Raw genomic sequence first — 69140 nt, forward strand, 5'->3', positions numbered from 1 at the left:
TTAGTAATCAGAAGTCTTTCAGCTAATGGGACTGCCAGACTCCGCCTAAAACCCACATTGTACCTAAAGAAAAGTGGGATCTGAGTGCCTTTACCTGCCTGCACAATTCTACCATGTTATTTCTTACGCTGACTTGCAGCATATACTGCTTGAAAGCTCATTGATAGATTCTCTCCCCGAGGACGCTTTTCCTGATGGTTTGCACAGGGCCTGTCACATCCAGCCTCTGGGCTTGGCTGACGTCTCCGGGCACCACAGCAGCACCAGTGACAGCGGCAGCGAAGCGCAGCCTGCAGGCACGGACCAGCACCTTTTCCTGTGAAAGGAAGGTTGAGTTTGATGGCAGTAACCCCAGACAGATGGAGAAATTGCCAGGGGGACCCAGCAGGTGCATCTGTAGCTGTTGATCTCACCGAGACACATTCTAATAAATGAGAGAGAGAGAAAAAAAAAAGGTCCATCCACCGAGATGGACAGCATAAATGCATTACTAGGTAACTATTTACAGGGAAAGTATCCCATGCCAGCTAAGAAAAACACAGCAACTAGGGAGCTGAGCAGAGAACTGTGATCACTGAGCATGACAGGGAAGCCCGAGCCAACAGGGACATACCAGAAAAGTGCAGACAAACCTAGAGCATGCAGCACTCCTGCAGAATCATCACTTTACCTAACAGAAGCCATTTGGCAGAAGTTAAGTGCTCTGACACTTATTATTTGGCTGCAAGTAAAGTGACTCTGAGATGAACAATCTGCCTCTCTCTTCCTATTCGGCACAGAGGAAAGATTCAAGCTATCTGGCAACTTTCATAACTGGACGAGGAGAAACCCCTTCCAGCTGAAGTGCACACATAGCACTCATGGAGCTTACCGTCTGACAGCACGATGTTTTGTTTTCATATAAAAATTGCTTGAAAATAGGGCCTTTAATACCTCTATTGTTGTACATTTCTCCCTCAAAGTATGTTCAGAGGACTTAATCAGACTCATTTCCTTAATTTCAAGCATATCTCTGAAAATGTATTATCCCAGGCTGATGGCATCAAAGAGTGAATTAGGAATAAAGCCAAGTGAATAAAGACAAAGATATTTCCTCTCAGTTACCGTGCAGCCTTCACAGGCTGCAGAGCATTAGCCCTACTGAAAAACCACTGACACATTCTTCAAGATCTGCGAATTAGTGCCTTGCTTTCATACCCTTACCATGAAGCAAGAATGCAATCCTTGTTACCGTTAGCAGGACAAGGGGTATTTTGTGATGAGCAGTTTTAGATACGCAGCAATGGAAAAAATGTCTTTGAACTACTGCTGCTTGGATTCGCAGTTACAGAGGCATATTTGTCATAGAAAAGTTTGCCTATTGAACCAAAAAAAAAAAAAAGAATTTAATGATTTTTTGAGGAAAACATCACACAGCATACACGAGACTTTGTGACCTTCTACATCAGTTGTATGGATGCAGCAGTTCTTGCAACCATCGTGGCTCAGACCAAAGGTCCGTCCAGTGCACGATCCTGTCTCTAACAGCAGCCAGCAGCGATGCCTGCAAGACTTGGGCAGGCATATAGTGAGGCTCTGAGTGAAGCGAAACCCATGGTGAGGAGACGATTAGCATACCTTCCCATCAGGGAGCCAAACACAGACCTCCCTTTTACTACTACAATAGTAGGGCCTGCAGTGGGGTGAGAACAGGGGAAGTTCACTGAGGTGCTCAAGGCACAAGGACCTTTGAGTGCATAACTTGTGGATTCCAAGAATTTAACACAGATCTGAAACAAAAATATCCCTGTTCTCACAGGTTAGAAGACAACTCTTAACCATTACGGTGGCTAGACATAGGACATGATTTCAACAGCATGGTCCAGGCCACAGCAAGAAAGGCTGTTCCTGCAATACCCACAACAACTGTGCCTAGTCTTATAATCCTGGCAAAATTATCATATAAACATAAACTGAAACAGCACCCGAATAAGTACATGCAAATTGCTATTCTTATGATAGCATCCCTACACCAGATTTTCATCTCCTATTCCTCCCTCCTGAAAGCTGCCTGCTCCACCACACGGGCACTCTGGGGTTCGTGGCGCCTTGCCAGGCTCTTCCAAGGGCTGGGGTGCAGATGGGTCATCTCACACGCAGAGAAAACTGAAGGGCTTTGGAGGGCTGGAAATGCACCAGGGATGGCGGCAGGTCCGAGAGGGTCCTGGGTACCTGGGAGCAGAGCCGGGGGTGCATTTGGATGCAAAGGGGGCTGAGGTCAGAGTGGAGGGGAGAGCAAGGGCACTTGGTGAGCGGACAGCTTGAAACTCTCGCTTTTGGAGAGCAGCAGCATGCACAGAGACAGGGAACAGGGCTGTAGGCTTAAACTGCTGAATTTAACCTTGGGCTTGAGGGTAATCTTCTAATGGACTCTACGTATCCGTATGAGCGCAGCCCAAGTGATTTGCCTGGGCTAACCTAGCAAATCTTTTCTGATGAGCACCTGGTAGGACACCCAGACACCCGAAATGCATTCCTTGGCCACACATCCTTCACCCTTGCCTTCACACACTCGCCAACAGACTTCCAGCACCACTGTATTTGCAAACCAGCACATGGCTGTGCTCAGGGACTGACCGCAAAGGGACATTAACCTGCGATGCTCCTTTTGCTTCTGTCATCTCCCTGCAGAGTGTGAAGCACCAGTTTACGTCGTGCTTCACCATCTGCAACTCACTGAGCCACGTTACTGGGCTTGCCAAGCTCCCTGGCTGTAGAAAATACCTGGAGTCCTCAGGCTCTGACCTGCACGGAGTGAAACTGGTGTTGTGCAAATGTTACCCCCAGCCTAGGCAGGGGCCGCTCAGTGACCTCCACCTCCCCGGAGTGGCAATTGTTTTCTCCAATTCAATACTCACTCAGTGTTGCCTTGCAACAATAAATGAGAAGACACTGATCTTGCACTCGTGGAAACAGACTCCTCATTTTCATAGTATTGCTCCTATGTTTGTCACGCAGCACCAAAGCTAGAAGAAGAGGATGGGAAGTGGGCTTACCTGCCTGACAGAAAGCCAATTCTTTTCTGTGATCTTGTCAGAGTACTCACATCCTAATAGCAGTTGTGGAGGTTAAGGAGAGATTTCTCTCCTTCTTGAACATCCCACTTTGCAGATTCATGGATTTCCTAATTTCCATTCTAGGTGGAATATTATCCAGACCACATCAGCTCTACAAGTGACCTAGCTTTGACACCAGCCATAGGAGATCTTTCTTTCAGTAGATCTGACAGAGCACAGTAGCCTAACAGGTATGTCTACGCTAGTGTGTTAGTTTGGACCAGCAGCGGGCTTTTGAAGCGAGTCTCTTGACTGTCCCTATTATCACCATGCTTTGCTTTACCTCAAAGTATTAAAAGAACAAGATTCCCTTTGGATGAAATTAAACCAGAAGTTGCTCTCCAAGATCCTACCTGATATGGTCCAACTGCTAATGGCTATTCAGTCTCCAGAACCAGACTAGAGCTAGACCAAAATAAAAATGCTCTGAAATACAGCAACTGCAGCACCTCCTCTGCTGCATGTATCTGGTCTTGTGGGTTCATGATATTTGCTACAGTGGACACAGACAAGGATTTTGGCATCCTGAGATTGTTCCAAATCATCTCCATAATCACAGCTACTAATAAATGTACGGTTTCCACTGCTAATGTTGCTCACTCCCCTTTGAATACAAGCTCCCATGTTTACCTCAGAAAGTGTGTGTACACATCTGTGTGAGGGTATAAACACACAAATGCACACACAAAATGGGAGATAAATGCTTCATTTTTTCAGGCATTGCCTACAAGTGTATAATACACACCTACTCAGTGCCGACTCCTGGAGATGTCCTTGCAGCACATGTCAGCAGGGCAGCATGCTGCAACAGCTCCTCTGTCCTCTTTGCAGCAGGCCAGCATCAGAGCAGAGCTCACTTCTCCCAGTCCGTTATTCACTTTCTAGGCTTCATTACAGTTTTAACTTGACAAGGTGCAATCCTGCACCCTTTTGTTGGAAAGAATGCATTAGAGTTCAATAAGCACAAGACAATGCCACATCTCTAATGTGAAGTGTTTCTGCAAAGCCTGAGAACCAAGCCAGACAGACTGGTTTATTTTTCTCTATCCTGACATTATCCAAAAATTTCTGAAACAATTCTGAAAGCATAAACTGGGAGAAAGATTTGAACCATGTAAATACACACCAAGCCAGCAGCCTTTCAATTGCTGTGCAAGATATTCTCTGCCATGGGACACTTGTGGTGTTTCTATAGTTTTGCCAGACAATAAATACATGGTGTCTAAGTAAGGATGAAAGCAAACCTTTGGCAAGAAGGCAATGTTCTTTCACTGGCAGTAATTAAACTGAAATTACAAAAGGACACAAACAGATCCCAGCAGCTAACATTTTTGTGGCTTTATCCAGACTAAATTCTCTATCCAACCTTAAATTAAGCTGCATTAAAGAAAAGGTGGAGAAAGGGTTGCGAAGCTAATGCAGTGAGAAGATTGCGGAATCACCATGGCTAGCCTGCCTTTCCCAGCTCTTGCCCATGCCTATTTGCCTTCCCAGAGCTTTCTCTACTCCGTTGGCCATTCTGATTTGAAATGACTTATGCAGCCTTGTTCTCACAGCATCTCATGGGAAACTGCTTCACAGACTGACAGTCCTTGCTGTTAAAACAAAGCACAAAGCTGGGAAACCTTGCTTCTGTTTTATGTTTTCAGGAGGAAGGCTGGGCAATAGCCACTTTCAAGGCTACTGCAACTGCTAACTGCACGAGGAGGTCTCTGCATGAAAGGCACCAACATCTACTGTCCTTGGCAAGCTTCCTTGGAAAAGAAGGCTGATCTAGTCATGCTGTCTGTTCACTTGGCTCACTGTCAGTCATCCTCATTAATAACTTTTTAATCTCTTTGTCATTTCAACTAAAGGGGTGAAGTCCACAGATTTATTACAATCAGAGGATTTACAGGATAATTAACATCTCCAGGGAAGTAGAGATAGCCAAGCCAGTACTCCCTGCCTCCAGATGAGAGAAAGACAGAGAAGATCATATATTTGGGTTGACTGTGGCCAGCTGGCCAAATAGCAAACTTGCACTAGCAAGCCAATCCACTTAAGAACAAACCTGGACAACTCCCAGCATTTATCATCTTTTGCCCAGGCAGCAGAGCATGAAAGGCCAGTAGAAGATTTGGGAGGTGGCAATTACACAGTGCCATTGGCTACGTCCAGGGGCTGGTGATGTCCCAGAGTCAGGTCCCTAGTGATGTGGCAGGATAAAAAGCAGGGGGGCAGTTTGGCGACATGGAAGTCACTAGGGTATAGCCGCAGGGTAAGGTGGGGAGTGGGAGAGGAAGACGAGGGAACAAACCACACAGACATGCCAAGATCCATTACTCTACTGCTCTCAGATTCAATTGGTTTGGCTTTTTTTATCTCAAGTTTTTTGTATAGACTAACCAGGGCACAGATACCTCCACTTTGGTCTGTCAGCTTCGAAAACAAACAAACTCCCTTCAGAGACTTGCTGACTACCAGCAAGCGGACACAGCTGCTGCAATGCCCTCTACCATCTCCCACAGCTTTCCTTTCCCCCTGCACACATGCAGCGTAGCTACTGTCAGGAACAGCGTGTCCAGCCCAGTCGTGGCCTGACACCAGCTGGAATGGCGAGCAGGAGCTGGATGTTCTTCAGCTAAATGTGCTGATGGGCAAAGAACATCTTGTGCAAGGGCCAAAGAAGATCAGTTCACCCACAAGACACTGAAAACCAGTTTCTAGGACAGGTGAAGAGCCTTGGAAATACAAGCAGCATACTCCAGTAACTTCAGAGCAACAAGATGCAAACAGGTCTATAAGAAGTGTCCCTGCTGTTGATCTTGGCTAAGTATATTTGTGTACCCTGAGCACAGGCACCTGGTAAGCTGCTGAAGGCTAATCTCCACATTGTTGGTACAGTAGCATCCAGAGACTCTTGCTGGTGAAAGGCTTTGAGAAATCCATCACCACTTGTACAGTAGGGGCCACAAAAGCCCAGGCTCTGGGGTTCTTCCTCCAACTCTCCTCTTGTGTCTCAATTTTCCTGTCTATAAAATGGGGAGAGAAAAGTCATGCCTTGACCAGGGAAGCTTGGAACCCCTCTTAGCCAGCCTGGGAAGGAACTCCTGTCCTTCCCGAGCTCCTCAAGCCAGGCCGGAGAGTATCCCCACCTCCAAGGTGAGGCTGCCCCGTGTTTCTGAGGCTGGGCTTGCTCGCGCAGCAGCTGCTCCCCAGCAGAGCAAAGTGCAAGGTGGAAACAGCCTAGGAAGAAGAGCATGCACAGCATGGGAGTCCCCAAGCTAAGGTCAGACCCACATGCCAACACACGTGAACCAGTGACAAAAAACAAAGAGAAATCACGTTTGAAGCTTGTTTTGCTTTCTGAATCTATACAAAAACTTTTAAAAAATTACCTGCTTTTTCTTTGCCTCCTGATTTCCGAGCCATGCTGGCCAGGTTCAGTTGGTCTCTTCAGGATTTTCTCAACAACAGCAAGGTCTAGACACACCACTATGAGGAAACCAGTGATGACAACCACTTGCTGATGGGACCCAGGGTTCTTCCCTAGAAGCCCAGACATAGTAGCACTGTGACAGAGCTCAGCAATGCTACAGCCTGCTGTACAGCTCTGGACTTTCTCTTTCCTCAAGCCTATGCCAGAAGACAGCTTCCCTGGTGTCATCTCCCTCCCATGGCTCAGTGGGGTAGCAGATTCAAAGCTGCCACTTCTAAGGAACAGCTAAGGCTGAACAAGAAGTTGTTGGATCCTTTCCACTATCCCTTGCCCTCTGGGGTCCTTTCTTTTGCGTCTGTAAAGTATTAGTATGAGAAATGACTAATTACTTCTACAGCTACACCCTAATGAATCAAGCTCATCTGCCTCCTCGGGCCAGGTCGTGCCCTGAGAGCCAGCTGGCTGCTTGATTGCTCCAGACACCTCTTATGGCTCTGCAGACTATACAGACCCCAGGGCATGAGGAGACAAATGGTTGTTAAATAGCTATGGGGTGAAACAGCTGCTCCCTATTGCTTTCAACCCCATATATTGGGCTGAGCGAGTGGAAGCATGTTCTTGGTGGCTGGGAAACTCAAAGGAGGAATGTGCAAAGAACAGCTGTGCTTGCGTAACAGTGTTTCACGTCTGCACACACACACACACACACACACACACACATGCAAAGGCATGCACATGTGCACACACCTACGCAGGGTGTTCTCGCAGCATTCCCAAGAGGCAGAGTGATGTGCTGACGGAGACCTCAACCCAAAGGCTGTGTCCACAGAGACGATGTTCTCTAGGCCCTTGAGGGCTCTGTCTAAAACATCTGGCCACTAGTGTGGCTGGGCTACACTGCTCTAGCAGCTGCTCCATGGGACCCAGGGACCTACTGAACCTTGCCTGGCACGCTGGCCCACGGCCCTTCCCACCCCATTGGCCCGCGGCACCTCGGTCAGCAGTGAGCCCAGGCGACGCTAAGCACTGCTGAGTCAGGGCTCTATTTTTATACTCTAATATTTATGTGGAAGTCTCATAAAACTGGCCAGCAAGACTCACAGATCAAGAGTTTCCTTCCCAAAGGGGCTGTACGAGTGAAATCAAAGCTGTTCAGTTGCATGGGCTGGGGGAGGAAAAGAGAAGTGTGTTACATGGGCCCAGCTTGATTTTCGGTGGTTTGTGACCAGCAGCCTTGCCCAAGGGGAGGGCTCCTGCCCCAGGAAGAGGGGAAGATGTGTCCTTACCAGGAGTATCTGTGCTCCTGGAGCGCGATGTGGCACAGCCCCAGGCCCTGCTCCCAGGCTATGTGCCTTTTTTGGTCCTTGTCACGGCCAAGGTTGGTGTCTGAGCAGGGCGAGTTGTTGCAGGTGCTGCCTGTGTGTATTCTAGAGAGGCTTAAACTGGGTCAGTTAAATCAGACACCATGAAGCACACTATCTTCTCTACTGTCCAGCAGGACCTAGAGCCTTTCTCCTGCCCTCCCACCGTTAGCTGTGAAACCAGCTGCTGGTGCTGTACGTTGCCGGTGGGACAGGAGCTCAGCCGGCACCTGAGCAGCCCAGGCACCAGCGCGATCACCTCGCTGGTGGAAGCGGAGCAATCCTCTGCCAGCAGCCAAACCGCCAGGTCTGCAGGGGAAGGAGAACCAGGGCCAGGCCGGGAGATGGCGGTGGCCAAGCAGGCACCGCACACACACCTTCCCGGTGCCTCGCTGCGCTGCGCTGGACCGCCGCGCCGCCACGACGGCTGGGTGCCACAAGCTGCGCTGGCAGCTCCTCCCAAGCCCCAGTCCTACACCGGGGCCGGGCACCCTGCACCACACTGCTGCTCCCTCCCGCGGGAAGGTCTGCCCAGACGGAGGCCCCCGCCAGGAGGAAACCTGCCCGCAACAGCAGTACGCGGCACCAGCCCCTACAACTCACCCACAGCTCTCGTTAGGAGGTGAGACAAAAGGCAATTTAGCAGAAGGCAATTAGACTGAAGGCAATTAGCAGATGCAAATTCTAACTGTGTAGCCTGAGGTTTCCCTCTTCAAGCCCAAAGCAGGTGAGCTGAATTCAAGCCACCTTGTGGAGCAGAAGACGCCCTGCAATGCACAGATGTCACTTGATCTGCCCACACCCGTCTCGGTCTGGGAGCCCTGGTGCCAGCCCTGCTCGCTGGCCAGGCCGGTGACTTAATCTGCTCCTCGCTCACCCAGAGCATCCCTTGCACATGTCTCAGAGAGAGGGAGCAGAAAGATGCAGCTGCAGTCCCTCAGAAAAAAGCCTTATTTAAAGCTTTGCCTGCTCAGAGCATTCCCACCCTAGCCATTGTTTTGGGAATAGCTGGAAAATGTCAGCAGGGCGCTGGGTGCGGGTGGGGGGAGGGTCAGGAAAAAGGAAAAACAGATGATTAGATTTTTTCTAAATCAGCCAATAAATTATATTAACTTTTCCATCGACCTTTTCTCGGGTCACATTATCAGTCTAGTGAATATGGTTCATGAAGATAGTATTATGCTCACATTTCAAACTGTGCAGAAAGTGCATCCCAAGCAACATGCCAGAATGGAAATGTGTCCCAGCAGCAAGCCTGCACATTACCCTCCTGAGAGAGGCAAGGTCCAATACATACAACAATCCCTCCGTATTATCATTAAAAAGGTCCAGTTCTCAGGGGAGTCTGGCGATATCGGGGGAGTCTGATTTTGTTAATGGTGCCATTTACTCCTCTGTGATTGTCCCTGCACCAGCGAAGGGGAGCTGCCTGCGGAGGGGGCTGCGGCCAGCACTTGGCGGAGAGGCAGCTGGGACACCTTCCTGCAGGCCTACCCCGCTCATGGCCTATGCTTGACAGGACAGTAAAGCTGCAGACAGCTGGAGCTGGGAAGCTGTCCTTAGCCAGGGCAAGAACCTCTGGCCACATGTCACCATGCATCCTTAAGGTGGGATAACATTCACCTTCTTCCACAGCATTGGGAAGGAAGTTGGCATGAGGGTCAAGCTATAGATGTTGGGTATGGAAAATGGATTATTGCAGGTAATAAGGGTGAGCTGGTAAGTCTGGCTGCTCTGGATCCATCCTGCAGACAGTTTACCAGCAGTCTCCCAGACTGTAGTCTCCATGTGATAACCTATCTGCTCCACCATATGAAGCTGTGCCAGTCACCCCAGCTCCTTGTGCAGTCATTGCACCCTTCAGGAGCAGGCCTGTCACCGGTGGGGAGGCTGGAGGCATCAGCATCCCTTCACGGGAAGAGCAGAGGAGCCCAATGTGCTCAGGAGAGTCAACATGACCAAACTTTTGCAGATGGGGAAAACAAGATGCAGAGACCGGGAGAAGCTTTTCCAAAGCCACAGGGGCACAATTTGCCAAAAGCCAGCCCCATCCAACCGCAGCTGGGAGGCAGGGACCGCGTGAGCTGCCAGCTCACCCACAGGGATCCAGGCTGCGCTGGACCTCCTGGTCCCTGGGGAGCTCTGCTGCACTGGGATCGCGGCCCCTGGCACAAATGGGAGGCCTCCTCTCACTCCCTGTCAGCCCAGCGAGGCCAAAATTAGACTCTCCTGTGTGTGTGCCGGGTAGAAGAGCCACAATTGTATCTCAGGAAAGCATTATTGTACTCCACGAGCCCTATCTTATCAGGGAAATGAGAATGGGACTTTGACAAATTGTCCCTGCCGTGGCTCGGGTAAGCACATGATTTTCAGGAATCGCCCCCCTGGATGCAGCATGGCCGAGCTGCTATTGTTCCCGGCCCGGCCACGCCACCGCACGGGGTCCGGGGAGCCGCGACCCTCCCCAGGGTGAAGGAGCACGCGGAGCCCTGGCCACCGCTCGCTGCTGGCTGCGTCCTGCCACATTGTGTTTGCAGCCACGGCGCGCTGCGTCGGGGATTCAGTTTGAGTCAGATTGATCCCCTTATCACTAGCCTTCAAGTGCTGATAAGGTGACATCATCGGCCGGGGAGCGGGGACTTGAACTCTTTTGCAATGGGAGATTGTTATCAGGGGCTCTGGCACGGGCTGCGCTGGCTCTTCGGCCGCGGCGGCTGGAAGCAGAGCCACCCCCTGAGCCTTTGACACGGCCGGGAGGGTTTGTTTAGCCGAGCACAATGGCTGCACAGATCCTGTCCAACAACGGTGCGGAGACCCTGGAGGGACAGCGCAGTGGAGACCCTGGAGGGGTGGTGCGGTGTGGCAGCTGCCTCTGCAGCCCTGGGGCACAGCAAAGGCATCTGCCTTCTCCTCCACCACAGCACGTGGGATCGAACGTGGGCTAGAAGCTGCCCTGCCCATGCCGAGCCCACGTGCTGCTGTCACGGGATGCTCGGCCTGACCCCAGGGGCAGCTCTCTGGGAGCAGGCAGGGTCCTCTTCGCCCCCTCCCAGTCTAGCACAACCAGCTGTGTCCCAGGTGCAACAAGATGCATGCTATTCCCCGTCCCAGGGCAGAGAGGAGCCTCTCCTGTAGAGCTTACATCCTCTTGCGGGGAGAGGTGGCCAGGAGGGTTAAGAGCAGGAGGGCTGTACCAGGTGCATGCCAACAACCTCATTGTGTGACCACTTGTGCAACACATGGCTGTGGGCAGATCTGGCCTGGCAGCAGTGTTGGGAACTGGCTGGAGCTGGCACAGTCTCAGCAGGAAGAGCTTTCCTGCCTTCCAGGGAATGATTTTAGTTACTGATGGGCTGATATCCATCAGAGGCACTGGCTCCACTGTGAGCTCACCAAATACACCAGCAGGAGCAGGTCCAGGGAAGGAAGAAGCCACTGAGGGTCTTAGGGAATGGGCAGGAAGGATCACAGGTAACAGCAAACCAACCACAGTGCACTGACATGCAGTACCTGCCTTCTGTTTTGGTGCTTTGTGCCCTTTTTTGCTCTGTTGCTGGGTCCTGAAAGGGACAGAGCCTGCCAGGCACTGCAAACATCACCACCATCCAAGTCAAAGTTGTTGCTGTCCTGCTTCCTGCCCATCTTCCTATGAGCCTCCCTGTACCTACAGCTCAGTGCTTTCCAGAGCTGGACCTTCGGTACAAAACCAAAAGGAAAAAATCCAGGTGGACCAAATGCAAGTCAGGGGTCGCCAACTTGAAATAGCTGAGGACCACTGATTTCCCCCACTGCACCCCTGGGCAGAGAACTGCAAACGACCCCAGGAACTTGTGATGCACTCAAGCCCTAATGCCCACCCGCACAGCTCCTCCTTTCATCCAGGTTCTTACAGGCTGCAACATCCTTTCCATCAGCTTTAACAAATCTCATCTTGCCCCTTCACAACCCCCAAAGACACTGTCCCGGCCTGCCACACCTCTCCCTTTCTTCCTTCTCCATCATACCAAGGGTACCCCCTCTATTTCAATGAGGCACCCTCATGTCTCCCTCAACCTCAGGGCTGGGAGCAATCTCTCTACCAGCCTCCATGGTCACCTTCCTCACCCACAGGTAACATTTTCCAATATGGACCCTGATGGCCTCTGCCCCGTGGGAAGGGAGCCCAGCAAACACATGCAAACATCTCACTGGGCTCTTTGAAATCCCTCTCATGGCTCTTTGTCACATTGCCTACAGAAAATGTGGCGATGGCCACATTGCTGTGCTACACTCACTGCCGAACACACTGACCCACTGCGCTCCCCTTCTGACACCTCCATTGCAAGCTCTTGGGACAGGACCTTTCCTGCCCTGTCTGCCCAGCACCCAGGTCAGTGAAAAGCTGCTTAGAGATGCAGGGAGAGCGAGTGGAAAGCAAAGAGCATTGCTTTTGCCTGAGCTCTGCATGCTGCTGTCCTTTATGCCGTGGGGCACAGCACAATCGAGCACGGCAGTGCTGCAGCCCCTCCTGCGAACCTCCGGCACTGACCAGGCAGCAACGTCCCATGGCTCCCAGCCCAGAACCATCCGTGAGAAGGGAACAGGCCCTGCCCTGCTGGGCACAGCAGCTTTCTTGCTGTTGTCTGAAGTTTAATTTATTATGACAGGACACAAAAGCAGCCGTTGGGTCAGATCAAAGGTTTGCCTTGTTCAGTATCCTGGGCCAGGCGGTGGCTAGAATGGGGCCTTTAGGGACAAAGCTTAAGAATAGGGCACACGCACAGTGACCCTTCTGCATTATGCCCTCCCGCTTCCAGCAGTCACAGCCTAGTGCCTTCCTGAGCCAAAGGTTGCAGCTCTGGCCTTTCTCCTTGAACTCGTCTCATCATTCATTCGAGTTTCACTGCCCAAAATATCCCACAATGATTTCCGCAGTTAACTTGAGCCTTTTCTGAGCGTGTGGTCTGGGATTTGAACTTATTTCTAGCCAGTTTCATTTGAGACCTCCCTGTCCTTGTGCTATGAGATGCAGCAAAGTCACTCGTCCTTTCCTTTCTCCCACTCTCCTGATGATACTGACTCCATCACATCCCCTTCTTATGAAAAGGACAACTATTTGGAGGCTCACCTCATTTAGTCTCTCCTTACACAGACACTGTTCACACCCCTTGTTGTCCTAGCTCCACTCTTCATGGCCCATGTACTTCTAGGTGCTTTTGGGGGATGCCCAGAACTGTACACCCATGGCACAGCCTAGGTTAGCAAAGCAACAAAGCCCCGGTCCCGGTTTTGTTTGCAGTCCCTTCCCTAGCAGCTCCTGACGTGGCACTGCCTCTTCGATCGCAGAGCGGCACCAAGCTCATCCTTCACCGCAGCAGCCACCCCGCTCCCACGTTCTGCCTGCAAAGACACACAGGCTGTCCCCATCCACATTATTTTGCAAGTACTGGCATGTAATATAATGTGCCATTTTATCCCCCAGACACTCAGCAATGCAAAATCCTTTCAATATATTGTGCTGCCAGCTTTGGGATTTAATACACCAAATAATCATGTATCGCTAGCAAATTTTGTGACCTCACTTTTCTCAGCTCTTCCATTGAGATACGATGATCAAGCAGGTTTACTTCCCACTCTATTGTAAAATTGACCATTTATTCCTACCTCTTAACAAGTTATTATTTGGCAAGACAACCTTCCTTCCTACTTACACCACAACAGCTTAATTTCTTCAGTGACTGATGATTTGGTTTATCTTGTCAGTGCATAAGTCAAGGATATGGATGGCTTTAGCGGGAGCTGGCAAGGAGTCAGTGACATAGCTACACAAAAAGCTACAGGCAGCCCAAAGCAAGTACATAACTCCAAATCCTTTATTATTTGCCCTCAATAATTTGTCTCCTTTTAAAACTGGCAGAGGGAAAAAAGGACACAGCCCAGCCAGTGCTGCCTGGAATCCCTATGGCTGCTAGAGGGCTTTGCAGGACAGCACATAACCCTACAGACAAGGGATGGGAAAGCGGTCAGAGTTGATTCCCATCTCCCACTTGCCTGTGTGATGGAGCAGGAGGACTCCAAGTTACCTGTTGCTTTGAGACTCAAAGAGGTGGTGAGTTGCAAAGCACTGCAAATTCAGTAGACCATTGCACATCTGTCTGAATGCCACACACACTGTGCGCACCCCAGACAGCTCTGGAGATCTCAGCTTGTGCAGACATGCTCCTGCTGCTTTAGAAAATAGCTGAGGTGCCCACCCCACAGTCTGCAGCAGAGACTTTTGTTTCACTTTGTGTTATCTTATCGCCATAGGAAAGGCAATACAGCAGAAGAATTTCCTTTCCTTTATGTTTCCAGCCTTTTCATTGTCTAGCATCTGGATTTCTGAGCCTCAGTACTCAGCAATTCAGCTCAGGCCATTAGAAACACGAATGCAGAGGCTTCTTATCGACCTGAGCTCTGCAAAGCCTCCTTTTGCTGCTGCAGGCAAACCAAGCAGGGTCTGGCCACCCCAGCTCCCCATCCCTCACCCTGTTAACAAGTGGTGCATTTCCCACTGCCCAAGGCAGACATTGGCTCAGCCATTCACCTGGAGGAAAGGCAGCACCAGGCAGGACACACTGCTGAGATTAAATCATGGCAATGAAATGTACAGTCTCTGGCTGTACGGTACCCCCTTCTTTCCTTCTTCCAGTTTCTTTAGCATGAGCAGAGCCTGAAGGCTAGGGCAGGCTGCGTGCCTTTGGGAAAGAAGGACAGCTCAGTGTCCGGCACCTCAGAAAAGCCCATGGGAGACACCATCAGTCCAGGGCTACAGGAAAGGCTCTTTCCCTGTTGTACTCCTCACAGGAGCTGCCACTACCCGTCTCGGGGCAGCTCTTAGAGAGCTCCCAGCAAAGAGTTAAGCTCTGGCTAAACTGGCAGCAGGCTGAGCCAGGAGCTGGGCAGTCACAGAGGCCGGCAGCAGGCTGCGTGCATACTGGCCAGGAGATATGGCTCACATGGTGCATGAGGCGCCTGCACAGCAGCGTCATGGCTCTTGGGCTGGCCCTGGCTGTGTTCTCCATCTCTCCTGTGTGCATGAGGCTCTTCTCTTCCTCAGTGCTCTGTAACATAGAGGAACAGAACAGCAGCCAGGCAGGCCCCAGAATCCCCATCCTGGATCCATCTGCACACCTCTGCTGACACAGACAGCTCAGGGTTAATGTCCAGCAAGCCCTGTGCTCCTCCTGCCTGCATCCCAGGGGCTGGGGCAGGATGGCATGCTGCAGCTTTGAAAGATGCAGGTGAGGTTCTAGACAAAGCAGCGCTTCGTGTGTAACAAATGCATTAGTGTGGGCTGTGGGGTCCTGGGGATCCCACACGCTGCAGCTGCTCACTAGCTCACACATGGCCCAAGGCATCTGAATGTGTCCAATGCCAGGAATGCAAACTGGCTGCTTCCTCCTGACCTTTGCATGGGCTCCCATGTTTCTGCAGCTTCCTCTGGTCTGCACCACACTACTCTTGAGGCACAAAAACCATCACAGGGCACCAAGTTCAGCTTTGACCAGGAATCTGTCTGCCCATTCAAGAAATTTGCAGCACTGTTGCTATGGTTGTCAGTGGGAGCCAACAGTAACTGCCAGGTGGAGCATGCTCTGTGAGATGGGTCAATGTCCCCATATATAGCACCTAAGGCACATACTACCTTCCACGTAGGTTTGTTTCTCACTGATCCCTGGCTTGCAGCACTTACATTTAGCAGCCCAGGGATGAATGGGAAGTGTTGTAGCCACCTGTGGGAGGCCGTGGTGGGGACTGTTCCCATCTCCTGCCTTGCTGGGAAGATCAGCAGACTTCAGTTCTAGAGTCTACAGAGCATTACTGGGATGCTCTCCTTAGCCTGGGGCTTGTAATACCAAATGCTGGGCAAAACACCAGCCCAGCCTAAGGAGACTGCTGGGGTTAAACATGGCTGTGAGGCTGCATCTCCCCCATCCCCAATCCCAGGGATGTAGCAAACAGCACCAGGGAAGGGAGAGCCATGCACCTTGCTGCGGCAGGACAAGGGCAAAATGAGACGCCGAGAGCCATCACCGCTCCACCCAGGCAGTGCTCTGGGCAAGGCATGGCAGCCTGGCATTGCGCCCCGAAGTTTATCACCTTTCCCAGGGGACCCCCGAGGAAGCACCTTCTGCTCTTTCCTCAGACTGCCTGCTACTGTTTGCTCCGCCAGGGGGATGGGTGCTTGAGCAGTCTTGGAGAGGCTGCAGGTTGTCCGAAGGTGCCGGGGCACAGCACTGAGCTGTTCTTGAGCAGGAGATGTTGAACAGCAGGGCTAGGCCGGCTCCACTGCACGGTCACATCTTCAAAATCCCACTGCAAAGAGAAAGGATCTCCTAGTTATGTACCCAGGTGTGAGGGAGACCTAAGGAGATCACTGCTCCCCTTGGGTGCACATGGGCATTACAGGACCTGCTCTACCTCCTTCCAGAAAGGGGAAATTGGCCACATTTGAAACTAGAAATCACTCATTTCTCCCCTTCTCCTTCGCAATGCATACAAAGCTCAAAGTAAATCAACTTTCAGTTTCCATTTTTCTCATGCCCTTCCATATTCCCCACCAGTCAACATGAAGAAAGGGCTCAGGAGCACAGAAAGTAGGGGGCTGAATGAAACATGGGATGTTTCAAAAGAGAGAGAATCTCCTTTTCTTGGGACCCATACAGCCAAGTTTCCTGAGTACCTGCCTGCACCACCATGAGCGCAGCCAGTTCTGAGAGCCACCAAGCAGAGATGGCCTTTCCCTCTGCCCCCTTCCCTCCCAGGGACACTGATCACATTCAGCAGTGGCTCATTGTAAGGCCCTTCCCACCTGGCCAGATCTTGGCAGCGTTTACACCCCCACGCTGCAGACAGAGCCACTCTCCCTGTGAGCCCAAAAGAGCAAATGCAGCGAGAGGGCCAGAAGCAGCCGCTCCTTGCTTGCGGCTTGGCTACTGCATGGAGGAAGAGTGCTGCAACCAACCCCGTAGGACACCCCTGCACAGCAGATTCCTGTCCCCCGAGGGGGTTCCCAGGACAAGTGGCTGGTAAGCAGCTAAAAGCCTTGCTGCTTTCAGGGCAGGAATATCTCCACACTGTTGTAGCAGGGGTTGGTTCCAGCCCTTTGCAGGCGTGCAGTGAACAGGCCCAAGGATGCCAGGCAGCTCCACATCCCCAACCTGCCACAGGACAGGGACTGAACAGAGCAGGCAGAGCTCCGCTCTCCAGCCCTGCTGCATAAAAGTGCATCCAATTCATGGGAGAAGCCTCTGCTGCTATAAAAATAAAAAAAGAGAGAGAGAGAGAGAGAGACCTGTGAAGCCCCAGATCAAGCTCAGCCTTGTTCACCAACCTGGGCCAACAGAAAACAGCTCTGCAGAGACTTTCAGCTTCCTTTTTTTCTCTGCAGGCAGCAAAAGCGTCACTAGACTATGGTAACTTCCCGTTAGGGATGTGAAAATGTTTCTGTCTCTTTGTCTTGACTGTTATATCTCCAAAGTGACAAAGGGCTGGGGAGCACAAGGGAGCATTTCCAGCTCCCTTTCCAGCAATATAAACCCAAGTTTGCTCCACTCAGCAAGTGGAGTCCTTCCACGCTGATACCACCCAAGAGCAGGCCCCTTTCCCATCACTGCAACAAGAACGACACTGTGGCAAAGAGTTCTTCTGACTCAGGAATGGTTTCTTTTCCTCTTGTCCTCACTGTAACCTCTCTTAATGTCTCTCTTGGGCACCTCAGGCATGTAAGCACTGAGAGATTAAACTCTACTGTACCCTGGAGATCTGGTCCCTGCCTCACTTCCAGCAGCCCAGCACAGAGCAAATCAGCAGTTCTCCATACCTGTTCTGAGTTTAAGGCTTCCCAATATTTTTGCTGCAGAAGAAAAAAAAAATCTCAGGAAAAGAGCTGGACTAGAGCTGCCATGCCAGAGAGTGGGGTGACAGAGCACAATGCTGCTCCTCACTGACATGTGGGGAAGAGGAAACGTGCTGGGAACAGAAAGGAGCTGTGAGCAGAGGGGGAAAAAAGGGCACTTCTTACCTTAAAAAAAATGCAAATCAGCATACAGAAAGAACAAGAGTTTCCGTGGGCAAATAACCATGCTTTCAGAAGGGCTGGGTGTGCAGACAGAGAAACATGCTCTGTTCTGCCATGGTGTTTCAGCACAATCAGGAACGAACCACTTAAACTTTGGAAGAAGCATCCTGCAAGACCCAGGACACAGCTCCTAACTCGGCCAGTGCAAAAGCTGCTTTGCCCACCACAGCTGTTTTCAATGCCCAGTTGTGGGCTATTCCTCTGAGATTGTCTGAGGAGGTTTCTAAGAAACTGGCTAGAAACAGCTATCTCATATACTGCACTCCAGCGATACATGTATTGAAAGCCCCTGGAGACCCAGACCTCTGCCAGAAGCTTTGCAGGGATCCATAACTTGAAAAGGATTGAAAACTATTGCTGTGGGGACTATTTGCCTGTGTGACCAGAGCAGTTCTCGGGCTTGGAAAGGCCGTCCCCTAATGGCAGAAAAGTAGAATTTCAGCCTCCTTCAGAGAAATAAGTAAGTATTTTTGGAACAGGCAGTGACAGTGACTACACAGTGATCTCAGCCTGATGTCAGCTCACACATGTGGGTAGCCTTTGAATGGCATCCCCTGAGGAGAGTCTTTTCCAGCCAGACAGATCCACAAAGCCATTAGTACTGATAAGCAGAGGATTTGAGAGTTTGCAGCCCACTGATGCATCCTTCCTTTCTATAAATCCATGGCTGCAACATGGATTAGCAGGACTGTAGCAGGACTGCAAACCAGTCGAGGCCACCCTGCTGCAGGATTCCCTGGCACAAAATTTGTCATCTCACAGAGCCTTGTGTTGGAACATTAGGAAAAGATCACAGAAGCCCTGGCCTTAAGCCTACCAACCACACTGTGGGCTGTGCAGTGCGATAACATTGCAGGGTGATTGGAAAATAACTTTTTCCTGTAATGCTGGCTCTGCAAAGCTGAGGGAAGTACATCGCCTGTCATGAATCACAGCTTTAGAAGAGCCTCATCATCCCAAACCAGAGTGGCTCAGGGATTTGCAGTTGGTGAGTGCATACTGGCAACCCTACTCACTCGCTCACCCACAGTGCTTCCATTTCCAGAGATAAATTGAACAATATTCCTCTCCCCCCAAAACAGACTCTGCAAAGCACACATTCTAGTAGATGGATGGCCTAGACTGCAGCAATCCAAAATGCAGTGGCAAGTCCTATATACGGAGGGACAGGCCCAGCCTTCCAGATCTCAGGGGCAGAACTGAGGCCAGAAATTGCACCAGAGTGGAAAAAGCCCTCAAACAATTATGCAACAGTAGCAGAAGGCAACGGCTCAAAAGAGATGGAAATCTTGCCCCTCTCCTGAAAATAAAACTCCATTATCTGTTAGGCAGACAGAAAAGAGAAGGACCAACATAACAATAACAACAGAAGCCCTGTGAAATTCCCACATTTGACGGTCACTTTTCCCCAGGACTGTGCCAGTTACAGCTCAGCCAGAGTAAAAAGACCTTTGAGAGAGTGTCTGGGACAGTCTGAAGGTCTGCCCTGTCTCCAGCCTGGCTTGGAGCCAGCACAGCCTCTTCAGGAATGGTCATGGACAGAGACTCACTCCCAGATGGCTCTGAGCAGGGCTATGATGATAGAGCACTATTTGTGCAAAGGTTTGTGAGCTCTGGATACACCTGCATGCACACACTGTGGCTACGGGAAGCGTGCAGTCATTACACAGAAAGCTACATGAAAGGACTCTGTTAGGTCTGCAGAGCCAAATGCTCCAGAGCCACTGCATGAACTCAATGTCTGACGTGAACAGAGATGCCCATGCAATATGATCCTAGTGTTTCACCTCCACCTGGATAGAATAAACTAGTCTCCATGCTCCTTTTCTTAGCTTTGGTCTTCCAAGCAGCCTGTGTGACTCAGCAACGTGCTGGGCACTGCTCTGGGATGGACCAGTCCGTAAAGGTCTGACAGCTCAGTGGGCCCATGCCAAAACGCACATGAGTGCTGGCTTTCCCCAGGGTGCAAGGGTCTTTGGCAAGGGGAAGGGGTCTGAAGGAAGCTTAGGCTCAGGGCCTGTTCTGGCTCACTGCAAAGATGCCCAGGCTGTGCCCACACATTCCCTGTGGGACCATGCGGCAGGAGGAGGAAAAAGAGCCATTTCTCCAGGGCAATACTCATCTGTCTTAATCACAAGATTCTTCTTTGTTAACTTTAGACCTCCTGCCTCTTCTCTTTGGACCCCCCAACACAAAGGACCCAGCAAGGGGCTGGACAGATACTACCTCCTTCCCTGCACAGCCCAGTACTCCCAGGGACACCCATCCCATGCCAAGGCTTCTGGGAAAAACTTTGTAAGACTGCAGATTCAAAACCAATTTCAATGCCCACACTAAGAGGCAGAGGCAAAACCCGGCATTTTCCAACTAGGACTCACCAAGTGCCTATTAGCTGTGATGCTCTGGGGCTGTGTGGGGACAGCTGTAGCTATGAGCTGTCCCTGGGCTGCCACTCTGCAGGGCAGATACCGTAACATTCACTCTGCAGGAGGGCAGAGCCCCAAGGGGTGGCGGGGGGAGTGGGATTAGCAGAGAAACAGCATCTAAAGAGCCAGGAACAGGCACTGACCTCAAGCTCTGAGTTAATGGACACTGCATCTGAGGAGCTGGAGGAGGAGAGCCCAGCGTGTAGGGCCGGGACAGGGGAGCAGGCAGGGGGGTCCGGTGGAGCAGGGTCTGTTGCACTCGTCTGTCCATCTCCGGGCAGCCTTGCTGCATTACAGCCAGTCTGGATATGTGACATAAAGCAAGAGGAGGATGTCAAAGGTAGGCATCACTGGGGACAGCACCAAGATGCAGCAGCCCCAGCACATGCACAGAACCTTGGGGTTCCCACTGTAACAGCATCTCCAAGCTGCTGGCCTGTCTGCGCAGCAAACGGGGGATCCCTGCTCTGCCCACACTGTAGGCAATAGAGAGGCAGATACGTGCACTACCCCTCACATATATACACATCCATTTGCACACGCCCATGCACACACTGCACAACCACACAACCTCAAGGAGCCCATTCTCTGCTAGAGGGGCTAGAGCATCCCTGACCCACTGCAGATCCTGCCAGTGGTGCTGTCAGCCTGCCCCAGGCTGACCTGCACACCAGCCCCTGGACAGCAGCTCCACGGGTTGCACCAAACCCTGCCTGCCCTCAACACCTGCTCTGCCCGTGCTGCGCTGCTTCTCACCTGCTGTACCAGCCTGATCATCAGGTCTAGGCAATGGCTGGCTGCCACCATCCTGGGCCTGGATCTGGGTTTTGGAAACATGTTAAGCGGTGCCCAATTTGCAGTCTGTAAAGGAGAGAGAGCAACATCAGCTATGAACAAGACAGCCGGGTCAGCACCAACCCCTGCAGCAAGGGGTCCCAGCACTCTTCTCCTGGCACAGCACCTGTCTGCATCCAAATGGCAGTACTGCTCCAGCCGGCACCAAGAACTGAGGACCTGGGGTGAGTGCGGGAGGTGCTGAACAGATTCTTGGGTACAAGCAGGGCCAGACACTCAATATCTGAGACACATCAGAGCCTGCAGCCAGGCCCTCCCCTCCTCACAGATACAGCAAAGGAAGGGACCCCTGCTAGACTCTGCCTCCCGCACTGAGCCCAGGTGCTGGGGCAAAGGGACGATGTACATTTAGCAAGAAGGAATATCAGAGAGCTGCAAACTGGTCTTGAGGTGTTCTCAGGCTGGCTTAGCAGGCAAATACATGTAGCCAATGCCTTGGGGTGAAGCTGACGTTCCCAGTGACAGCAGTGCCCTGCCGCATGCTGGCTCTACATACCACTCTTCCATGGGGCCACGGCCCGCAACACTCCACCCTCCCTTGGAGAGGCAAGGCAGTAACACTGCCAAGCAGGGCAGCACTCCACTCTGCCCTTCAACCACAGAGCGAGAGAAAAACCTCTTCTTCCTCTGCTCCTTCGTCATCTTCCTCTTCCTCTCCAGCCAGGAGTGGCCAGGCATCAGGAACCTCTGACACGAGCTGCCAGCCCCTCTGGCTTCTCACCATGCAGGCAACGAATGGGATCTGAGGCCCTGGTTAAGGAGCTGACGGCATTTCTGGAGTCACAGCACAGCCCCTCTCCCCTCACCAATCCCACAGCTCACAGAGCGGCACACTACGACAGGGAAAGCCAGGCAGGCACACATCGACCTGGGGGCACTGTGGCCAGGAGGAGCTGGCGTCTGTGCCCCCTTGGTGTCTGAGCTGAGAAGTCAGGGGAGAGGAGCTGGGAAAGGATACGGCCGCGTCCAATGTAGCTGAGCCGAGGGCGATCAGGAGCCAGGGCATGGCCCTCAGGACGTGTGCAGGCTGCTGGTCACGGGACACAATCGCTGCTGCATACAGGACGCCGGCTGCGGCCGAGCAGAGGGTGGCCCACAGCTGTCTCTGCAGACATGGCTTTGCCCTGCACTGGGTCACCCAGAGCCTGGTTTGGTGCCAGACCTGCCACACAGCCCAGGCCCAGCACAGCAACTGGCACAGGGACCTCGTGCACTGCTGGGAAGGGGGGTCGCTGTGCTGTCCCCTGCAGCTGCCCCAGGGACAAGCAGCGATCCCCATGGACTGCAGCCACAAGCGCCTGTGACAGAGGCCACTGGCACCCACCGTTGTCCCGCGCACAACCAGAGCACTGTGCATGCTCCTGTCCCCAGGGAAATCCTCCCAAGGCTTTTGCAACGGGATACAGGCATTACCATCACAGCCTCCAAAGGAGCAGCCCCCAGAAATACCCCTGCCACCGGGACCCTGGGGATCTTTGGCAAACATGGGGGCCCAGATAAACCTGCCACAGCCTGAGTGAATCCAGCCTGGTCTGACCTCCCTCCACCTGAGCACACCTGCGGGTTTGCTCCCAACAGCAAACACCGTACCAAGCGCTGGGGCTGGGGGCTGGCGAGCCCTGCCCTGACCCAAGGGGAGCAGCGCCAGGCAAGGCTGGGGAGCCCTGTGCACCCGTCCTGTCGGGGCACGCAGTGCTGGGAGGCAGGGGGAGCGCGGGGGGATTGCCGAGGGCTGCGCACGGCGTAAAGGCGGCCGTGCCCAGGCAAACACTTACTGCTCTGGACAGCGAGGGGATCCTGGCCATGAAGGCGATGAGGGCAGAGAGCAGCCCCAGGACAAAGCCCAGCACTTCCTTGTTGTCCTGAGGGGAGGAAGAAGAAAAACTGGAGCATCCCAAAGCTGGGAATGCCTCCCATCTCAGCTTCCCCGGAGAAGGGGCTGGAGAGAGCCCACTGCACACTGCCAGCACGGCTCCCAGGTGCTGGTGCCCTGGGCTGGATGGCAATCCCATCCCCAATGCCCCCGTGAGTCCCGGGGTAAGTCCTGGGCTCCCAGAGAGCCTCCAGCTCCAGGCACCTGTGACAAACCCCGGGACGTCACCTCCTCGGGCTGAACTTCCCTGCTGCAATTTGAGTGATCAAGAACAGAAGCGACACAGTGTACAGGACCCTGCTTTCCCCAGCCCTTGCCTCCCAGGGGTGCAGGGAGCTGGGCCGAGGATATGATCAGGGTGAGACCTGGAGAACCAGAACCAGCCTCCAGGACCTGCCCCAGAGACACAAAATACCAGAAAGCTGAGAGAACAACCCAGGCAGAGCAAAGGGAGATGTGGTGCCGAGATACTACAGGAAAAAAAAAATCCAACCAAACCAAATCCACCAGTGCTGAGACCCTGACTGAGCCCCCGGCCTGCCCTCTCTCAGGCTCGGCTCTCCGTCCCTCTCGGGAGGGCGCAAGGGATGCGCAGCAGGATGCAGGTTACCTGTAAGACCATCCCGAGCAGCCTCCGCTGAGCTCCGTGGAAAGCCTCCTGGGAGGACCCGGGGCTGATCGCCATCACAAACCCGCCAGCGCCCACCGACAGGGGCAGGGCCAGGACAAGCAGGCTGTCCCGCACCCGCCTCCACCTCCTCCGCCTGCGGGGCAGACCTGTGTGGGACACGGGGCTCACTTTCCTCCGACAGCAAGAGCCTGCTGGAAACCGTCGCCCTGAGGAGGCAGCTGGGGACGTGCCCTGGGCACCCCAGCGCTGCACCCCAGCGCTGCACAACTTCCTCAGGAACAAACTCTGCCCAGAGCTCTCCTGCCGCCATGGGCTGTGCTGGGTTTCCCGGCTCCTCCTCTCACCCGTCTCCCAGGTGGCACCAACCACCCTTCCTGCAGCTCCTCTTCCTCACAGGCCCAGGGCTCCCCCCCCACCAGCCAGTTACACCCCAGACACTGCTGTCCCCGAGCACGCGTGCCAGGCTGTGGAGCCAGGGCTCGCTGGGCTCCTGCTCAGCTCTCGGCACAGACACAAGCCGTCCCCGCCTGCAGCAGCCCTGCACCATGGCAGGACATGCACCTCTGCCGCAACGTCTGTGCAGGGTAAGGAGAGGGGAAGCACGCCCTGGTACCGTCTCACTGCTTTCACACCAGGAACATCACTGCCCCGCTCACTAGTCCTCACGTTAGTCCGTGCCCCATGTGAGTGTGTTTTTTTCAGCCCTTCCAATGGGCAGTGGCTCCAGCTCCCCTCATTCCTGGGCTCCTGCCCTGGATTGCCCATCAGCTGTGCACAGAAATGATGGCACATCCAGCCTCTCTGGGAAAACAAGTTATTCCCCAGGGCCCTGCTCTAGCCCACGGCCATCGGGGTCAGGCTGAGCAACCCGCAGAACACAAACCTGCTGTCTTCAGTGCTTCAGACGGACAAACAGGAAAGAGGGTCAGCAGGAAGCGGACGATGTCGGCAGCAGCCATGTATGCGCCTGTGAGGATCTGGGGAGACACGTGAAGATTCAGGGCACAGACAACCAAACGTCCCTGAGACGCAAAACATCACACAGCAGCTCAGGGCACCTCAGCAGCCCTGCATGAGCGCATCTGCCATGCCCTGGAGCACAGATACTGGCCAGTCTTGCCCAGTCGCTTGGTTACCCCTAGAACTGGCACTTCCCAGGGTCCCACCCTGGGAACCCAGTTCTCTCCGGACTCCCATGCACACCCCAGCCCTGCAGCCTCCCCGCACAGACTGGAACCTGCTGGGGGAACGGAAGCTGAGGACAGCAGTGAGACCCTACCCATGCCCCTCTGTTTTAGGGTGCCTCTGCGTCCTTCTGGAGCTCTAGGCCATGGGAGCTCAGGACCCTCCAAACGGGCCAACAAGTACCTGAAACCACCAGCCAAAGATCGAGTCCCCGAGACCAGGCACTGAGCCGGGCAGCAGGCAGAGCACAGCTCAGAGCCGTCTACTCTGCCAACATGTCTTGGCCCAGGCCTGCCAAAATCCTCTCCAAGTCCCCCCCCCCCAGGGCCCCATGGGACAAGGCACAAGGCAGTTTCCCATCCCTGTTGCAGGGGGACCCTCGCCCACCTGGATGCCGAGCTGGTTGGTGAGCAGCGCCCCGACCGCGTGGCACATGTGGCCCACGAAGCTGTGCAGGATGTGCAGGACGGACCCCTCTGGCCAGCCCTCCCCTGGACACTCGCAGAACAGCCTAGGACACAGGGACGAGCTGCTCCAGCCGTGCTCAGCACTGCAGGGCTGGGGACTGCCCCTGGCCCCCAGCCACCCCGCTGCCACCCCGGCCCCAGCCCCAGCGAGTTACAGCGAGCGGGCGGTGATCCAGCACAGCGCAGCCAGCATCCAGAGCGCCCAGGACACACAGCCCGGGTCCCCAGCCAGGCAAGCTGCCGGCCAGCCCGCGTGAGGTGCACTGGCAGTGCTGCTCTGCCCTGCAGCCGGTGACCCCTGCATGGTCGGCTCCGGGCGTCCCTGAGTCCCGGCAGTGCCTGTGCAGGGAGTGCCGTGCGAGCTGGCCGGCACCGCCCTGCAGGTATAGCGCTGAGCACCGCCCTCCGCCTGGGGTAAAGCACCAAGTGCCACCCGTGCCCGGAGGTACAGCGCCAAGCACTCCCCCCAGGGGTACAGCACCGGGCACCACCAGGAGGAGACCCCCATTCCAGGGCAGAGCTCCCTACAGGACCGTGGTACAATCCCCCATGCAGGGGGATCACCTGGCACCTCACCAAACCCAGCAGGAGTTTGGCAGCCTGGAAAATCCAGGCGTCCAGGCGCCTTCCGGGCCCCAGCTAGAGGAAGCTCTCCCAGCTTCAGGAGCGAGTGCTGCCCCGGGAGGCATGGAGCAAGGCAAAGACCCACCGAGGGCAGGCAGGACCACAGCACGCCCTGGCTCTTGCCCGTGCTCTTGATGGCACCTGCTGGTGCCACAGCCAGGGCTGAGGCTCGGACAGCTCCCAGCAGCTGGCTCTCCCTCGGCTGCCACCTCTCTCCTTTGGTGAACCAGGGGCTCAGGAGCACCACAGAAATGCTGCTTAGCACCCAGGGATGCAGCACAGACAGGTGCACTCATGTTAGATAACTTGGTTCTTTCTGTCCATGACTTGGTACAACTCAGCACCAGGCAGCTCACAGATAAAGTCCTTGGGCTTCACCCTAGCAGGTCTTGGACTGCAAGGCAGCAGGATCAGCAAAGTGCTTTGAGGTTCTTCAATGGCAAAAGTGGGATAAGGGAGCTGTGACACTTATTTCTGGGGCAACAGCAAAGCACTGAGCTGTGTGGCACATGGCAGAATAAAGCAAGGACAGCTGCCACAGCAGACATGTCCACTTGCTAGCGCAGCACTGTGCTTCGAGCAAAGAAATGCTGCTGGTTATCACGGATTCCTGCCAGGTTCCTTATTCATGCGGGTCCCACCTAGCAACAAATACACCTGCCGCCACTGCATGTAGGCGCTGGCACTGCCCCAGGCAGATGCCAGCACACTCCTCCTGGGAGAGGATCGCAACTGTTTCTCACTCAGTCCCACTTTTCCTGTCTTGTCTGAGCCATCTCTGTGCCCAGCCAGCTGCAATTGATAAAAACTTAAAAATGCAATCACAGCACAAGAGGGAGACTGGATTCAAATTCTGCTTTGAAGGAGGCCAGGTGTTTTTGTGGAAATTTTCCAGCAGGAAGAAGTTTTTTTTTTAAAAAAAAAGCTTTCTACTGAAAACATATTGATGAAACATTTCATTTTGGATCAATCTGACCCTACTCAGTTCCTCTTGCTTTCTGACCTGATCCAGAACATTTTGTTTCCACTAAGAACATGAAGCTGTATTCTCCTATTTACCTTATGAGAAGCATAGCTCAGACCTTGCATTTTCCTGAGGCTCCCTGGAAGACTCCTCTCCCTCACTGCAGACCCCTGCCTAAGCCAGGTAGAAGAGGGAGCCTCAGCAAGGATGGGCCCTGAGCAAAATGGCATCTCAGGCTCCTGCCCTGCAGGGAGGAGAGAGCAGTTAATGATGTATTTCAGGCCAGTGCAACATATCATAACAGCAGAGTTCAGTTTAAGGATGCTGAAGCAAACCTTCAAAGATCATAGGGTGCTTCTGTGTGGATGGGGAAGGAGGGCTAGAGCCCCCTTCCCAGTACCGAAAGTACCAGGTATTCTACTTTTGGGATCAAACAGCCATTGAAATGTTAGCATTTTTCCTGTGTTCTCCATCTCTGCCCCAAGCTTCAAACCAAATTCCCAAACTGGCTCCCAGCTTCTGCTGCAGATATCAATGCAACATGTAACAATGTCAGCCAGGAAAATAAATTGCTGGCATCAAAGGCAAAGCCACTAGAAAGGAGAGATAGATGCCTAGAGAGTGTTGAAAGTGCTGCAAATCCCAGAGAACAGACTGGAGCTGGTTATAGCCAGCACATTCTCTCTACATGCACAAGGCACTTTAAGAAAACAGTACTCAAAAATGGAAACTTAACTTCTGCAGAAGGCAGCAACAGAAGCAGAAAGAGGCTCATTCAGCAGGTGGCTGCAGCGGAGCACAACGCCTCCTTTGTGCAGCCTTGTGACAATAGAGTAGTCTCTGCATTGCCTCACGCTTGGCAGCTGCTCCTAGAAGCTATATTGAGCTGTCAACTTGGCTGGCCCGGCCTTCCCCAGCAAAGGCAGGGCAGGGCAGATGTGGTTCAGTAACAGACCAAACTACCACAGGAAAGCATTAATCTAACCATCTCCCTTGCCTCCTTACCTAGTATGCCCACTGCTCAACAGCAGCATAAAATATTAACGAGCCTTTGGCTCCAGAACTCTTCTTTATGATCCTCCTTCTTTATGATCCTCCTTCTATCAAGGCAAGAGGCTTCTAGCACAAGCAGTAATTTGCATGTAACAGAGCTGAGCAAACATTATTTGCTCAGCGATATTTACACTATCCTCCACTCACACAGGCAAACACCACAAGTGGTTTGGCAGGTCTTGTGGCCAAAGGTTTCTGTGAGCAGCAAGCAGAATCATTCAAAGCAGCAGGCCCTGGGGATTTCAGTTATTCACAAGATTCGAGAAGGGACTACACCAGGACACAGACTGTCCAGCAAGAAGCTCACGGAGATTTAACTCTATCCAGCTGGAACAGGTTGAGAATGCAAAAGAAGAAAACTCAGGTAGGTGCAACATGAATTAAGAATTCAAAATGCTTTGAAAGGAGGGAAATAGAAAAGAAATATTAAAATAACTTCACTAAAGGATACCCCAATAAAAAATTTGACAGGTAAGATCCCAACAAGAGTAAGACTAAAAGAAAGGGGCATTTCCAACTAAACAGGTCCCTAAAATAGTATTAGGGATAAAAGCACAAACCATCGCTACGAGGAGGAGGGTGGGGAAGTCTGATAAGAGACTGATTTGGTCAAATCACAATCTTTTCAGGAAACAAAGGCAAAAATCCTCTTCTCCAAGAGACCTAGTCTCTTCTGAGAATCCAGTTTCCTTTACGGGACATTAACACGAAATGCCATTGACTGTATTAGTTCAAAAAAATTATGGTCCACTTTTACAGCTGGCAGGGAAATATCTTCCCTCCAGTGTTGTAATTAAGAACTTCAGAGGAGGGATTCAACAGGAAACTGGGGCCAAGGCAAGAGCTCTGCTGCGGGGGGACCCTTCACATGCACACTGCAGTGAAACTGGTTGTACAGGGCAAGCAGACAAAGGGTCACAAAGCCAAAAAACAGCCTGTCAGCATGCCCCAAGTCTGCTGTGGCTCCATTTAGTAGCTGCCTTGGGATCTCCATCCATGCTTAAGGCCTAGAAAGTACAAAAGTACTTAAAAAACAAAAAATAAACAAAAAAAAAAACAAGAGAGAATGCTGCCTTGTATCAGAGATGAGTGTCTACATGTGTTACTTTGCTTCAACACCTAAAAGCAAAGTACAAATCAGCTTTGCAAGCCTTTCCAATACCATCATTACTCCTTATGTCGGGCTACGGATGAACAGCACTGACCAAGTACACAAACATTTTTTCAGCATGGCAATCAAGGAGTAAATCTCACTTAAATCCCTGAAGATTGTGCGTCCCCCAAGTCAGTACAGTCTTTTTAGTGTCAAACAGTGATGCACATGTAAAAATGTTACATTATGACACTTCTGTGTTTAGAACAACGTGCAAGAGTTCAGTGAGACAGAACACAACTGCATATAGGAACTCAAATATGTTTTAGGACAAATTAGCACCAGGTTTTCTGCCAGTCACATAGGGCTAGTGTTTTAAAATACCAACAGGAAGTCGCACAGAAAAACAACTGATACCAGCTCAGCGTGAAGGACATAAAAGCAGCATTTCCCTTGCACTGGCATAGTCACATCATGGTTCACAGTGCTGTGCTCTGCCTTAGGCCGAGAGACAGGGTGTGGTTTCAGTACAGGATTTCAGAGTAGGATTGGTAGAGCAGAGAGGGAAAAGGGCAATAAAGAGCCTTTTACTTCATTTTTCAACATACTAAAGTGTTCTGTCAAATCAACAAGGTTAAAAAAAAAAAGAGAGACTAGTGATAGTGTCTCAAAATGTAACAAACGTCACTCACTAAGATTCAAGCATTTAAGCATTTTAGTCAGTTTTACAGGGCTTTGTTTGATCCTAGTGGCTATAAAATACATCCTTTACAGAAGGAAAAACATTCCGACATGCCATCTTCTATCTTCTCCCATTGAAAGGGCTTTTCAGCAACAGTCAACTGTCCGGGCTGGCTGGCCTCCAGAAGACACGAATGGCCAGGTCTCTTTTCTTCTCAAATGGGATGAGCTCCAAGTACCAGAGCCTGTTCTCATCCCCTGCCTGGGCCAATCCATGGCACAGAATTCAGGTGAACTAGTGATGCCCACTTATTCTTCTTCCTCATTTCATGCACGCAAGACAGCGCAGTCCCTGACCTGGGAAGACCAGATAACAGCACCACAACTAGGCCTCAAGGTGCTTAGTGATCCTGCGAATTTTCTCCTTCTTGTTCCTGTTTCCATGTTTTTTCCAGGGTTTGCCTACAACATTCTCAGCATTGGGTGCAGTCACAGACACAAGGCCACTGCCAGGCCGGTATCCCATTGTAGCCCGGACACCTTTCATCAGAGCACGAATGTTCTCCTGGAAGAGGAGACAGTCATCAACAACTAATGAAAAGACATTTAACCACAGGGAATAGATACACTAATAAAACCAGACACAGGTAAGCTCAAACCCTACAAGACCTGTTCAGGCCCCAGCTCCAGAGCTGTAGGAAGGGTCATGCTGCACAGTCGAGTCAAAGTCTGCCAGCACTTTCTAGCTCTGCCTGCAGCCATGCCCCACTGCACCAGGTCCTCAGCGTCCACTACTGCAAGCAGAGGCGGAGCGTTTACAAGACACTGACTTTCAACGGACATTAGCTACAGCTCTGGGATTAAGTCTCAGAGTCTCTGCTTTGCACACAACAAATTGTCTTTGCAAATAAATCTGGCATCTGTGAAAGCCAGGGACTAAAATAACCTGCTCAAGTCTGGAGCGTGGGTGGCACTGTAGGGGCTCACAGCCAACCATGCTGGTGCTCTGTGCAGCCAGAGGAAGAGTCTGGTAAACCCAAAAATTCTTTTCAGGTCATAATTTTCTGAAACAGCCCACTGCTTGTGAAAAGGGCCTGAATTCTTGGTTCCTAAATGCATGACTATCTTTAGCTGTGCTGAAACAAATACTGTTCATGACCAGCTAATCTGGCAAAGCAGATCACACTAGCAGTGACCCATCCTCTTCACTGTTAAATACTCCATTCTGATCTTTGTCATTTATACAAACTTAATCAGTTACGAATCTGACATTTTGTTCCAAGCCATTAATAATTTGTTTCAGTAACATAGGAACAAAAATGGAGCCCTGTGGGACCTTACAAGAAGCCTACAGGAGAAACTCCTGGTTTGCACTGTATTTTGAAAATTTTCAACTGGGTTTTAAATCAGTTTATGTTCTATTCTTTCCATCTGATTTCAGTTTCCGAACCAAAACAATTATGTCGACTAAATCAATTGTCTTAGAGAAGCTTATTATGCCAGCTTCTCAAAAAAGGAAAGTTAGTATGAAGGACCTGCTGTTCCAAAACCACATTCCTTGTTGGTTGCTGTATCACATCACCCTCCTTGCTTTTCTGTCTTCCCAGTCATTCTCCTGTTTTGTCCAAGATTGATGTTAGGCCCATAATGACAAGGGTCACCCTGCTGACCTTCTAAAATCAACTACGTGCACCTCCTTAGCCATTTTTCAGTCACCTATGACTTTTCCAGTGATTTAGGAGATAATAAAAAGAACAGAGCTCTTGGGTAGAAATTACGTGCAGATCCCACAGTATCTAACAACACTGGGGAGGGGGTGCTAGGTTGAGTTAAAGTTATTTTTCCCAATGACAAGCCAGTGCTGCTGTAACAACTCCTGAAGAAATTCCCCCATAATTTACCTGGTGGAAAAATGTTTTATCCACCACATTTTCAATTTGTTTCACTTTGGTATTCTTCTCAGGCTTCACCTTTTCGCTGGCCTGCACAGCTATGCTCTCTGGGCATCTTTCATGCTGGTGCTGAAAATCATTTGGATGAACACCAGGAGGTGGATGGCAATATAACAGCTTCCCCTATGAAAGCAATGGGATACAGTTATTATCACGACAAAAAACTCAGAGAAAGACCCAGAGAGGAAAGATCAGTTCCAAAGCTAAGAAGGGCCCCAAAGTCCAGAGGCTCACACTGGCAGATCAACTGTCAGTACACCTGGGTTCTCTTCCCAGCCAGATCACTGGCTCCACTTTTAAATTAAAGCACCATTCTGTTCTGCTTGAAAGCACTGTTTCACTTCATCCAGCTGCAAAACAAGTACATTACAAAACTCTCAGGAGCGCTGGAGAATAACAAGTTGCTGAAAGATGCTGCAGAAGCATGCAGGGTTAGAGCACTCAGGATGGAACTGCAGTCCTTAATTAAATACTGATCCAGCTAGTCAAAATGGGTTAATGAGACATCTGCTACCTATTTTAGAGATAAAATAATTTATTTAGCTGGTACTTTTTTTTAGCACAATTCATACAAATTTTTAAGAGTAATTGGCAGCAGACATTCCATTTGTTTTTTTAAACTTTAAAAATAGCCCAATCTAAAGAATATTTTAATATACTGCAATCTTATCAAAGAAATGTAATTCACTTTATTTTACTCCTTCACACTTCAGTGAAACCTTCAATTCACCTCCTATCAGGAAAGGAAACCCAAATGTAGGAAGAACTTACACTGACATAATCTTTTAACACGTATCGAGCTGATCTTGGCTGGTCTGGCTGTCCATGAGCTGTCATAAAGCCTCTCATACCTGGAAGACAAATCCAAAAGTACATTTTGTGTCAGCACAGCAAGAGAATCAATACATACTTCTCTACTGCCTAAATACACATTTGTATACCTTCTCACAAAACCTTCTTCAGAAAGAGGCTTGTAGTAGGGGGAGCATGGACAAAAAGGAAACACTGCTAACTCTAGGCAGACTGTAGAAGCATCCTAGATCTCATCAATCCTTCTGGGCTAACATCTCCCTACCTCCACAAAACCTGTTGGCTTTTTTTATTTTAGTTTTTAAGGCAGAGAAGATTAATTGCATCACAGAATAAAAATTCAGAAGACAAAAGGAGCATGAGACAAGGGACATAAGACCTGAAAGAATGCAGGGAAGGTTAATTCAAGGCACAGTTAACAGGAGGTATCTAAAAGGATGTGGGTGCCACCGAATCACTGGTAGCTTCAAGAATATGGCATCACACCACACAGACAGGCAGGGCTTTTCACTAACGTTCTGATCATAATCACTACATCTGTCAGATGAAACTGGAAAAGCACCACCATAAAACACACATGAGATCAGCTGTTAATACCCTTCCCTTGGTAATTGGCCTTTAAATCCTAACGGGGAAGTTCAATACATAACAAACCTGAGTCAGGCTTGACATAAAAAAAAATTCTCCTAAGTCTGTGTTCAGGAGCCATTCATATTGTAAAAAATAGGTTTTAAAGGGATCAGCACTCACATCCATATGCTGTTAGCAGTTCTTCAGCTGTTGGCTTTCGATCTGGATCCTCATCTTCCCTGGGTCTTATGATATTTATTCCATAGGTTGCTTCCAAAATGTTTCGTGGGATATGCTGGCAAACGTAAGCTAGTGAAGGAAACCACTGGTGATTTTCTGCTACACAAGTAATCTTGCCCTATTAACTCGAAGAGCATGTGTCAAGAGTGACTTTTGAATTTTGTCACCAAACAGAAGAAAGATGCAAGCCTGACGATGGGATAAACACGAAAAGAGGTGTAGCAAGACCAACACAGCAAGCCTGTTTTAACCAGTGTGCATCCCCACTGCCTTTACCACAATAGCACACATGCCTGTAGCAGAGCTGGAACATGCTACATTCCATATTCCATACCCAACACTTTCAGACACCCTCACAAATCCCATGCAAAGGATATTAGAGAAATGGGCGGGACATGGTCCCTCATCTGATCTATAGGCAGAATTCCAGAACAAATCATCTCTGCCTTGGTAGAGATGAAAGATGGCATCACCAGACCAGGGCAATCACAGAGGCACAGGCCAGGCTCCACATACAGGGTCTACACAATAAATAACAGGCGAGTTCACCACAGCAAGTCAGTGTCCATGGAGGAAAGAGGAACAAAAGATCAAATGTGTAGATGAAACAAAGATGCAGATGAGGATAAGCAGAAACTTTACCAACACAGACATCCACCCTGCTTGCCCCAGCCAGTGAATTAAGGAAATCTTATGTGGAAGACAGCAAAACTTCTGAGGTTCATAAATAAGGTATCCGGATGGGGGCAGCAAGATCTTCAGCTGTTTAGTCTGATGGGCCACTGCCTGTCTATCAGAAGAATAAACACTCCAGAAACCTTTAATTGCACTGGACCTTTTGAAAAGGATGAGAGACTGCACAAGTAAAAATGCCCCAACGCTCATAACAGCACTGGACTCACCACCTCAAAATTAACAGTTTGATCAGTATGACAACAGCAGCAACAGCAACCCTGAACTTGTTCAGAGCACCAGCTGTGGACAAGGAAAAGGACAGTTTGAAATCTTGACCTTTAGCTTTTCAGAGGAGCACTCATTTTTCTGAGGTTCTCTCCTCAAGAGTGGTGTTGAAAAGGAGGCCCAAGCTACTTAACTAAAAACAAGACACAGAAAATATTTCCCATTGCAAAGCACCCCTCATGAGTCACTTTCAAACCACAGCAACAGTTCGAAAGCAAAAATTCAAGTTCCAAATGATATACACCAAGTTCACCCCTCTCCTACCCAACTCTGCCAGGCAGAGTTTAGGTTGGCAGAGTTCTCAGCAAATCCACATGGTAGCAACTATCCCATAATCAAGTTCTCTTCTACTGGGAAATGGGGGGGGGGGGGGGAAATAAACCCTTTGTTAGCAATACCTGAAAGTGCTTCGTACGGCCTGGTGTAGCAGACACTGACACCTTCTTATTTCCAAGGATTGTGTTGATAGTCGAACTTTTGCCAACATTGGGGTAACCCACCTGTATGACAAAGTAGAACAGTAACAATGATATTAGACAAGGGTATGCCAGAAGACTGGCAGAGCTCTGACGCAGATGTATTTTATTAAAGTACTAACAATCAAGAGAAGCAGTGCTGGAATACTGAGTTCCAACAACCTGCAGAATTAATCTGTGCACGAAAACCTCAGAGATTTGTACTTGATAGTTTTGTCATCCTTACAAAAAAACAGGCTACAGGATGAATGTTTCCAATGGAAGGCATATGAAATTAAAACTCCTATAAAACAAGTTCCATTTTAAGCACAAGCTCCAACTCACCAGCCCAACATTTACTTCCCCAGCCTTCACCCTCGGTCCACTGTGCATGGTTTTGAATATCTCCAGCAGTTCATTTCTTTGTACTAGATGACTGAAGTTCCTGATGTTCCTGTTCTGCTCCTGCACTACACACTGCACTGCCGCACCATCAGTTCTGTTTTCCATACTTTTGGGGGCAGTAGTATTTACTTGGCCCCAACTTTCATCTTCAGAACAGGTTTGCCAGGCATCCTCTTCATCATCTTCACAGTCTTCATATTCATCACTACTGTCATCATCACTGACCAGAACTCCGTTATCAGTTTGGAAAGCATTGTCTGTGCATTTGTCTGTACCTTCTGCACTATCTTGTGTTGTGTCATCCTCTTCTTGACTGGAGCTTTCATCCTCAGAATCACCTGGGTCCTCTGCTACATCTTCAGTGTCTAGTCCCTGCGTGAACAGTATTTCACAGGTGAAATTTAAAGACAACACTAGCTTCAATTATTAGCTTCATGGTGAAGCTGTTAAAAATCTTTTTCTCCAGAAGCACAACTGTGAACGTGTGCATACACAGAGCAACATTATAAACAGCAGCAATAGAGCTCATCAAATTTTTTTTTTGAAAATTATCAAGTGTTCTTAGGAATAAAAGAAAAACTTAAAAAATGTTCGAAACACAAAAATATTTTGTTTCAGGTCAAAATGTGTCATTAAAATTTTTCCAAGCTGTCTTGTTTTCAGACCAAACCTTTATATTTTTTCCCTGCAAATAGTTCACACTTAAAAAGACCTCTTCATAACAATATTTTGACTTTTCTTTTCCCCCTAAAAAAAACCCACAGAACCAACACTTTCAGTCTTGCTTTTAAAAAAAATCAATCTGTAAAAACATTTTATCCAAGAATTGTAAGCCAGCTGTACAGACTAGGTATGTCTGGAAAGAGATACGGGATATTCCATAACTGAATAGCCATGGCTCTAACAAATGAAACCAGTAAAACCTGAAAGTGGCATTTATTAATAACACGCAACTTGAGACAGCAGCACAGTTTGTTCCACTAGGCAAAGAGAGTTTCTCATAGTTACTGTAGGTTCTCTAAGAAACACCACGCCTCCCTGGGAAAGAAAAATCTTGTGTAAGATACACATGTTCCCTAGGGCATCCCTCTTGGAAAGGATTCCAATTCATTAAACAAGAGGTAGAATTTGCCAACAGATCTGCAAGGGCTGTTTCTGTAGCTATTCAGCAATAACTGCAAGTTTACAATCTAGTTCAATATTTATCATTTCCTTAGTCTTGAAAGGGAAGTTGCAAGCACTATGAATAGTGACTGAAGGGTGTATCACTTTGTTCACCATTTTACTCTCCTTGCTTTTGTCTTTGAATCTATTAAAATGCTGTTTTACAGCAGCACAGGTCCCTAGAGTAATATGTCCCTAAGAAAAGGGCTGCGCCTTTCCTAGAAAGGAACTCAGTTATGTCATGAGCATAACTGCAAAGCAAGTTATCAGAGGCAGTCAGTACAGCTTGAACTGGTCATCTATAGTACCTTAGCTTCTCCCGCTAGCCGTTTGCACTCTGCCAAGGCTGACCAGAACACAACCTTAACGCCTTCTTTCTCAAAGAAATGTGCCCAAGCAGCCCGCTGCTCTTCACTCAGCAAATCTGCTTTGTTTATCAGGATCATGTTCTCCTTGTCACTGCTCACTTCCTTAACATAATTTTCCTGAAGAAAAAAAAGAGAAGGATTAGTTAGAACTCTGGTGTGGGCTCTTCCCCACAACATGATATTAAAGCAGCAAGGCAAGGTAACCTCATCCAGCTCCATATGAGCACAGCTAAGCTTACTGCTTGCTGGGCTACATGGATTGGGTGTTCAGCAAACAGCTACAAGTACAAATTGGAGCATGCAGCTACCGTAACACAGGTCGTGTCTGACCATGCGCACAAACACCTTCTCCGCTTAGATCTATGTCAAGACATTAACCAGGACCTCACAGCAGAAAGTCCTAAGATGAACTATTTGAGCAAACTTCTATTTCATTGATGCAGTGTTTTATAGTCTATCATTACAAGGTTGCCATTTCAATAATTCTTGATGTTTTTCCTTCAGAACAGTAATAATCATCTATTTTTATTCCATTACGCTGTTAAACAGAACAGTGCCTCTCAGTGTGGATACTTCAAGTGGGTAATGAGGAACAACATAAGATGAAATAAAAGATTGGTATCCTGCTATGATTAAAGTTTCCTCAACAACAGGAAGGAGGACAAAAAAGTCAGTTTATCTGCAAAACTGCCTCCAAATCCACTATATTCTGCATGAGGTATCAAAAAGCTTTGAAGAAAAATAATTTGATGATGCTGGCACACTTGCATAAATAAGGCACCCAGTCAGGCAAAACAGCAGGACAGCTTCAAGCTATTATGTGGCTAAATGCGTTATAAAAAAATCACACACATGAACTATCAGAAATAAAATGAAGGCAACATTCAAGAAGGTGGTTTACTTACCAGATCTTGGCATCTAAACAGGAGGGGGTTTCTAGCATCTACTATCTGAACTACAATATCACTGCAAAAATAAAAGAAAGCCTCATTAAGTCCTCTTCCTTACACAGTTACAAAGGTGGCAAAAAGGCACAGCATATCATTTGCTTTTAGGTTTGTCATGAATTTTAATTGTTTAACTGTTTTAACTGTCAACTGTATTATCCTGCAAAGTACCTTTATTGAATCAACAAAGCATCTCAGTGCCCCACGTGCCCCAACAGAGCCACACTTATCCCACAAGCCAGTACCGTTGTACAGTATTTCAGCTTGTCTCACTTGGCTCATTCTCCTGTAAGGCAGGCACAGGGAAAGCAAGTGCGTGAGTTTCGCCAGTCCATCTACCCTTTAGAAATATTCAACAGGTAAGAACCAGAGCATTGGTTTTCTAACACTTAGCATGTTACTGGAAGCTGTAATAACGCAACTTTATTTCAATCTATTCTCATACCCAAACTGCAACCCAGTGGCTAAAGAGAGGAAGAAGAGATGGTTTTCCCTACGCACTAAGGTGTTCCAGAACACTGTTGTCCCCTTTGCACAGAGGAAGATGTACAAAATCCCCCACAAATGACCTACAGATACTAAGCTTTTCTTGACTGGCATCTTCAAAATTTTGTTTGTGCTCTTCTTGTCACTAAAAATATAGAATAGCAAAAGAATAGTCTCAGACTTCAACAGAACAGTCGTTTCCCCACGCAAACAAGGCCTCACAAGCGTGTTTTTAGGAACCATCTTCCCAAATCCAGGCACCAGCTTGCCATCACATATATGAGCAAGACTCATCCCTTCTACATGCAAATTAAATGCACTGGCTTCAGGTACCAGAGGCATCCATAGAGCACTTTCTCTTTTCAAAAAGAGGGGAGAAAAGAATTAACAACATACTCTTCCACTAGAACCTCTCAGGGCAGATAACTTAAAATACTGGTTGTCACAAGCTGATTCTATTTGTCTGAGAGGGATTTCTGTTGACTCAGAACAGCTTCAGAACAATATGTTTGAACTGCAAGAATTTTAAGCCTCACCAGGCAGATAGTTGCACACAAATATCAATAAAACCCCCAAGGGAGTCATTTAATAGGCCACAAGGGTTCAAAGAGGTACTGAACAATTACAGAAATTCAAAGATCAATATGAGAGAAAACCGACACCATGGTACTGGGATGGGATAAAGAGAATGACATAATCACACTGTTGGGAACTAGCCTGAAGCAAACACAAGAAAAGGCTGATAATTTGATCAAATCTAACTGGCAAGGTAAGGGACTGGAAGACTTTCCCGTTCTGTTCTGAGACTGCATCCTCACCTTACCAAAAATAAAGAGCTGCAATAAGAGCAGGAAGGCATCAATAACATGTCCCAGTCATACGATACACTCCATATCACGATACACAGTAGGGGATGCTCCTCACCCAGCTTTCATCCAGCCAAAACCCCAGCAGCACCAGTGAGACCATACAAAGACACATCTGTGAAAGGATCAGCTCACCATGACCTCACTGGTGAAGTATTTTTCAATTTTAAGAAAATCAGAAGAGATGATCTCAAACTTAATTACTAGTGAAATGAAATGCCTTAGTTAAATTAAAGTAGCAAATAGCACTCCTATTGTATTACAGCTCTGTAGAGCAAACAAAGCTATTTCTGTGATATGACAGGCTATTGTCTTTTGTACACTGCTGCAATCTCTCTGCATGGCAAGCAGCCAAAGATCAAGAGGCTCTTTCTTTCCAGACTTTACTCAGTTGTTCTCCCTTGTCTCCTGCACCCAAATGTCATGGTATGATTGCGTGGTTGAGAGAGGGGCAAGTGTTAATGTTGGCAAAAGACATTCTCAAAGGCGCCTCCCACACAGAGTTACTGGAAGAGGCCAGAGCTGCAGCTGCTGAAGAGTCGGCAGAGATTCACACAGTGACCTACCAGCAAAACTGCAGTGCTGAGAGCCAGAACTGCACTACCATTCGCTGCTCTTTCCAACAACAGATTTTGATCGCTTCAGAATAGAACCACTCCAGTGCTGATAACGAAACATTACTAACCGTACTTTTTATTTTTCCTGTGCTTGGACACTTAATGCTTGATTCAAAAGCTTTGGTTCGATTCAGGAAAAAACATTAAACAATAACTTTCAAAAGCAGAGAGTGATATTCATTACCTTCTTTCAATGACTCTCCAAAGTTGACGCCAAAATTCTAAGTTTCGTTCAAATGGGGTTAGAATTAAATTTTTTTCTTCCTCAAGGCTACAGAAAAAACAGAGAAAAGATACCATATTCAGGCCATGTCAGGCAGTAATCACACCAGTTCTTCCTTAGATCCAGAAGGCTTTCCTTTCAGAGGAAGCTGTCAAAAAATCAGACTCTAATACTTGGTACCATTTCTGCTGGTTTTATAAACAAATCACATGTCCAGGTAAAACAGTGTCAGTGCCACTGGTTCAATGGTAACACAATAGCTCCTGACCATACCAACGGAGAAATGATGAACGATGGAAAGGGTAAAAGTTCATCAACAGACTACTTGTGCTATTTCAGAGACACAATATCGAACCAGCTCAGTCAGGAACCACCGGGTAAAACTAAACCATTTGGGAAACACTACTTGAAATGGCTCTAAACAAGCTTTGACCCACTGTTACCAGAGCCAGAGTGCTCAGGGCCAGCTTGGATTCACTCTGTGTGCGCAGATACAATTTTCCAGGCCAGCAGAGGCAGTGTGGGACTAGCACAAGCCACCAGCATGCAGGGCAGCAGTACCAAACTCTAGAAGTTCAGGGCAGTACCGTTACCCTTTGAACACACATATTTATCACCCCTCCACCTAACAAGCAAGGGCAGGACATCACACCCCACCCGGAACACGAGGTAATCACAGCAGCAATGCTGAGTGCACTGTCTTTAACAAACTAGATGACACAACTTAGAAAAGGATAGGGAAGCATGTATGGGTAGGTACTACAAGAATTTTGACTGTGAACGCTGCAAGAACTTGTACACACAGCAAAACAATGTGGCTGGGATGCCCAGGCTTTCAGAAAAAGTACAGGGAGCAGCTAACGAGATTATCCTTATAGGTCCAGCAAGGATAAATACGACCGCCTGCTCCTTTCATCTCCAAATCCCACTGGCTGCTTACCACAGACACAAGTGGTATACTCACTGGGCAAGCTGTCGTCTCCATTCCAGAAAGCTCTCTCTCTCAGCTTGCTTCAAGTCCTCCGCACTGGTTGTCCTATCCCAGTACGGCCTGTAACAACCGCATTTTAGAGTGAGTGGCCAGAAGTTCTAGTGCAGTTATACCAATAGCGTCACTGCAATAAGCACCCAAGAAGAACACGTGCAACACACATTTCAGCTACACTGAGATGGTTGTAGTTACATGCGCATGCACCTGTTTTCAGCAGCTTTAAGTATCCCTAGTTTCCTTGTTTCCTCTGAAATCCACTATCTGAAGTGATGTGATGCTATTCCATACACAAAAGAGCTCACAAAGCTGGTTTCCCCAGCTAACATCTGCAGGACATTTAAGATAGGAAATCCATCTCTCTGTCCACCAAGCGCAGAGATGCAGAAAGGCTTGGCAGATGGGGACAGCGGGGGGCACAGAGGCACCAGCTCCAGCAGTGCCGGGCTGTGAGCAGGAATCCCACACTATCAGTGCAGAGGGGCTGGCAATACCTGTGTAGCTGGCAGGCACCAGTGGCTGTAGGTCTGCCATGCAGACCAGGTAGCTGCTTCCCCCAAAATAGGGTTTGGCAAGCAAAGGACAGTCGCCAGCTCACAGCCACCAAAGGGCTGAGCTCGTTCGGCACAGCCAGGCTGAATCCAGTCCCTCTCCTGGTCCATATGGGAGGGACATGACTTGCCTCCGAGGGATGCACAGGAACTGCCGGTTCTCCTCATGCAGCTGCTGGATGTGCTGGGCCTCTTGGGCTGTGAGGAGACCGGTGCGGGTCTGGGCGGACACAAACTGGATGTTCAGTCGCTCTGCGGGAAGGGTGAGAGAGACCAGAAACAGTCACCCACAGAGCCAGCTGTCCTCGTCCCTGCCCCGCTGACCCCATCATCCACCCCCAGCCGCTGTCACCACCGCAGCCCTGCTGACAGCCACCGCTGGCTCGGGACCCCCCTCCCCTGCCCCACACCCCCGGCCTGCCAGCCCCATCGCCGCCCCACACCAGTCGCAGCCCCCTCTCCCTGGCTCTGGGTCCTCTCTGCTCCCAGAACCGGTCTTGGCCGCCAGCCGCAGGTCCCCGGCCCCAGTCCCGGCCCCTGGACCCCCCTCCCGCTCCCGGCCCCGCTCACCGGCCACGAAGCGGGTGCCCGCCAGCTCAGCCGTGGCCAGGAACTCCTCCAGCGGGCTCTGCTCGGCCGCCGACCGCCGCTCCGCGCCGCGCTCGCCGCCCACCTCGCTGGCGTGCAGCTGCCGGACAACACGCCGCCGTGAGGCCGGGCCGCGCCTCCCCCGAGCCCCCCCCGCCGCCGTGAGGCCAGGCCGGGCCGGGCCGCCCCCCCCGAGCCCCCCTTACCCATGAGGCGGCGCCGCGGCGCTCCGGGCCGCGCTGCCGCAGCAGGCAGCGGCCCAGCCCCGCGCCCCGCTTCTTGCCCATGCGGCCCGCCGCCGGAACCGGAACCGGCACCGGAACCGGAAGGGCGGGGCCGCCCCACCCGGCTCCCTCGGGACGGCGGCGCGGCGGGCAAGAGCCAAACCCTCCGCCGCCCCGCGCCGGCCGCGGAACAAGGTTCCGGGCAGCGCCGTTCCGGGGCCGCCGCCCTGCCCGGCCCTGCCCGGCCCGGCCCGGCCCGGCCCTGCCCGCGGGGGGGCGCTGTGGCTCGGCCCGGCGCGGCGCGGCGCGGCGCGGCCTCCCTCCCGCCCGCCCGGCCTCGCCCGGCCTCGCCCGGCCTCGCACAGCGCCGCCGGGCCGCGCCGGCCGCCGCCGGGCCGCCCTGCCGCCTCCGCACGCAGCGCTGCCCCTCCGCGCAGCCGTCCGTCTCACACCTTTTCTGTGCCGTGTAAAACGCGAAGCGAGACCAAGCTACCGATTCGCCTTCGTCCAAGGCTCCATTCAAGAAGCCAAACACAATAATCTCCCTGTTTCTGGGCCAGCAGCAAAGAGAGGTTCAGGGATGCAGATGTGCGGAGGGCTTTAAGAGGCAGCTGCTGATATCTAGCCTTCACGTATCTTTAGGACAGATATTGCCTGCCCAGCCGGGCAATCATCCAGTGGGTCCAAGTAGCCACTGCAACAGGCCCAGGTCAAGATGGGGGAGAAGGGTAAATTAATAAACAACTCAACCTGTTCTTTCGAGGCAAACTGATTTATGAACCATTTCTCCTTTATGGGTGTTGGATTAAAGCCAGACATTTCTTACTATAACTTTGTAATGTGCATTAGTTGTAATCAGAGAGTAATCTAGCTAACCCCCTGAACACACAGGCACTGCCTACATTCAGAGACAAAGCTGTTTCTTAACTGTGGTTGCTAGTCTTCAAAAGCATGCCCACATGTAAAATCTGGTGGGTAGAAACGATCTTTTCTCATGCTTAACACACATGATGCCTCCCCATGATAAACATTCGTTATAAAAATGCAGCACTTTCTTTATTCTCCTTTCCAGAGTCGGCAACTGTACGGCATAATTTTCCCAGAGCATATCTGAATCCCTGCCATGCTCATCCAAGCTCTCCCATCATGCACAACCTGCCCCGTTCTCTCCTCTTCTTCCAAAAGGCAAATGAGAAAGATGAAAGGGAAATCAGTGTTCACATTTTCATTTATGAGAGGTGCTTCAATGGAAGGATGGTGGGCTGCAGACAGCACACAGTGATTTAATAGATTCATTTTTAATCAAGTCATGTCTTTAATAAAGCCGTTTCAGGCCTTTATGCAGGCATAGAGGCAACAATATAAGCATTCATTATCGTATTTCTTTAATAATTCAGTTAAAAATTACCTTCCTTCTACACTGCATAATCATCAACCAGAACAGCCAGACAGCCCAGCCTTTCCCCACCGGTTGGGTCTGGCAGCACTTCTAACCCAACACCCAAGGCGCGCGTGATGCCGTTCCCAGGCTGGGCAGGGAGACGGGTAACTCTTTAATCCCTTCCACGCAGCCCTGGCGCTGCGGCTCCTTGGTGAGCCACTCGGCCATCAATGTGGAGCGGCCGATCCCGGGCTGCGCGGTGCCCCCAGACTGCGTGGTGCCCCCGGGCTGCGCGTCCGGCTCGGACAGCACCGGCAGCTGCCCACGTCCCTGACGAATGCCCGTGGGATGGGGCTGGTGCCATTAGCACGTGGGGCACTGATCGAACCGTCTATGGCCTCCAAGCGCTTCCATGGGGCCAGCGTCCTCACCCAGGGTCCTTACCTTTTGCAGACACATGGCAAGCACCAGGCCGTGCCCCTGCGAGCTGCCTGTTGAAGAGACAGACTGAGCTGGAGCCACGGGAAAACGAGATGGTAGAGGGTGTTTGGTTAGAGCGAGGCTCAGGGTTTACCTACGGCCTGCCCAGGAGTGGTTTGCAACACTCTGTGTGCATCCTGTACGCGGGGAGGTTTGATGGTAACTGGAAAAGTGAAGCTCTATGATTTTTTTTTTTTTCCCATGCATTGTTAATTTGTGACAATTCCTCGGTTCCAGTCCTAAGTGCTCCAGGGCTGGTCACTGCGAGTATCATCTGCCATTTTTGTGGGAGTTGCTGAAGAAATGCCCAAATTGCCCTCATTCTTGCAAGAGAGATATTTCTAGGAGCTTCATAAACACTAAGGAATTATTTTTGTTTGCTGATGCCAGCAGCACGGCGCGTCAACAAGGATTACTTTGAGCAGAACAATGCTGAAGCAGATATAGATTAGGTGATCTGAGTGATAGAGACATCTGAGTCTCGGTTAGATTCTTAATTGCCTATTCTTAATTGCAACATTTCTCATCCCACTCATATTATTCTGTTGCACCTACCTGAGCAAGAAATGTTTCTTCTGGTTTTACCCAAACCCGACAATCCGCTTCTCCTAGAATGTATTCATGTATGGATTTATCACACAGTGTGAAAACGGCCATTGAAGAAGAGATACTGTCTCAAGAGTTATACAGAGGCGGCCCGGGTACGTGTGTGCACATGTCAAGAGCTTAGACAGCTGCCGAGAGTGCGGAGGAGAGAGGTATGCAGCCGATAAGTTCGACGAACTTGTTGATTTGCAGACAGCTCCCGCACAAAGCAGCAGTTACTCTGTGGTGCAAAGTGAAATGCAGATTTCACTGCTGGGCCTCATTTTTACGGCTCAGCTCTAAGAAAGCCTTCAGCAGCCTTCAGACCTGTGCTTGGGCCGGAGCACAGCGCTGTCCCAAGAGAAAAAGCACCACCTGCGTATCAGCAGCACTTCTCACAGCTCCTTTGAACTACATTAATTGAGTGCCAAGTACTGCTGGCTTTTTGGAAGGTGGCCATAGCTTGTGGGATTTTTCTTGCAAACACCATTGTATAGATGAAGTAAAAGTCTGCTCTCCTTCTAGTGCGGTGAAATCATCTTCTTATGTCAAAAAGACTGGCTCTCTTCCCAACTTCTTTTGCCTGAGAGCAAAACCACTGCTCCAGTTTTTGATGCAAATCCTGAGAATTATTTAGTAGCAGCAGCTCATTTTCAAAAGCCAATGCCACCAGTGCATTTTGCCTAAAGGAAACATTGTTCTTTCTGGACAACTTTTCCTCCATTTTCCTCTAAGGCAGCACTGGGAGATCTCAGGACTGTGCCTCTAAAATATTCATGTGATGGCTATTCATTATTCATGTAGTTTCACAAGGCTTGATTCAGTGGTATTACCAGCCTGATCCTGACGAGCAGATATATTAAGAAACCCCCTAGAAGCACTCCCCTAGAAGAACCGGAAAACAATTTTGCTCTGTGCAAACTTGCTTCTGTTTGAATCCCACCCTTTTCAGCTGCAGATGGAAGCGTGTCATGAGCCTAGGAAGAGATGGGCTTGAAGAGTTTATCTCAGCCAGGAGGGCTGCTGCCAGGCTTGTGGACACCACGTATTCCTGCCAGGGTCTGGAGAGCAGCTGGAACAGGGCTGGCCAGCGAGGGGATGTTCGGAAAGGCCGTTCCCGCAAGTGGCCTGGGATCGATGGGGAAAGGGGGGACGCGTTGTGTCCTGTGCCTCCTCCTCCCGTCCCCCGGTGGGGATCGCACAGTGGCGTTCCCTCCTCCAGAGACACCTTCTCTCCCCACAAAGCTGTGAGATCGGAGGGGTCAGTGTTTTCCTGACAGCCTGCGGGCTGGCTGTGCTCTCAGACAGAAGTGGCTTGGGGGGTTTCCTGGAGCGGTTCTGCGCAGGGCTGGGGTGCCTGGGACGTGGGAGCCGCTCCTGGGCCTCACAGAGCTCCCCGGGTCTTCTGGGGAAGGGCTCGCTCCCGCCTGGGAGCAGCCAGCACCTCGGGTGAGTCTCCACAGCGGGGGGGCAGGGAGGAGGCTGTGCTCCGACCCCGCTGGGGCCCCCAGGCAAGTTTTTTAGGCTCCGCTTTTCTACCAACTGTATGAAGATAAAATCACCTTCCTGCCTGGCAGGGTGGAGGGGAAGGTTAATTAGAGAGAACTGCATGTATCCTTGAAGGTGCAACGCGCCGGGCGGGAAGCCGGCGGGGGACTTCTCCAGCTCCCGCTGCTCCCGCTCCGCCTGGGCACGGGCAGCGCGGCCACACCGTGTCCCTGCCTCCCCCTTCGCTGCCAGGAGGGCAGCGGCGGCGGGCGCCCCACCAGCCCCGTCTGCCGCTCCACGAGGCCGGCAGGCAGCAGGGACGGGCATCGCGGCGGGACGCCGGCCAGGACGGGGACGTACGGCAGGAGGTGCCACCTCGATGCCACCTCTGCAGCCCTTGCTGGCTGCCGCGCCAGCGCCTGGCTGCGCGAGCCGCCGTGCCGCCGGCATGGCGGGAGGACGGACGCCCGGCACGGGCCCCGCTCGCCCCACCGAGGGTGCTGCGAGGCGAGAGGGGCCCGCGGGCGCGGGCGGGAGGCCTTGGCACCCCCGGCCTCCAGCAGCCCTTCTAATTATAGCTGCGGGCGCAGGAAGCGCCGCGGCCTCCTGTGCAGGAAGCGGGGCGCACCCGCCCTCGGAGACTGAAAAACAACCGCGGCGGAGGTGCGCCGCCGACCGCCGCGGCCCGGCCGGCCGTGCCGAGCAGCCCCGGCCCCCCGGGCTGCCCCGGGCGGTGGGGCCGGGGGCGCCCGGGCCGTCTCTGCCGCGGCACCTCGTGGTCCGAGGTGCCTCGGGTCCTCGCCTCGGGCCCCCAGGGTCCTGCACGTGCCCGCGCCACCAGCACCGTCGCCTTGGGTCGGGCTCTGCTGCTCGGTGCCGGCGTGAAACGAGTCAGCAGGCAACAGCACAGACCTCCCGAGAGAGGGGCCCTGGGGACTGCTCCGGCCGCTTCGGCTCCATCGCTGAACCGCAGGGCTCCTCGCAGCCCCCGGGCTGCCCCATCCCGGTGTCCCGCTTTCTTCCAGCCTCTCCCTGCCGGCGCCCCTGCAGGTCCCTCCTGATGCGCCGGGGCAGAGCGGCCGGCGGCGCTGGGTACCTCCGCTCCCCTTCGGCACCCGCAGCCGAGGGCCAAGGACCTCTCTCCGGGCCGGGCGTCGCAGGGCTTTTGGCAGCAGCTCCTGTTTGGGACAGGAAATCGCATCCTCTCCGTGCAGTCCGGAGGGAGAAGCGGAGGAGGACGCAGCCCCAGCACAGCCGCCAGCCCGTCAGGAGGCGAGCGAGGCGAGCTGGGGGCTCCGGGGCCTCCCTGCCTGCCAGCACCGCTCTCTACCCGAGCACGGCTTTGGGGGCCGTGAGCCCGGTGCGGTGCTGCAGCCCCGTGCAGCGCTGGCCCCTAGCAGCACGGAGGCACACGCGCTCCTGAGGCTCGTCTCTGCCCGGGCATCCTCCGCCGGCACAGAGCCCCGGAGAGGCAGGAGGGCAGCCCGGGGCTGCGTGAGGTACCTGTTAACCAGGGACCCTTTTCCTTGAGAGCACAAGCGTTTCGGGCTGACTCATTTTGTGCTGCCCCTGAGCACCCAGCAATCTGCAGCTGCTGCCAGTGGGAGCTGGATCACAAGCAGCGGCTCAGAGATGCTCAGCACCTTTCAAGTCCCACGCTGACTGCGTGAGGGGTGCTGGGCACCAGTCAGACTTTCCGTTCTGTAGGAAATCCTGACATTTCAACCTCTCCTCTGTCCGGATTCAGAACAGAGTTGAAACTTCATCATTTATCACAGAATGGAGGCTCTAAAATACTTTGTTTTGGAAATACTGAAATGCCAGTTTGAAATGTTTCACTTTGACTGTGTCACTTCAACTGCTGCAGCAAGATGGGATCTGCTGCCATCCGAGAAGAGAAAGCCTCAATGTTTTCATACGCTGATGAAATCAATACATTCCCATGAATTATTTTGGTCTTGCCATGTCAGCATTTCCCAAGAGTATAGCGCTCAGGCAGAAATAGCGCCTTTTTCCCTCTGCTCCCCCCATCCACAGAGGCCAGCATCAGCTCCGTTTGCAGTTGCAAGGCACGAAAGGCATCCTAGAAGCAGAGCTGCTCTCGCAGGGCCTCTGCAGGCCCTGCCTGCCGGCACCCCTCGGCGCGAGAGCCCTGCGGAGCCCGGCCGGCACGCCAGCGGGGCCGTGCTCCCTGGGACCCGCGCTGGGGGGTGCAGCCACGGCCTCCAGCATAAGACACGGGCAGCCGGGGAAGGAGGAGGAGGAGGGTGGAGCGGGGCAGGAAGGGGGAGTCGTGCCGAGGGCCGAGTGTAACGCTAGCTGTGCGGCCTGCGTGCGGTTAGGCTGGGCCATTAGGGCGAGATTGTATCTTAGAGACTTTCCCACGCCTTGCGAGAGCTCTCCAGGCTGGCGCACGGAGGCAGGTGATGTTCGGCAGCTGCCGGCTGCTTTGCTGCCCCGGGCTGCAGGGCCAGGCAGCACGCGCTACCCGCGGAGCGGGGGTCCCGCCGTCCTCGCCAGCGGGGACGGCAGCCTCGCGCTCGCAGCGGGGCCGGGCAGCAGCCCCTGCCTCGCTGTGTCTCAGCTTCCCCGCCGGGCAATGCAACACGGCACCTAACGCCACGGAAGTATCCCCACGATTAGGCCTGCTGGCTGCTGGCTGCTGCCAGGCTTCACAGGGACACCCAGCACCATCAAACGTGGAGCCGAAAACACTGCAGGGGTAATGCAGCTCCTCAGCCCCGCTCTGGACTATGGATGTTCAGCATTTTGTTGGAGAATCACTGTCACAGGCCACTAATGTTTGCAAAGTGCTCTTCTATCGCAGAAGTGTTAGCAATCCTGCTGTGCTCAGAAATGAAGCAGCCACCGAAAATAATTCAGGCCCATTAGCGAAGCAAGGAAGGCTGTAACGGTCGGGCACACCAAAAGGCAAGTAAGGAACTGAACTGAGATAGTTTCCATCCTCAAACAATACTTTAACCACAAGCCACTTCTCCTGCAGCTGCGCTCTTTGAGTAGCCAGCCTGTGCAGCCTGCGCCTGCTGCCTGCCCCCGGCCCCCACCTGGAGCCCAAATCAGATCTCTGTGAGGGGCTAATTAAGAAACCTGAGACGGCAGCACGGAAATGGGAAGTGCTGCTGACTCCTGCCAGCCGGGGAGGAAACTGAGAGGGGGGCAAGGGGTTCAGAGCCTCCGATCCCAGTTTCCCCATTACGTTACGTGCCACTCGGTTTTGCAAAAACAATGTGCCTAATAGTGTACTGACACTTCACGTATAGGCAACCACCTGCGAGCAACGCAGGGAAAATTCGGGTCTTCATTCATTGACGTGGGTTCCTTTCAACTGGGATGGCAGAGCCGCCTGCCCAGCTCGGTGCTGCAAATAGCTCTGTGCTAGTAATCACTCGCGGGGTCTGTGCGACAGCAGCAGCCCCTTACCTGCCACTAATCTTCTGGAAGCAGAGCAGCATGGAGGCGTGGGGGGCCAGGGCCTTGCACGGGATGCCACCCCACTCCTGCTCATTTCCACCCTGCGCAGACGAAGGCACCTGCGGAGGCACCATCTGCGGGACCCGGCACGGGCTGCTTTACCCACAGCTGGAGGCGGGCAGGGCTTTGGCAAGGCAGCGCCCTCTCCCACGGAGAACACTGCTGTGCCCACGCGTCTCTCAGAGGAGCAGCTGAGGATCGCTCTTTTGTCTTGCAGCTCACAGGCTTCATTCAGAAAAGTGGCAGGCGGCTGCGCGAGGGGCCGGTGGGTGCGATCTGGGGGCTGACCGGCTTTCACCCCCGGTGATTCAGCAGGGTGCCACCCGGGGAGAAGGCAGCTCTCTGCTGAACATGGCTGGAGCGTCACACCGTGTGTGAGGATGTCACATGTCACCCTAAGCCACTGGACTTCTGTGCACAGAAGTGTCTTCGGTTTTCACCTTGCGGACTTTAGAATGAAAAGGAAAAGCAATTCCGGAGACAAAGTGAATTAGCAGTACAAACCAATCTCCAACTGCCTGGTATGCAGCAGAATTATCCTGCAGGCTCGTGGGACAGTCCTGCGGTCTGTGACACCTGGGGCCTGTGGGCTGCCCACTGCACCGGCAGAGCTCAGAGGGAAGGTCCGGATGGAGAGCAGGACCTCTGCTCTGGTGCCGGCCCCGCTCGCCCAGGCAGGCACAGCGAGGGACGCGGACCCAGGAGCAAGGGCAGCCTGCTGCTGGGCATCATGAGCAGGGGCAGATGTCAGAGCCGCTCTTGCCCTCCTATGGACTCGCGGTGTGACTTTGTGCAAGCAGCACAGGGCCCAGTTCAGCAAGGTGCTGAGCCCTCTGATCTCAGCCCAGAAGAGCATTTCAGTGGTGCTGGGCTTTAAGCCAATGACTAGTCCTGCCAGTTTACCCAGGACTGTGCAAGTGCTCGAGTGCTCTTCAGGCCAGGGCTCTCAAAGCTCTGGTGTTTCAGTTTTCCCATCTGAGAAATGGAGGGTTAATACACTCACTCTGCAGGGACAGTAGCAACCTTTCTACTGCTCCAAAAGTGCTTTGCTAGAACCGCCAAAGACAGGAAATGCAATGTGTTATAGATACACACCCATTATCAGCTTCTGAAAACGATATATGCTATCATGTGTGTCCTGGCAAGAGCTGTTGCAGAAGCTCTGGTTCAGCCTCAGGGGACCATATTTAAAAACCTACCCTCCAATAAGTTGTTTTTGAAATGCAAGCAAATAGTCAAATGCCTTTAATAATTTGACATGGGTCACTGTGGTTACTTGCAGTTCCAAAGTAATCTGCTAGATGGCATGATGCAATAATAATAATATCAATAATAATAATACACGGATTTGCTTTAATTGATCTAAACTCTATAAATGATTCATCAAATAGTTTAAACATATGTGTGTGTATTTTACTGGATTAGTAAATATTGCTCCCCTTCTGTAGTTCATTTATTTAAATAATGATGAACTGCTGTTTGCTGCAACTCCGGGATTTTTTCCGCTCTGTCGGAGGATACGAGAGCCTATCTGAGGAGCTGTAGCAACCACACAGAGCGAGACAACCGAGCTCGCTGAAGCTCTCGCTATGTACGTGCCTGCGTTCGTGCAGCGAGACGGTACGAGGCAGCTTCTCGCCGCTCGGCCGCCGCGCAGAAGTGCGGAGCGGAGCCCTGCTCGTACGTGACGGCTGCAGGCCGCCAGCCCCGGCAGCCGGCTCCCGAGGGAAAGGCGGCCCGCGCCGGCCCGGCGGGGGCTCCGGGGGGCTCCGCACCCCCGCCGCGCCCGCACCCCCCGCCGCGCCGGGGCCCCGCGGGGCGGGCCGGGGCCGGGGCCGGGGCTAGGGCCGGGGCCGGGCCCGGGGGCGGCGGCGAGGCCGGGGCCGCCCCGCCGGGGCCGGCCCGCCCCCAGCCCGCCCTCCCGCGCGGGGCCGGAGCCGGGGCGCCGCGGCGGGCGGCGCAGAGCGGCGGCGGCGGGCGGCGAGCAGCGCGCCGGCGGCTCCGCGGGCCGCGGGCACCGGGCGGCGGCGGCGGCGGCGGCGGCCGCTCCGCCCTCGGCGCGCGCGGGGCCTCCCCTCTCCGCGCCCGCGGAGGGTCGGCGCCCGCCTATATCTACGGCCGGGGCGGCCCGCCGCCCGCAAGGATGTGAGGCGGGCGGCGCGCAGCCGCCGCTGCCGTGGCATGCGCCCCGCCGGCCGGAGCCGTCCAGGTCGCCGTCCCCGTGCCGGTCGCGGTCGCCGTCCCCGCGGCGCCTAGCCGCGGCCGCGCGGGGCGATGCTGCCCTGGAAGAGGAGCAAGTTTGAGCTGATCGAGGGCGAGGCGCGGCGGCAGAGCAAGCCCAAGGGCTATGCGCTGAGCGTGCACTACTCGGCGCTCACCTCGCTGGCCCGCGCCTGCCCCGAGAGCGCCCTGCACCGCGTGGGCAGCATGTTCCGCTCCAAGCGGAGGAAATTCCGCGTGACCAGCGAGGACCCCACGTACACCGTGCTCTACCTGGGCAACGCCACCACCATCCAGTCCAAGGGCGAGGGCTGCACCGACCTGGCCGTCTGCAAGATCTGGAGCAAGAGCGAGGCGGGCCGGCAGGGCACCAAGATGAAGCTGACCATCAGCGCGCAGGGCATCCGCATGGCCCACGCCGAGGACAAGGGGCTGCGCCGGCCCGGCCACCTCTACCTGCTGCACCGGGTCACCTACTGCGTGGCCGACCCGCGCCTGCCGCGTGTCTTCGCCTGGATCTACCGCCACGAGCTGAAGCACAAGGCGGTGATGCTGCGCTGCCACGCCGTGCTCGTCTCCAAGCCCGAGAAGGCGAAGGCCATGGCGCTGCTGCTCTACCAGACCTCGGCCACGGCGCTGGCCGAGTTCCGCCGGCTGAAGAAGCGGGACGACGCGCGGCACCAGCAGCAGCAGCTGGTGGGCGAGCAGAGCATCCCGCTGGTGCCGCTGCGGAAGCTGCTCAACGGGCAGTGCTGCTACAAGCCGCCGGTGGAGCGGAGCCGCAGCGCGCCCAAGCTGGGCTCCATCACCGAGGACCTGCTGGGCGAGGAGCAGGAGGAGCGGGCCATGCACTGCGACTGCGAGGACATCCTGGAGGCGCTGGGCGAGCCCGAGGGCGAGCTGCTCCGCGCCGGCGCCGGCCGCGGCGAGGGCCCGGAGCTGGGCCAGCTCCTCCGCGACCTGGGCGAGCTCAGCCTCGGCAACGACCTGCGCTCGCTGCGCGCCGACCTCCGCGTCCGGCGGCTGCTCTCCGGCGAGAGCACGGGCAGCGAGTCCTCTCTCGAGAGCAACGGGCAGGACGGCGCCGCTCCGCCCTGCAACGGCGCCGAGCAGCCGCCCCCCGGCGACCCGGAGACCGGCTGAGCGCACGGCCCCGCCGCGGGCGCCCCGGGCCCCCTCCGGCGCCGCCGGGGCTGCACTGCCGCTGCGGGAGCGCCCCGGGACCCCCCGGTGCCGCCGGGAGCGCACGGTCCGCTCCGGCCTCGCCGAGGATGCGCGGTCCCCTCCGGTGCCGCTGGGGGTGCGCGGCCCCTCCGGGAGCGCCCCGGGTCCCCCCGGCCCCGTCGGGAGCGCACGGTCCCCTCCGGGAGCGCCCCGGGTCCCCCCGGCCCCGTCGGGAGCGCACGGTCCCCTCCGGGAGCGCCCCGGGTCCCCCCGGCCCCGTCGGGAGCGCACGGTCCCCTCCGGCCCCGCCGAGGTTGCGCGGCCCCTCCGGGAGCGTCCCCGGTCCCTCCGCCCCCCCGGTGCGCTCGGGCACCCTCCGGCCCCGCCGGGGCTCCCGGGCGCCCGCAGCAGCCCCGCGCCGTTCCCGCTCCCGGGGCCGGTGGCGGACGGGAGGCGGCTGCGGGCTGTTTACCTCCGGCTCAGCCCTTGAAGATCTGCCAAATTCCTGGAATAGCTTTCCCGGTGGGGGGGGGGGGGGGAAGGTGTTGCGCCTTGTTTACAGTTAGAAATTTCACATCCGAGAGGGGGGCCCCTGCCGTTTTCTACATTAAAGTCACTCCATCGTGCTGTCGTGTCCGAGAGGTTTGCACTGTTGTGAATTTTTTTTAATTATTATTATTTTTAATTTAGACCCTTTTGGGGGCCCCAATCCTGACCCCGGTCTCAATGCTCTAGATCTTTTGCTGTGCAAAAGAAGACTCTACCTGTGGCTGTTCACCTGTACATAGGGAAATGTATGCAAATACATTTTGTTATTTTTAAGAACACCACCATTGCGATCTCCTCTGTTTGCACATATGTGAAAAAAAAATAAAGATGACAATAATTTAAAAGAACTGGGGTCACTGTGGCGGTTTGGCCTCTTTGTGTGCGTTCCTATAAAGAGAAGAGGGGAGAGAGATCCCTTCAGGCGTGCTGTAGCCACAGTGAGCCACTGGGCAGAAGGGCCCTCGCAAGCACCAAACGTGATTCCTGGGCTGGGCGAAAATCTTACACCATGGAGAAATGTACTGGGCACTTAAGGTCTCTTACAACACACAGCAACGAGATTGTCTCTCCATGTCCCCTAATGACAGGAACGTGCCTGATGCCTCGTGCCTGCTCCTCTGTGGCCTCACTGTAGGCTTGAGAAACGCTGTAACCACGCGGTCTTGCGGCTGCTTTTGGGCTCACCTGGAGTTTCCCCCCAAGGCAGCCTCCAAGCCGCAGCAGCGGGGCCAGCGGCACTAGCAAGCCGCGGCGGGCGGACTGGACCCACGCTCGCAGGGGACAGCCGCCCCGGCCTTGCAGCGCTCCTCGGTGCTGCGAGCGCCACGTGGCCATCGCTTGGTGCGCAGCCGCTCGCTGCAGCGGGAGGACGCGGCTGCAGATGGACCCTTGCTGCTTCCCCTGCCAGCCCGAGACAATTTCATAACCCAGCCCCGGGTAGGCAGGGAAGCTGATTAGCCACACGACTGCCGTGTTATTTTTAGCGCTAAATCTGTTTGCAAGCAGCAAGCTCCCAGGGCAGCAGAGATGTTCCGGTTTCGTTCGTCCCAGTGTGGAGGTATCAATTAAGAGATAATTAATCATCTGGCATTTCTGATGTCTAAATGTTTTCCAGTGACTGTGCTGCAATCAGGTGAGTTGCAGGAATGTCAATGAATAGGCCCGGCCACTCCTGTGTCCACGAACTGCTGGGACCAGTCCATGCTCCTTGTGCAAGGAGCCAGCCTCTGAAGTTGTAAATACCTCATTAAAACATATTGCAAAATCTGCCACCACAGTAAGAAGCTTTTAAAATTGCCTCAGCGTGAGTCAGCCTGATGAGGGAGGCATGTCGGGGCTTTTTGCACAGGAAGGGCACCGTGGTGAAAGGGGGAAGACCCGTCCAAGCGGGCACCTTTTCACTCGGGTCACCAGTCCGTGAGGGGCAGCGAGATGCAGCAGGTGACAGCGGCCACCACTGGATTGAAGCACGGTCAGGCTGGCAGTTCATACCCCCCTGGAATGAGGTGGCCCCAGGAGCACGGCTGCTGCCCCGAGCGAGCGGGAGATGTTCGCCTGCCGCCTGCACGGGCAATAGCTCGCTTTAGAGGGTGCCCTCTGAAACCTAAGCGGGGACACTCTGCTCACCCCCCCCGTCCAAGGGAAGAGGCAGGTGATAAGGGTGAAATGACATATCAGGGAAAGCCTTCCTGCTTTATTTTCCCCAATCTCCAAGCTTCTGGGTGCCTTGCTTTCAGCGAGGTAACTTCAGTGTGCTGGAAACTGCGGAGTAGCCCAGAGCCACCCCCAGGTCTGTCTGCCACAGCTCGTTCCTCCTCAGGCGGAGGGAGAAGGTCACCCTTCAAGTGCAGCAGTGATAACGCAGCCCTGAGAGCAGGGCACGCTGCTCGAAACCTGGGAATTCACAGTCTTGACCTAACACCAGCTGCTGAATGACAGAGTGCTGTTTACTTTTACATCCTCTGTGTGTGCTTAAAGGCAGTTAAAGGCATTAGCTCAATCAATGCCTTTCCCTTCTCCAGAAGGGCCTTCGTGTCTGCAAAAGCAAGGAAACATTTTTATCACATGCTGGAGCTAAAAGGAGAATTCCCTGAGCAGCAACAGTAGCAGCCAGGGCCTAAAGCATTTCCTCTCAAAGTCTTAAGCAGGGCTACTGTGCAGTTGCCTTAGGAGCGAGAGGCCCATACAGACCATTAGCTGTCCACGTAGGGCCCAAATCCCTTTGCGTCTATGACATTTTGGTACCAGAACCATCCACTGAAAGCACTTTGAAAAAAATCCTAATCCAAAGCTTCCCCAAAGCGACCGTGCGAGGTTATCCATGTGCGTTTAACTGCTGTGCTCCTCCTGCAGCAGCATGCGCAGCGCGCTAGCAAATTAGAACAAGTGCACGTGAGGAGGAAAAGGTCATTGTATTTTCTGCGCAGCAAGTTTGAAGGAGCATCTCTCTAGGGTAAGGAGAGGAGGAGAGAGAGGCCCTCTCTGTATCTCTGTAATAGGTGCAGGCAAAGAATTGCACTGCTAATGATTTTTCTTTGCAGCAAATAACTTCCTTCTGAGTTCAAATGCCTGCATGCCTGCTGGGGGGGAGGCAGCCCAGGAGGATGTATGTATTCCTGGTGCAAGGCTGTGGGAAAGCCTCCGTGGGACAGGTAGCCTCTGCTGACTGCTGCGAAACCATCCCTGTTCCTGGCAGTGCTTAAATCAGTAGCGGACAAACTAGTTTGTGGTCTCTGCTCAGTGCTGGGGTTCATCCCAGCCTGGCCTGTGTTGCAGCCAGTGCCGGCGCTGGTCCCAGCAGAGGAAGCGCAGGCGCCCTACAAGGTGTGTTATAGCCGCCTCGTGCTATCGGCAGAGACTTACGTTCCCCTGTCGATCAGGCTCCATCCATCAGCGCTAGCTCAGCTCTACGCTTGGGGTGGTGAATCAGCCCCTGACGCAGCCGAAGCATGTGGGCTGTGAAAAGAGCAAAGCCGTCTCTGAAAATCTGCTCCCAAACAGCCAGGAAGTCCGTCCCCAGCACCCGTTTCCCAGGGCCTGGCCAGCAAAGGGAGAGCAAAGGTGGGCTAATTGCTATACTGGCATGTTTGGGCTGCGTGCGGCAAAGTCAAAAGTGGGAACAGATGTTTGCAAAATTACAGGTCAATCACTGCTATCTACCACGGCCATAAATCACTCCCTGGTCACGGAGGCATCAGCCACAGGCTTGGCAAGCCATGCTTTCTGCCCTCCGCTCAGGCAGCTCTCGGAGGTTTCCAGCGCAGCAAAGTTTAACACTGAGCTCACTTGAACTCCACACGGCTTTGACCTAGCAGACAGCATGTGATGAATTGGCCCGAAAATCGCTGTATCAAATGTTACAGTACCAGGAAAGAGGATGATCCTGCTCAAATGGCACGCTGCAGAGACGTACAGTACAAGAGTCTCGGGATATAGCACTAGGCGCTGATCCTTCAGCAAGTCAGCCTAGAAACCACAGCAGACGGCTGAGACTTCCAGAGTGTATTATGGTTATTCAGAGTGTGATATTATTCCAGGCAACACCGATGATTGCCAGAATGTGAAGAGATTAGGCAAAAAGGAACACTTGTCGCTAGCGCTATTTGTTGACTTTGTGTATTTGCTGATGTGCTGCAGGCTCGCTGCTTCCCACCTAGACTTGCTTCTGCTCACAACTAATGAAGCTGGGGAAGGCCACACAAACGCGGAAGGGTTTGCGGAGTCTTGCATGCCGCTTCTTGCTTCCCTCTGCCCTTAGCATGCCCTTCCCCTGTCTTTAGATCTTCCTCATCCACAACAGGAAAATATAACATTTACAACCAGAAAAATTAGCCAGTGGTCAAATGGTGCGAATCAGATCTTGAAACGACTTATAGCATGGACTGAGGTACTGATTTAGGTTCAGAGTTGCTTGCATTTCATTTTGATGACGTGCTCCGTGAAGCAGATGCCCGTTCGCCTCGCCAGGAGGGTTGCTGCAAGAATTGCTGGCTGTGGGGCTGTTTCGAACGCCCTGGTGCAAGGCCTGGTGTTGAATCACCAGGTCAGTGGTGAAAAAACGATTACTTTTTGTGGAATAGTCAATAACCTGCATCAAGCACAACTCCAGCCCCTGGAACAGCTACAAAACATCCTCGATGCACACACACTGCAACTCCCACGACGAAGCCGGTGGGAGCCAGGATTTCCTGCGGGAAGGTGTGCTGGGGCACAGCAGCTGGCCCGTCCTCGCGCCTGCTCCTCTCCTCTCCCCTTGCCTTGCCGCCCCAGGGCTGTGGGTGCCCCTGGCCCTGCAGCCTGGCTGCGTGCTGGGAACAGGACCCTCCTCCAGAGGGGACATGGGATTTCTAAAAACAGGGTATGCACCTTTTCCTGCCTCTTCCTAATGAGGAGGTGAAGCCAGAAGTTTGCAGCCAGAAAGGGAGGGACTTGGGGCGAGCAGAGCCAGGGATGTGTCCTGGGGGGCTCCCATGCCTGCGGATGGTAGCTCAGATTTTCCCAATGCTCCAACAGGTCCTGGAGTCGAACAAGCTATTGAATGGTGGCTTTTAGGAAGATTTCTGTGTGTAAAACAGAACAAAGCAATCCAAAACTTCTCTTTTCTTCCAGGCGTCCCTCCTTCACTCCGGCTGCGTCTCCCTTCCCCTGCTTCCCCTGCAGCCAGGAGAGCAGAGCTGCATTTCCTTGGCAAGGAGCAACCCCAAACTCCTGCCTCCCCAGGAGCCCGTTGCCGGAGCGGTTCCCTCTCCTGATCCCGGTCCGCCGCAGCCCGCCCCGGCGGGAGAGGAGCGCTGCTGGCGGCAGGTTGGGCTGTTTTGCCGGGCAGCGGGGCGGATGAGCTGCGGGGATAGGAATGCGAGGAGGAGGCCAGGAGGGACGGCCGAGCGGGCAGCGGGAAGCCCGGGCAAGGTCAGTTCATCCGCAGGGCTGCGCTTCGCCTCTCTTCACGCGGCAAGGTGACACCGCCGGCTGACGGTCTGACACGCGCTCGCTCGCTGGTCCCGGGGGGCTGTTTGGGGAAGGGGGGAGATCACAGTGGGGTTAGCGCCCTGCAAAGTGCGTGAGCTGGAAGGGGGGGGAGGAATCGGACATTGCTGTGAACCAGCGTGAAATCAAAGCTCTTCACTCAAAAAACATGCCATTCCCCTTCGCCGGTGGGAGCTCTGCCCGGCAGGCGGGCTGGACGCTGCAAAAACACTGGGCGTAACGGTTATACAACGAAGGACACGGGCCCCCTCCTGCCCGCGGCCCGGCGCCGCGGCTCAGCGCTCCAGCCTGCAGCTGCCCAGCACCCTCCAGGATCCGGCCTCGGCCGTAAGCTGGACCGCGCTCCTCAGTGCTGGTGAGGGGCGGAGGCAGGAGAAAGGCTGCAAAACGCCCTTTTCCGATCTGGGAGATGCTCTGGGAGGCATCTGCCTGCTCCTTGTGCTCAGGGCTCGGTAAGCCAAAGCCCAGCGCCCGGGCCCCACGCACCCCTGCCCCACGCTCGCAGCACCGCTCCGCAGGGAGTCGCTCCAGGTGCTGATGCCGGGCGCCCGCAGAGAGACCCCTCCGAGGGAGCAGGATGAGGCCACCGGGGCCCCAGCACAGCCTCCCCCGCTGGGCTGCACACCCACAGAGCTGCACAAGGAATAGGTGGAGGGCCTGCTGGTTAAGGAGCTTATTCCCACCTCCACCCCCCTAATTACTGCCTTGCCACAGGGAGGTGCTGGCCGGGGCAGGGAGGAGGCCGCCCTTGGGGGCAAGGCCCAGTTTGGGGCAGGAGCTGGGCCGGGCATAGCCCCGAAAGCCAAAGGGCAGGACGGGCCTCTCTTGGCGCAGACGTCCGGGCTTTCGTGCTGCTCTGCTCCAGCTCCAGCCCGGGCCTGGGGTGGCCCGCCATGCTGCGTCCCTCTGCCTGTCCCCTTGCCTCCAGCACGTCCTCGCAAGCCCCCGGGAACGGGGGCGGCACGGGGCAGGCACCGGGGGGGCCATGGTGCATGTGCGCTGCCCCTCACCCTGCAGTTCCTGCCTGCGGGGCCCCGGCGGGATTTGAGGAGAGGTTCGCAGGAAAGAGGGCATTTGGCAGAAAAGAAGCAGGCAAGTTCAAGGCGTTGCAAGGTGGCAAGGAAGGGGCAGCAAGCGGCAACGTCGCGTGACGGACACGAGCTCTGCCCTGGAGACCTAACCCCGGTGATGGACGTGCCCAGAGAGCACCCTTCACGCTCTCCTCGCCCGCTCCGAAATGGGCCCGGCCGGCCCCCGTGCAGAGGGGCGCCGTGCTCACCACCGCGGCCAGGGCCAGGGCCGGCCGTCCCCGCTCCGGCACGGCTCTGCCCGTCCGCCCGCCGAGCCCCAGGGACGCCAGCAAAGGGCTGCAGCGCGGCACTCATCGCTCCTCCCGCAGCGCCGCGAAGTCGCACGCCGTCAGCTCGGATGCACGAGGGAGCTAAAACGTGACATTAATTACAGCTGACGCTGTTCCTGGAGGCAGCCGGCAGCACCAGCCGCTGCTGCCGAGGGAAGGCAATCGCCCGCTCCCGTGCGCAGGCCGGGGCTCTGGGGTGGGCTGGCCAGTGCCGCCAGCGCCTGCCGTGACCCTCGAGTCCTGCCCAGCTGGTTTCTGTCCGTGATGCTGTGCCAAAGAGATGGCATTGCTGCCGCAGCCGCGCACCCCCGGAGCGCCCGCAACGGCTGCACGGGCTGGCTGCTGGCGGGCGGCAGGGGACCGCTCTCCCGAGGTGCTAGGTCCAGGCTTGACCCATGGGAGATATCGGAGCAAAGGGCTCCTTGCTGTAAGCAAAGGTCCATGCAGCTGGCCAGGCTAACAGCTCGTCCTCCGAACCTGGGACGACTCAGCTCCGGCTCAGTCCGTACCACGCTCAGGCTGCAGGGCAGGGGAAGCATCAGCGACCCGGGAGAGCCCCGAGCGTGCCCTCCCGCTGCCCAGCTCCATCCCTGCGGCCGCATCCTGCTGAGTGCCTGCCCCGTGGTGCCGCGCAGCCTCTGCCCTGTCCGGGCAGCACTGCCTGCAGCGGGGCACTGCCTTCCCCAGCCTTGCACGCCGGCTGCGACCTCCTCAAGCTGCCCCCTCTCGCCGCCGCTCCCCATCCCCTGGAACAACCCGCGGGGACGGCTGCCCACCTCACTCTCAGACAGCTCTTCTCCCATCCCAGTTTCACGCCAAGTCAGAGCTGCCACTCGCTGCTGTTTTGGCGCCCGCGCGTGCCCGCGAGAGTTGCCAGCTTTGGCACACGGCGCTGGGCAGCCCGCAGCTGCGAGGGCTCCTGCTGCTCTGGGCAGGGAACAGTTAAGGGAATTAGGATGAAAAGTTGTTATAAATAATTTGGTTGCTCCTGTAGGAAGATTGTGATTTAGCTTAATTATCATAATTACATTTTCAATCTCGCTGCTAATAATTACAAAACAATAGAGCAGAATGTTAATGCAGCCTCCTGCTTTCCCTAGCAGCTACTTTTCATTCCTCTGCTTGAAGTAATTCTGCGGGAATGGCAGGGCAGCCTGCAGGGGCAGAGGACTGCTATGGCAGGTAAGGATGCACTATTTCCTTATTGCCTCATTCTGGGAGTCGAAAGGTCTCATTCCCTTCTGCCTGGTACGGTGATTTACACTTGAGCTCCAGGATCAGTAATGGGATCCTCTGAGTGCAGCCTGTTTATGTGCAAACACATCTTCTCTTCTCTTGAAAGTAGGGAAAAATAGTTTGGAAACATTTGTTTCTGAGGGGGGAGACATGCATTTGCTTTGGCTGTGCATGTTCTGTTCCCTGCTTCCCCACCATCCCCTCTCTGGGTGAGTCAGGAACAGCTCCATCCATGTCCACAGTGCCACAGGAGATGAGACGGGTGCAAGAGAAGAACCGGCCCCCAGGCGTTTGCTGGCAGGGATGTTCACAGAAACAGCTAATTAAAGCTGAGTGTTAGAGGCGATGACTTTTGAACATGGACAGGAGCAGCTCAGGATCTGCCATGCAGAAAGCTCCAGGGGAAGCAACCAGCCCTAAAAGGAGGCAGCGGAGAGGCTCACTCGGAGATGCAGGGGGCACATCCGTGTCTGTGCCCCATGTCGCTCCAGCATCCCTAGTACCTGCACAGACCCAGCCCTGACCCACGTGGGGCTGGGGCAGGTCCCTGGGTTCAGGCTCCTCCAGGGTAATCTGCCATCTGCCGCTGTCCCTGCAGGTGACACCAGGTCCTGCCCTGCCTCCCGCCTGCCACACCTGCTCCTGCAGTGTGCGGGATGAGAACTGAGCCACTTATCCTTAGTGATGCTCCAATCTCATCTTATTTTCTTAAGCAATGGCCAGGCTTTAGAGAGCATCTCTTCATGTACAGCTTTGTATGGCATGGCAGAGTCCCTGCGCCAAAACTTAAACTATCCCACAAGTATGACTTTGCTGCAAAGGCCTCTGGCTCCAGCCCCAGCTGGAGCGAGTTCCCACACCAGATTTCTAGCAGAGCCTGCAGCGCAGAGCGGCCATGCTGGAGGCCCTAAGGTCCCCTAGGATCTGCTGGAGGTGGTGGACAGGCAAGCAGTATGTACATGGCTGTTTCTAGAAAAGGCCATTGGACTTCCCTGCCTTCCCGTTTTTGGACTCCTAGCCCCAGTCCCACAGACACCATTTGATTACTGATGCTTTAAACTGGGCTTAACCTACTGCCTATGAACACATGCTTTAGAGAGAAATGAAAAAGAAAATAGACCACCCAGAGCTCTCAGATAGTGACACAGAGGAGTGAGGACCATTGCAGACATGGGGGGTATCACAAGGAATTAGTGTGCAGTGGTAAAAAGTCTGGGAGTCCTTATCAGACCTCTTGGCTAGCCCAGACCTGGAGACCATCAGCTGTGCCACAGGCAGTCAGTCCTGCTGCCCTCCTCAGGCTGCCAGCGCTCGGGACATTGCCTGTCCTCAAGCACGCTGCAGGGCCATGCAGCAGCCTGGTCCCGTGTGCCAGGCCTGTGAAAGCAGCTCCGCGGACACTTACACCCACTGCTCCTTGGAGTGTCTTTGCAAGTAATGCCAGGCATAAAGCTATTTCAGGACCCAACATGACACTCTCCGATGTCAGGTCTAATTAGTTATATCCCACAAGGCAAAAAAGTCCCCTAAAGCCAGCTCTGGTGGAACAATGACATTAAGAGATCCCAGGTGCTCATGTGGGTTCCCTGAGCAAGCCCAAGGCTAAACACAGCCCTGGGAAACCATCAGGAGATGGTGGCTGCCATCCTCTGCAGCTGCTGGCTCCCACAGCAGTCTCTTAGGGAGACCTGCTCCTGCACGGGGGTCACTTCTCTTCTGTAACCTCACTTTCCTTTGAGCTGTCTCTAAACATGCAATAGGCCACACTCGGCTGCCTGCAGTAGGACTGAAGCAGGGCTCAGGCTGGGTCCAGGTTGCACTGTTAACGCACCCTTCACCCCCACACCTCTGCCCCATAGACCACCACCGTTACGGGCCGGGGGCCAAGAGCCGCCGGCAGGGCTGGCAGCTCCCTCCCCGGCCAGGCTCTGGCGTCGAGCTGTACGGCACCGTGGGGTTACCCTTGCCGTGATCCGGCAATGCAGATTCATCCAGCGATCCCTGGCCCATCAGATCTCAGTATCCCTGTGGTCTTCCAAGAAAATACCCATCTGAAGAGGAAAAAAAAAGGGGTTAGTCAAAATAGCGAGAGACAGAGAATTTCAGTCATTTAATATTTTCATTGTCGTCCCCCACAATGGCATTATCATTCTCGAAATAGCCACGGAGCTGAAGCCATAACAACCCATCGCTTCCCCCAAACAGCTGAAGTGAAACAAATGAAGGAAGTTCGGAGGGGTCGGAGCCGAGCCCGCTGCTGGCGGGGGGCCACAGCAGGGACCTCTCCGCCACCGGCAGCCCTGGAGCCAGCTGGGGCCGGGGGCTGCTCGGAGGCTGCTTGTGCTTCCTCTGCACCTTCAGGGTTTCAAGGAGCCGTGAACTGAGCTGGGATTAGCCAAGAGCCAGCACTTCTGGTACTTCACAGAATTTCTGCAAAAAGAATCAAAAGATCCCCGGAAAAAATTATATGCAAGTGTTGCAACATTCAGACCATCCAAGATCTGGTCTGCCGAAGACTCAACCCCGAGTCCCCCCTCACCAGCCGGGGGCTGCAGGGCTTGTTGCCCCCAGGGAGGAGCCCGGCCTGTCGGCTGCGTAAATGCAGACGGCCGTCGGTGCAGAAACCCGGAGCGCTGCCGGGGGGACATTTTCCTCGCTCAGCACACTCCGGCTGCCCGCTGCTGTGCCTGAGCGGCAGGAGCCAGCCTGGCACTACCTGCTGCCCTGCACGCTGCGGTCCGCGGCCGCACGGCGCAGCCGGGAGGAACCGGCATGCGTCCGGGCTGCACTGCTGGCGCGGTGCCGCTCGCCGGCAGGGAGAAGCGTTAGCACCGACGCACCGTGCGCGGCTCGACGGGGAGCCCCTGCGCCGTGAGCAGCTGCCGCCGCGCGTTGCTTCATATTTGGACTTGCGGCTCCGTGTTAACAGTTACGTGCTGCGGCGGGAAAGGCTCCGCTCCCGGCATCGGCGGGGAGCAGCCTGGTGAAAGTCCCGCTCGGAGCCGGGCCCTGCAGCCCAAGCCCCGCTCTCCGGTCTGTGTTTGCAGCTGTGCACGGTTCACGCGCGAATCTGCGCGCAAACCAGCGTGTTTCAGCGAGTTTCCTGCTGGTCCCGCAGCAAGCGCTGAGGCTGCTTGTCGGCACCGCGGTACAAACCAGCCCCAAGCCCAGAGCGCAGCGCACGTGAGCCGTTTCATCTGAAGCAGGTTTCTGCCACGCTAGGGCCAGAGCCCCCCGGGCGCTGCGGGCACTGACCACAGCGAGAGCCCTGCGGGAAACGGGAGCACGGGGTTTGGTGCCCTGACTCAGCCCCGGCAGAGGCAGCCGGAAACCTGGAGACCTGGCTCCAGAGGCAAGGCTGCGAGTGTCATTCTGGCAACCGTCTATCTTTAATTCCAATAAGCCTCATCCGAGTTAGCTCTAATGCAAGTCACAGGAAGCTGTTTCCAGCAGTTAGGTACTTAAGCAAGTTTTCACAATTGTCTGTAATACCACCAACAGCAGTAAGTCACTCAGAGGTAGAGTTATACTTTCCCTCACCAAGGAATACTGTTAACTGAAAATGAAGTGCAAAGGCAGTGAAATTGCTCGCTGAAGTGGTTTGGTAATTGTTAAAAAGAAGAACTTGTTTTATTTGTCTTGCAACAGAAAATTGCATAATGTAACTTGCAGTCTCTTCTGTTCTGCATGTTTTCAAGTGAAGGCAATTTAAAATTCATACTGTAAGATGAGAAATAATTCTGAAGTTGTTATGGACCGTATGCTATCCATAAGAAACAACAAGCACAGGCGATTGAGATGACTGTGATTGCGCTTGCTGTGCTATTACTACTTGGGCAGCCACTCTCAGTGCAGCAAGAACGTAAAACAAGGAAGCTAAAGCATAGGGCCACGATAGAAGAAAGCAAACAAGAGTTTGCATATTAGTGCTGCATGCTGAGGCTTTCAGGATCTCACTGGAACAAAAGCTTTGCTAGGGTGAGGGCACAAGAGCCCGCTCTGCCAGGTGCAGCCTGCCGCTACCCGACGCGTGTATCCCAGCAGGCACACACGCGGGCACGGGCACCGGAGGAGCGGACGTCTCTGCCGGCCCCGGCAGTGCCGGCCCCGGAGCTGCTCCCCGCGCTGCGGCTCCGGCGGGGTTACCCAGAGCTGCAGACACTCTGCTGCCAGGTCCTGCACCGCCCCCCGGCTTTCCCCTTCCCCGGCACACCGAGCGCTCCCTCCGGCACGGGGGTCCCGAAAGCCACGCTGGCGCCGGCTCTCGCCCCCTTCCTCGCCAGGAGGGTGCCTGGGCAGCACGTCCCGGGCCCCTGGCGCGCGGGTCGCCTGCAGTCCCTGCTCCCTCTAATGCAGTGCCCCAAGCACCGCAGGCGGTGTCTGTTTAAAGTAACACGAGGGCAGGCGTCCTCACGAGGGAGGCTGGCAGGCTTTGCCCGGGAGCTATTACTGAGCACGATAAAAGTGTTTTTCCAGGTGGATATTTCAAGGCTGTCACCGGTTCTCAGCCTGGAAGCACAACAGGCTGATGCACGAGCCGCTGCGCTGCCCAGCGCTCAATCCCGCAGAGCTGCGCTGATAAAAGCGGTTCTGCTGAGCGCCGGCGCAGAGCCTTTCTCCAGCCAGGCCCCCCGGCAGTGCCTGTGCTTAAAAGCCACTGAGCTCAGGCCCCGCTTCCCACCCGCCTGCTGTGCCAGCCAGCCAGGAAAGGGGTCTGCGAAAGCCTGCAGGATCCGAGCCCTTGATCTGACTCGATGACTTGACGATCCCCTGGCTGCGGCCGTGGAGGCTGCTGATGAATTTCCAGGACCACGGATTTTTATCTGCATCAGCCGATGCAGAATGCACTGCCCTGTTGGTGCTGTGCTGCCTCGGGGCTCCCACCGGACCCTCGGAGAGGTGGGCACAGGGGCCCGACCAGAGCGGGCAGTCGGGTGACAGCAGCCGGCCACCCTGCGGCAAGCGGGCTCGCGGGCACTGGCAATGGAGGAGGCTGAGGGTGAAAGTGGAAGAGGAATGACCCCAGGGGAATGACAGCAATTCCAGAATGAGACGCGGAAAACAGCCTGCGAGTGAAGCTAAGTGGAGATGTCAGACTAGCCCCGGGGAGGGCAGGTGTGCGGGGCCAGCGCTCCCTGCTTGGGGCAGATCCGGCAGGACCCGGCGTGCAGCCACATTATGGGGTACTCAAGCCGTGCAGCACACCTTGTCCTCCTACCCGGCTTCTTCAATGCCTCTGCCCTGCCTGGGGACCCAGCTCCCGACGGATGGGTCTCAAAGGAACCCCCCCCCCCCTTTTTTGGCACGGTTGTTCCCGGGTGCACGTGCTGCAGGCGGGTGCTGCAGGGCTGTCTGCAGCTGAATGATTTACTGCAGCCTTGCTAGCCACGGGCAGACCACCGCCACGCAGAGAAGCCAGGCTGCAATCGAGAAGCAGCCAGCCCGCCTCTCTGTCCCATCAGCACAGCACAGAAGTAAATAACACAGTCCTGCAACCGCTCACTCCCACGTGCTGGCGCTGCTGGCAGCCCGCGCACAGGGGCACGATGGCGAGGGGTCCTCACTCCCAGTTTCCAGAGGAAAGGGAGGCAGCCGACAAGCTGTGCCCACAGCAGCTTTGCCTCTGCTCCAGCAGAGACCATCCCCTCCATATCCGTATGCAGGATGCCCACAGGACCGCAGCTCCAACACATGCACAGCCTCCCGTCACATGATTTTGGGCATAGGACCCACCAGCTCTGCCCAGAGCATCTCCAGCCCGCCATGGGCAGCGGGCTAACCCATGCACGTCCAGCTGGCCCTGCCCATGCTCGTGGTCTTGCTGGTGTACGCACCCCTGCAAAACAGGACTCGTCCCAGTATTCCCAGCAGAGCTTCCCCATGCAGGCTGGCGGGACGGGCACATACGTGTGCACATATGTGTACTGTTCAGCACGGAGCACGAGCCTGGGCTGCCTTTGCTGTGCTCTGCCCACGGGCACCGGTCCCGGCTGGCTCCAGGCACCGCAGTGCTCGGACACGCGGGGTGTCAGGATTTGCTCTTGTCACCATCTAGTTCAGAGAAACTCAGAGAAACCTTGGAGAGCCGGGGGACAGAGCCAGCACCCATCCCGGCCTGCCTTCCCCTGTGCCATGGCCGCTGTGGCTCCAGCACTGCCAGGGACACGCTGGAGGTTTCCCAGCGGGTGCAGGGGGTGCTGCCCCTGTCCTGGTTTTGTCAGCTGGACACGAGCAGGCATGAGGCAGAAGCCACAAACACACTTTATACTTAATTCAGCTCAGAAAAGCTACTGGGGCATTGAAAAGAATAAAAGAAACACAAAAACCTCCCAGCCCTGTTTTGTCCCAGTTTTAAATGGCAAAATCCGTGCTTTGTTCTCAGCCATTGTTGCAAAACTGAACCACTTTCAACCTCTTACCTTACTCAACCGCAGGCTACCTTCACGCAGAGCTGCTGAGTGCAGCACAGAATCAAAGCTTTCGCTTGGCCTAGAAACCTGAAGTATGTGAACACTGCTAAATTGCACATAAGGAGACCTGTCTTTGAAGTGAAGTGAAAGCAAAAACCAGCAAGGCCCCAAAGAATTGCTGGTGTGTACCGCTCCCGAAGCCGAGGAGCGCGCTTGCAGCTGAGAGACGCGTTGCACTCGCATCCGTGTAATGCTTTCCCCATCGCTGGTGCGGCCTCGAAATGAGTCGGTGCTGCACGAAGCTCTCAGCAGGCTCATGGATGCTTTTGACCTTCTGCAGAGGCCCGGCAGCGGGCTTCCCCCGGGCATGTCGCCCTGCTGCTCCCCAGCACGGGCTGCTTCTCCCGAGCACCTGCTCAGCAGTCAGCTGGGCTTGGCTGGCCGAGCGAGCCGCACGCCCCGGGGTGGCGAGGAAACGGCCGCGGTCCTGCAAACGTTCAAGGCACACTGGCCTCCCTGGGGGCTCGACCTCTGTGACTATGTTGTGCCCTCGGAGCCGGCAGGGCGGTATTTCCATTTCTCTCACATCAGCGGTGCTTTGGAGATACGGCCCCGAGTGGGAGCAGGGCTCCGGCGGCTCCCCTCGCTTATCCAACTCCCAGCAATGGTCAGCGCTGGAGGAGTCAGAAGAAGCCGCCGCCGGGCCTGGTGTCCTCGCAGGCCGTGCAACGCCCTCCCTCCGGGCCCGCGCCAGGGCCAAGCTCTGTGGAGCGTGGCCCGCGGTGGGCAGCGCGCCCTTGCAGCGGGAGAGGCAGTCGTGGCCACTGCAGGCCCTAGCGCCCAGCTCCGCCGTGCTCTCCAGGGGGATATCCGGGTGTGGGACACACGGGAGCGACCTTCAGCCCTAACGGGGAGAAAGGCCACTCGTTCCCGCATCACACAGGACTGCTGAGAACCGAGAGGGCCTTGCCACAGCAGCACTGTTGTGCTGGGAAAAAGCAGCCGCAATCTGAGCAAACGCCTAGACCAGCGAGGGCTGGAGACCCCAAGGAAAACCTGCGGGGACGGGGCGACGCCGACCTCCCTTGGGCTGGTTGCCGGGGGGGGCTCGTGCCACGTCCGAATCGCTGCTGGGGACTCTGGCACCCAGAGGCCACGTGGCTGCGGCAGAAGCCCTGATCCCCGTAAGGTGCAGGGTGTTGGCTCGGCCCTTGGACAGATGACAACTAGGCTAATTGCAGTCTGCCAACTGCGTTTCTCCTGCCCTTTCCACCAGATTCGTGCTCTCAGCTGCTGTGCAGGATTGCTGTGCAAAGCTGAACAGCTGCTGCAGTTCATTTCCCAAGTGGCCGCTATTTTTCAATGAACGGAGTGAGTCCTGGCCCGGGTGAACACCATTCATAAGCATTTCAGGGTGGAGCAAATGATCAGCAACCCTAGATGGTCAAAGTCGAGAAAGCCATGCTCCCCAGCCGCTGTGTCTCCCTGCAGAGAAGGTAGGAATGCTTCTGCTGTCAGCAGATAGTGTAAGGAGGATAATTCAC

The 69140-nt window shown here is 53.9% G+C and overlaps 3 protein-coding genes and 1 non-coding gene across 6 annotated transcripts; 1 reads left to right on the top strand and 3 right to left on the bottom strand.

Moving 5' to 3' along the window:
• Positions 1–13749: 13749 nt before the first annotated feature.
• LOC106498390 (uncharacterized) lies at positions 13750–21500 on the bottom strand. Its single transcript, XR_010884964.1, has 3 exons — positions 21162–21500; positions 20549–20707; positions 13750–16214 (listed from the first exon to the last, which is right to left on the bottom strand). It is a non-coding gene; the product is annotated as an uncharacterized protein (transcript).
• A 764-nt stretch (positions 21501–22264) lies between these two features.
• On the bottom strand, positions 22265–25633 carry TMEM44 (transmembrane protein 44). 2 transcript variants are annotated; one of them, XM_067301458.1, is made up of 5 exons: positions 25572–25633; positions 25337–25460; positions 24648–24741; positions 23036–23122; positions 22265–22389 (listed from the first exon to the last, which is right to left on the bottom strand). In XM_067301458.1, exons 1-5 carry the CDS (start codon positions 25607–25609, stop codon positions 22295–22297), a joined length of 438 nt encoding a protein of 145 aa, XP_067157559.1. In that variant the 5' UTR covers positions 25610–25633; the 3' UTR covers positions 22265–22294. The 2 variants fall into 2 exon arrangements, 1 of the variants encoding a protein (XP_067157559.1); XR_001294962.2 differs by lacking the exons at positions 22265–22389; positions 23036–23122; positions 25572–25633 and adding an exon at positions 23749–23910 and having other exon boundaries at positions 25337–25527.
• A 3822-nt stretch (positions 25634–29455) lies between these two features.
• On the bottom strand, positions 29456–42316 carry LSG1 (large 60S subunit nuclear export GTPase 1). Of its 2 annotated transcripts, none has more exons than XM_067301816.1 (14): positions 42228–42316; positions 42004–42121; positions 41565–41685; positions 40859–40945; positions 39856–39942; positions 37661–37721; positions 36696–36872; positions 35164–35595; positions 34762–34863; positions 33781–33924; positions 33344–33467; positions 32555–32634; positions 31802–31906; positions 29456–30396 (listed from the first exon to the last, which is right to left on the bottom strand). In XM_067301816.1, exons 1-14 carry the CDS (start codon positions 42306–42308, stop codon positions 30217–30219), a joined length of 1899 nt encoding a protein of 632 aa, XP_067157917.1. In that variant the 5' UTR covers positions 42309–42316; the 3' UTR covers positions 29456–30216. The 2 variants fall into 2 exon arrangements, with proteins under 2 accessions (XP_067157917.1, XP_067157916.1); XM_067301815.1 differs by having other exon boundaries at positions 31733–31906.
• Positions 42317–51817: 9501 nt separating this feature from the next.
• Positions 51818–53951, top strand: FAM43A (family with sequence similarity 43 member A). The gene has a single exon (XM_013959612.2). The coding sequence runs from the start codon at positions 51946–51948 to the stop codon at positions 53032–53034; it is 1089 nt and encodes a 362-aa protein (XP_013815066.2). The 5' UTR covers positions 51818–51945; the 3' UTR covers positions 53035–53951.
• Positions 53952–69140: the final 15189 nt, after the last annotated feature.

Source organism: Apteryx mantelli, chromosome 9 (genome assembly GCF_036417845.1).
Source record: "Apteryx mantelli isolate bAptMan1 chromosome 9, bAptMan1.hap1, whole genome shotgun sequence".
NCBI lineage: Eukaryota > Metazoa > Chordata > Aves > Apterygiformes > Apterygidae > Apteryx > Apteryx mantelli.

Excerpts from the sequence above, each read along its gene's own strand:
- TMEM44 (XM_067301458.1), bottom strand. The coding sequence starts at position 25,609 with ATGCTGGCTGCGCTGTGCTGGATCACCGCCCGCTCGCT. Across the intron at positions 24,742-25,336 it reads CCAACCAGCTCGGCATCCAG|ATCCTCACAGGCGCATACAT; the intron begins GTGGGCGAGGGT and ends GTGTCTCCCCAG. Across the intron at positions 23,123-24,647 it reads TGAAGCACTGAAGACAGCAG|GACAACAAGGAAGTGCTGGG; the intron begins GTTTGTGTTCTG and ends TCCTCCCCTCAG.
- FAM43A (XM_013959612.2), top strand. The coding sequence starts at position 51,946 with ATGCTGCCCTGGAAGAGGAGCAAGTTTGAGCTGATCGAGGGCGAGGCG.
- LSG1 (XM_067301815.1), bottom strand. The coding sequence starts at position 42,308 with ATGGGCAAGAAGCGGGGCGCGGGGCTGGGCCGCTGCCTGCTGCGGCAG. Across the intron at positions 40,946-41,564 it reads TTCCTGTGCATCCCTCGGAG|GCCGTACTGGGATAGGACAA; the intron begins GCAAGTCATGTC and ends CGGTTGTTACAG. Across the intron at positions 36,873-37,660 it reads TGTTTAGATGCCAAGATCTG|GAAAATTATGTTAAGGAAGT; the intron begins GTAAGTAAACCA and ends TTTTTTCTTCAG.